Raw genomic sequence first — 72,089 nt, 5'->3', positions numbered from 1 at the left:
CGAAAGCAATTAGGACACAAGACCTCATAGAAAAGAATACGTAGAAATTAACGCACGTCCCTTGTACCTACTGAGATTGACCCATTTATTATTTCAAATTCGAAGAAAACCACTATCTGGAAAACTCGTCACGGCAAAGCAATCAGTGCAATTTTGAGGGGGAATTGCATCCGTTGTGGTGGTGAAAAGAATCTTGGAGAGTGCTCGTTGTGTCATATCATTTACCCCATATTCAGCCGTAGCTATGGTTTGGAGCGGAGAGCTTCCCGGTTTCGTTATTTGCACGTAGTTTCAAAGCGATCGTTCTTTCATCACCGCCCCACCGCCCAGGGGGCCTTCCGGCGGCACTAAAACATTCCGCATCGTGATCCTATTCCGCATCGCAATGTGATCGCGAATTGGGCTCCTGTATTGGAAGAAACTGGTTTAACAAGAAAGATTGAGGGGGGGGGGGATGGGAAGACCCAATACACACCCCGAAAATGTCGCTGTAGTGAGAGCAGCTGCTATAATAACACCAACACGCTCTGCCTGGAAACTTGCAACTGCACTAACCATGTCCGACCGCTTGATAAGGAAAATTTTGCATAAAGATTCATTCGTCCATTCCTATAAGGTTATGATGGTTGAGGACTTCCAACACAATGGGTTTTTGCAGCGTAACCTTTTTTATTTATACAGAGTGACCGATGAAGGGGGAAACAAATTGCTGTTGTGCGTATCCCATCATGAAAACAATAGTTGTTTATATGAAGCGGACCACGGTGGAGTATTTTAATTTTTTTTTAAATTGTTTCTATTAGGGTATCGAGACATGGGTGTAGGCGCGATTTTAAGTGCATTTTGGTAGTTGTAACGATTTTAATAATGATTTCCTAGAATTAAGGAATTAGAATTGAGCTATTTAGGGTGGGCGATTGTAAGGGTTGAGTATTATAATAAGGTATGGTTTCATTATAGGGCAGAGTTCTCCAAAAATGTGTTGCTCTACTGTTTTTTATGGCAACGATTTCTCAATAAGGGTACGTTACTGGCTGATCAATAATAACCCCCCCCCCCCGACTCCGCTGTAACAATTTCTACGCGTTTTTGAAGCGTGTAGCGATCCATGGTGAAATGACAGGACTAAATATGTACTCATGCCAAATTTGACAGTTATCGCTTTACCAAGATGGCCGCTATTCACTGTCAAAGTTCGAGCGTCCCTATTGAAAAACCCTTTACAATCATTATTATTAGTTCACTATAATAAGGTCATTAATAAATAGCCAATAGAAACAAAGCTGTATTATGCGTCGCTAACTAACAAACTATGTCTATGCTTCTATTGGATATTTCTTAATGAACTAATTCTTAAAGACTCTTAAACGCGATACTCTAGAAGGTTGTAGGTAACCTTATCCAATAACCACAACGCGGGGTAGCCAAATTTCACAACACCTACGCCAGGAGTGTATCGTATTGTGCCCTTTTTAATTTCGACACATCGCGTTCTCGCCCTTTTTAAAGGTGCCAGTAAGCGCCGATCTTTCATGTTTCCGTCTTCAATACATGTTTCCTATCTTTTTCGGTTTCTCCCGTGTTTCTAAATAATCTCGCTGTGGTGATTTTCGTAAGAAAATACCATAAAGGCCGACGCGCACTTACACGCAGCGGAGCGCGGCGCGGCGAAGCGCCTTTTTCGGTCACATTGATTTAAATAGGCAAACACTCACTTGAGCGAAGCGCGGCGCGGGGATATCGCCGTATAAAACCAATGTTAACGAAAAAAAAATAATTTTTTTTTCCTAATCAATAAAATCCATTGTTATTATTATTGTCGGTGTTTCTTGTGAGAACTCAGGTCTAGCCTGGTTAACTAATCGCACGGATTAAAATCAAGTAACGATTAGTGTCTGTGTCTGTGTCTGGTGAAGTTATGTAGGGTTCTAAAGAAAAATAAAAATAAAATAAATATTCACACACTCACATTGGAAATCTAGAGATAGTATGTAATTCATACTTACCAACATAGCTATTAATGGCCCCAATAGTCAACGCTATCAGGAAAGAAGAAAACAAAACAAAATATCATTATAATAATTCCTGTAATTTTATTAAATAGAGTTTATTGTGTAAGTGTTTCTTTGGCTTTGCGTTTGGGTTGAATACGAGTGGGTTGTGACAATGTGGTGTGTTTCTGTGAAGAAGGAGTTATGTGTTTTTTAAGTGTGCTAGGGCGTGTAACTTTATTGGGTGGACCTGTCTTTGTAGTGCAAGTTGTGTTACTTGTATTTGTGGTGTTTCTTTGTTCTTGAGGTTGTATTTGTGTGGTTGCTTGGGTTTTTGGTGGAGATATTGCAGTATTTTGTGAGGTGCTGTTAAGGTTTTTGCGTTTCGGTTGAATACGAGTGGGTTGTGACAATGTGGTGTGTTTCTGTGAAGAAGGAGTTTTGTGTTTTTTAACTGTGCTAGGACGTGTAACTTTATTGGGTGGACCTGTCTTTGTAGTGCAAGTTGCGTTACTTGTATTTGTGGTGTTTCTTTGTTCTTGAGGTTGTATTTGTGTGGTTGCTTGGGTTTTTGGTGGAGATATTGCAGTATTTTGTAAGCTAGTAGTGCTGTCAAGGTTTTTGCGTTTGGGTTGTATACGAGTGGGTTGTTTCTGAGAAGAAGGAGTATTGCGTTTTTTAACTGTGCTAGGACGTGTAACTTTATTGGGTGGACCTGTCTTTGTAGTGCATGTTGCGTTACTTGTATTTATGGTGTTTCTTTGTTCTTGAGGTTGTATTTGTGTGGTTGCTTGGGTTTTTGGTGGAGATATTACAGTATGTTGTGAGCGTGTAGTTCTGTTAAGGTTTTCGCGTTTCGGTTGAATACGAGTGGGTTGTGATAACGTGGTGTGTTTATGTGAAGAAGGAGTTTTGTGTTTTTTAACTGTGCTAGGACGTGTAACTTTATTGGGTGGACCTGTCTTTGTAGTGCAAGTTGCGTTACTTGTATTTATGGTGTTTCTTTGTTCTAGAGGTTGTGTTTGTGTTGTTGCTCGCATTATTGGTGGAGACATTACGGTATTTTGTGAGCCTCTAGTGCTGTTAAGGTTGCTGCGTTTGCGTTGAGTACACTTGGGTTGTGATAACGAGGTGTGTTTCTGAGAGGAAAGAGTATTGTGTTTTTTAGCTGTGCTAGGCCGTGTAACTATATTGGGCGAGGGCGTCTTTGTAGTGCATGTTGCGTTACTTGTATTTATTGCGTTTGTTTGTTCAGGAAGTTGTGTTTGTGTGGTTGGTTGAGTTAAGGGTGGAGATATTACAGTATGTTGTGTGTCATGTTGTGAGTCTAAAGTGCTGTTTAGGCTTTTGCGTTTGGGTTGAATACTAATGGGTTGTGATAATGTGGTTTGCTTCAGAGGTGAATCTCTGAATGTAGTATATGTTGTATCATTTGTTGTACTTGTTTGTTCGGTAAGTTGTATTTGTGTGTTTGTCTGGGTTAGAGGTGGAGATATTACAGTATGTTGTGTACCGTGTTGTGAGGGAGTGCTGTTGTTTACATGTATACGTTGTGGATCATTTCTGTATGTAGTATCTTGTGTTATGTTTAGAAATTTACGAACAATATGGCATGTGTTGATAATGACTGCTTTTTGTAAATGTTTGTATGTGTTTTTGTCCAAACCTAATAGTTGTAAATTGTGGTGTATTGTCTTTGGTATAACTCCGGTAGCACTAAGAATAATGGGAACTATAGCAGTAGATTTCATTCTCCATTGCGTCTTAAGCTCGATAGCTATATCGGTGTATTATTATTATTATTATTATTAACGAAAAAAGTGCTTCGCCGCGCGTAAGTGCGCGTCGGCCTTAAGACTCCATTAGTGGGAGTGGGTGTAGATTTCTTGTTTCTCTTAAATTGATTGCATCGATTAGAAACTGAATTGCCTTTGCGTTTATACTAAAGACATGGAGTCCATTCGCCTATATTATTCTACACCATGGTTCCTAGGAAACATGGGATGGGTAGGATTCATTAAATTCTCTCGTATGGTGAAAGGTGTTTAATAACATTATGATACAAATGCTACTACTACGATTCTCCTGTTAAAAATTAAGAAAAATTTACTTTGTTCAATTAATCTCGTTAATCATGAATTTTTCTGAACAGCAATAAAATGGAAAACCAATATACTTTCAAACATTCGGAAAGCGTAGTGCTCGTCCGTGGAGAACTTCTGTAGATTATACTTTTTTATTAATATTTCAGAAAATAATTAGGCTGAAATTCAATTTACTAAATGAATCAAACTTTAGAAACTCCTGCTCAACTTTTCTTGTATGGGAAGGGCTTGTTAGTCAATATCGGGCAGTAATTTCATTTTTTTTTATATTGCACATTGGAACAGAAAAAAACTTTGGATACGTTATTAGTTCAGAAGTGTATTAAGCTGGCCTTTCAAACTTTTGCGCCTCATCGATCAAACCTGAACGTGTTACGTAGATCTGTTCTAAAAATGACCCTTTTATTTGTATTACACCTACGATGGCAGTTTTATCACGCAACGCACATCTAATTATAAACTACCCGCATCGTTTCTTATCGGAAGCGAAAGGGATCAATAATGCAAAACCTTTACATTTTTAATTTATTTGGTTAAAGAAAATGCTAAATTAGATTCTCTTGCATAATGCATGTGTGTTTGATCTCAATTGCCTATTTTACACAACAATAGTGTTATATTTATTTATTTATTTTATTTATTTATACTTTATTAGATAATATTTACAAAGAAATTCTTATCTAAAAGGCGAGGTATCGGTACTAACCGTTTTTCAACCCTACCAAAAATATGAAGCAACTATAGGTATGTAAGATTAAGTATACTTACTATAAATGAATGAAATTTAAGCGCAAAAAAGAAAGATAAAAAGGAGTATATATTCTGACTACTCAGATATTGGCTTGATTGTTTAACAATTTTAACTTTAACTGCTTTTTGAAGGTCTTCACAGAAGTACAATTTCGATCAATTATTCTGAAGTTATTTAGGAGTTTACAAGCTATATACTGAAATCCACATTGGAATTTACTACTTTTGTGGGGTGGAATACAATAAGAATCAGCATATCTAAGGTTTTTTTTGTGTACCGAGTGTGTTTGAGTAAGCAATGTAGACAGATAAGATGGGCACTTACAAATTACAATATTATAGAGCAATGTTAGTGATGTACTCTAATAAGATGACTATAAAATTAGAAAGGGTAAATTATTATCCTTATCAGTTATCACACATCAATAGAGATGTAACAATTACGTAACTGAAAAACAATGCGACCTTTCTTATATCCGTATGAACATATATGTACCAATCAATTTTTAAAGCGATCGGGCGTTTTGAAACAAAGTTTTCGTGCACACGGACAAACGGACAAGCGTGTAGACTCACGGCCGGAGGGAGGAACAGACATAAATAAAAACTATAAATATCCTAAGTTATATACGTAACAGTAGACACACGCGTGCCGAGTGACTGTGGAACGGGCTCTCTTTATATTGACTCTTGCAAAATGTAAATTGAAAGCTCCAACTCAAACTGAGTACGACAAAATTTTAATGTGGGTGCTCCGGCTAGCTTAATCGATGGTGACGTGATACTGCAACTGTGTTATTAGATTACTTTTCACACCTGTAAAATTTCTCCAAAAATGACAGGTAATCGATCGGCACTGACCAACTCAATGAGAATCACAGAAGGTTTTTTGCTCGGTTTTTTATTTACTTACATTGAAAGTTAAAAAAGATACTTACAGGAACACAAATTGGACAGAGATATGTAGTTCTAAATTACAATAAATTTGATGATTCACACTGCTGTAAAATACCAAATGACTTACCTAATTTATACAAATTTTAGTAACTTCTACTTTACCGGGGAATGGCCATTCGTTTATACTAGGTAATTGGGACAACAGGAAAAATTCTACTCGTGAGCAGCAGACTGACTATTACCTTTGAACATAATATATTCAAAGCTATTACATATTGGTATATTCAAGTACACAATGAGATTGGTGCACTCCTTTATAATCCGGTTTTTTGACTCTCTTTATATTAATATGATTTGATCTTTACATCTTTACTACAAAGTTTATAAAGGTGTAGTTCCTAATTCTATAGCAAGGTGTATTCTTAACTGACCTTATACAATTTTCAATGGGCGATGGCGAAGATCTTCTTGATATAACAGCGGTATAGCTTTCGAACAGGTCCGTGAAGTTAGCACGGTCATTAAAAGCACTAAAGACGGTACATGATCACATCGTTAGTGCTTCGTTAGTGCCTCTTCGTGCTTTATAACTTGCATCGGTACGACCGGCCGTACATGATCATAGTATCAGTGTTTCATGAGTGGTTCTTAATGCTTTGTACCCGTCAACAGTATGACCGATTTCCGACAAAACATGTGAACTTCCAATCTCTTCTTGGAAACATTAGCGAGCCGGAACTATCAATATTATAGGATCCATGCCGTTTGCTAAGCGTTTGTTATATAGGGCGCAAGGAATGAAGATCAGTAACTTGCTTAAGTTTAATACAGAGTGTTAGTGAATAAGTGCGACAAAGTTTAAGGGGTAATTCTCCATGAAAAAATACAGTTTGCTACATATCTCTTGTCCACAAATGCTTCGTTTTCCGAGATACGGGGGTGTTTTTCTTCTTTTTCCCACGGAGCGTCGTTTTTATGCAAAATGATGAACATACATGTCTTAATTGCTTGTTAACCAATGCGCAGTAACTACCTCTTAAAACCAACCAAATTTCATTTGTATAGGTATCTCGACCGGTTCCAGAACAATAAATAAATAGTCAGATGTCAAAGAAACTTGAACACTCCATATCTCAGAAAACGAAGGGGACAAAAGTTATATAGCAAACTGTCATTATTTTTTCATGCAGAATCACCCCCTGAAGTTTGTCGCACTTAGTCATTAACAACCTGTAGGTATATTTCGAATCGTCGAAAACACTAACGATTAGTCGTTAGTGCTTTCAACGGGGGTAGGAAGTCAGCACTACACAAGGGGGGGGGGTCGATTTCTCGGAAACGGACGGTCGTGCTGATTCAAGTTATGGAGCACTAAGAGGCACTAACGAAGCACTAACGATTAGTACTTATCCAGTCGTTAGTGCTTCCAAGGAGAGTAGGAAGTCAGCACTACACAAGGGGGGGGGTCGATTTCTCGGAAACGGCCGGTCGTGCTGATACAAGTTATAAAGCACTAAGAGGCACTAACGAAGCACTAACGATGTGATCATGTTAGTGCTTTTAATGACCGTGCTAACTTCACGAATCTCTTTAGAATTGCAATGTCTGTTCCATGGGATAATTTTGATTCGGGGGTGGCCTTGATTCCGGCAATTCGTTATCGAAGGGTTGTATTGATGTTTGAACATCTCCCCGTCGGTAATTGCTTCTGATGGTTGGTCGGTATCCAAATATTAAATTACTAATAAAAACTGGTATTCACATTCATCAGTGCAAAATGTTACGTAATATTTTTTAACACTCTAATTAATGGTGTAGAAAAAATCCCTCTCGCAGTCTCGGTAACATAGTTTCTCGTCGCAAGATTTAACAAGTATAAATTGTGCACAACTCTTGTGCAGATAAAGCGCATTTTTTAACCGAAATAGCTTTTGTTTTCACATCACCAATGGATATATTTCTTGTAGATGTCTCAATCGCCTTTTGTGAGTACCCTCTTTCGACAATCCGTTCTTGAAGTATAAGGGAATATACTCGATCACGATAAAAGGTCGAGAAGGAGGGCTATGGTTGAATTTCATTTCAATGCTTTCATAAATAAGAAAGTTGGCACTGCGCATGCGCAAACCTAAATTTTGAAACTAACGTTTGATTTTCCTTTATTCCAAGTGCCTATGTATCAAATTTTATTTAAATGCTCCCATAATTAAAAAAGTTGGCACTGCGCATGCGCAAAACCAAATTTTGAAACTGGCGTTAGATTTTCATTTAGTTCAAGTGCCTATGTACCTATCAAATTTCATTTAAATACTTTTATAAATAAAAAAGTTTGCAATTCAGTTCATAACTAACGGAGATGATAAAGCGAACGGACATTTCTAAACAAAGTTATCGTTCAGACGGACAGATAGAGGGACAGACAGACAAAGGAACAGACGGACAGATCAACAGACAGACGACAGACAGCAATACAAAATTATAAACGATCTCTAGGATCGTTAATAAACGGCAAAAGTGTAAAATTATGGAACATGTAAAAACGGTTTTTTGGTTTTTTTTACAATAACTTTTTTAACAATACACACAACAAAATTCCTTACTTGGTGCAAGCCTCGACATCATAACGAACCAAATAGCGAAAAAAGTAGAACAATAGCTATCAAGATAAAGAACTAGTAGCGTCTCAACGAACGAGCGGACGGACGGACGGACAAAGTGGCCACAATAGCGCATTTTTTATTTTTGTGGAAATGCGCTAAAAGACGTGCGAAGACGTTAAAGGGCGAAGAGCGCTTTTGGTCTGAGTTGAGCTAGGAAGCTTTTCTGTTAAGAATTTGGCGCATTTTTTTTCATCATTATTAAAAATCACTCTAAAATATGGTTCTTACACTATAGAACCAGGCTCGTTAAAGATCGTCAAGAAAAAGGTTCGACTGCTTGGAATGTTATAAATAGAAATAATTTTGGGGATTTGGTCGGAATATGTAAATTTCACATGCTCTATCCAAAATTTCGAAACTGATTCTCTTTATAGTGTAACGTGATTTATAAATTCGGGTTCGATTTATATCAATATTTATTAACTAAAACACTATAAAATCCGTACAATTTATATCGATTATTTATATCACACACTTCGAAATTTATATCAGCTTTTCGCGCTCTATGTTTCGTCCGTACTCGATCGGTAGTAGACTGCCGCGATGTTCGGTCCGCAACCATTTATACACGCAAGCAATGTAAGTCTAGTACATTCTCGAATAATCGCGCGCGTAGAAAATTCCAGAGCGCCAAAGGCGACGCCATGTCTGGAGCATTTCCGTTACACTGCCCCCTTCTTAATTCTGGACGTCTCGTTCAGAAACTGCGTTAGTATTACTTTTTAATGCCTCGTGTCTCAGAGCCTGCTCGACAAACACCTTTCTTGAAAAAGTAACAGTCCACAGTTTTGCGGAGGGTCGTCCCCTGTGGGTTGAAGCAGCATACTGTAATTCGAACGCTAGTGTTTCTAAAAATCACTTCGATCATGGTTCGCACTATTTCCAGTCCAACCCATCTAAACCACATCCAATCTTCGGGATCGCCAAGCTATTTATGTCATAGTATGCCATGAGTTTCTTTAAGCTTTTTAAAGCAGACCAGAGGTTTTCATAGGTGGGTTTGCCTTCTGACGTTTTCTTTGAAACCAAATAGAACAAAGAGCGTTGACTATCTTCCAAGCGCAGTACTTTACCCACTCGTGGTCTTTCCTTTATCAACTCGTCTATTCTTCCAAATCTTTTCCGGAATACGGAAGCTATACCTCTACCCATGCGAAGGTCTTCGGCGACACAATGGGCGATGGAAACGTTAATCGGAAGCTCAAAAATATTTTGACAAATTTCCTGAGTAACGCCAAATCGAGCTTTCTTCCGCTGGGCGTAATTTGACATAAAATCGTTAAAGTTTGGCTCGATCCCAAAGCTGCGTTCCTCTTCTCGAATACCTCTAACTTCTTCGTTGTTGTTGGATCCGGCATATCGTGCGAGTCGATTAATGTGGACAACTTTCGGTTTCCGGTGGTTCATTCTGATACGATATATCACGTCATTTATTTTCTTGATCACCTCATACGGACCTTCCCATTGTCTTTGTAGCTTGGGAGAAAGACCCCTTCGTCTCTGATAATCTCCTCAGCTTCGTCTCGTTTAGCCAAGGGGAGTCGCCTTGGCTGTTGTCTAATCGGTTGGGAATTGCCAGTATTTATTTTATGGGTTACTATGCTTGTCTTGCCCTTGTCCTGGTCGTTTACCGCGAACACATCTCGGAATTCCACAAGCATATTTTTCACCTTTTGTCGTTGTCTATTGTCCAAATCTGGAGGGTTTTTAATGACCATATCTATCAGCTCTCTTGGATACTTTCCTTTAGATAAATTTTCCGATTTCACAGAGCGAATAGCCGAGATGGGCACACACTGTCCAACTGCAGTTCGTTTGCTTAGCTTAACAGGACTATCTTTCAAATTCATAATTCGAATCGGAACGCCATTTTGAACTTTTACCAGAGCCCTAGCCACTAGAAATTCCTTGTGGTTTAGTGCTTCGACTATCCGTAGGCTTCCCTGGCGACAATATCCATCTAAAGTGGTCATTATAATTTTTTCACTAAGTCCGGGTATAATGACGTCATGAGTGGTTAACAGGCGGATGACATCTTCTTTGTCTTCATGGAAAGGGAGTTCTTCATCGCCGACCTTTAACACGCCCTTTTTCACGTCTAACACAGCTCCGAGTTTCTTAAGAAGATCCATCACCAAGATGAATTGATCAGAAATATCAGCAATTAGCACCTGGTGATTGATGGTGGTCTTTCCGATGGTGACAGACATTTGTATTTCTCCGTGCGTTTTTATTCTTTCACCAGTTGCTGTTTTTAACTGCACGGTCGAAGATGAGATCCGAGAATGATTCTTCAATAACTCTGGTCTTGCAATAGTTCTTGTTGCACCTGTGTCTACCAGCAAGGATCTGTCTTCTCCATTAACTCGGCCGTCGATGTACAGACTCAGAACTTTTCCAGACGACGTAATGTTTACAGTGAAGATCGGGGCTTTGTTTCTGCAGGTCGACGATAGCCCCTTCCTGTCGACCTTTCTTAGTTTTCCGACTGCTGTATTGGTTTTTGGCAGTTGCGACGAACGTGTCCAATCTCGCCGCAATTCCAACATCGTGGTTTACGTTTCTTTGACAGTGACTGTATTGCTTTATTGACCTTTTCTACCACTACTTTACTGACCTTTTCTTCAAAACTTTCAGAGCCACCTTCCTCTTCGATGGTTCTTACCCGGCTCTCACTGCGAGGTTCCACCATACGTACTCGCGCACTTCCATGACTAGCTTTCTTGGCGGCTTCGAATTCTAACGCATGGGCCAAAGCTTTCTCAATTTTGTCGTGCCTAGCCAGTCTCAAAGCCTGCTGGGCATCTCCATCACGAACGGCATCGATAAATGTTTGTACAGCCAGTTGATCAAGAAAGCTCTCCGGTGCCGTAGGGTACGCCAATCGAATCAGTCTAGCGATGTCCGCTTCAAGTTCCTGCAAACTTTCTCCAGGTTTCTGCATTCGGTTCTTGACTTGGGCATAGTAAACTTGCTGAAGGTGTTTATCGCCATATCGCATTTCGAGTCGCGCTACTATTTGTTGGAAGTTCTGTTGATCCTCGGGGATAGTCCGCAACACATCCAGAGCATCTCCTCTCAGAGCAAGAATCAGGGCTGTAGTTTTGTCTTGAAGAGTCCATTTATTTGCCGCAGCCGCTGCTTCAAACTGTCGAACGTACGTGGTCCAAGGAATCTTACCATCAAAAGTAGGTGGCTTTACTCGGGCTTGCTGAACGTCGCCTTCTACTCTTGTATTTGTTTCTGGGTCGACCTTCTTGTAATGAGTAGACTGTGGCACCTCAAGAAGACGGTCCATCAGTAATTCATCTGGGGCACTACTAGTACGCTCTTCCGTAGTCAGTCGCAAGAATTGCTCGCGCAGCTCTTCATACTTGTGCTCAATCTCGACGAATGTTGCTTTAAATGTTTTGGAAACTTCCGTAATTCTATCTTCAACTTTTTCTTCAATTGATGTAGAGACTTCTTCGATAATCTTTCTAGAATTTTCTTCCAACTTCTCGAACTTCTCTTGAATATTTGTAGAATTTTCTTCATTAATCTTTCTAGAATTTTCTTCCATTTTCTCGAACTTCCCTTGGTTGCTTTTCATTTCTTGTTACAACACCTGTTGGCCATTTTGGATTTGCTGGAGCAACTCGAGCATCGTTTCTTCCATTTTAGCGGCAGCAGATCTTGTTACAGGCATACACAAGCACAAGCACTTAATTTAATCTTACTTTTAATTAATTTAATTAACCCCACACCTGACACCAATGTAACGTGATTTATAAATTCGGGTTCGATTTATATCAATATTTATTAACTAAAACACTATAAAATCCCTACAATTTATATCGATTATTTATATCAAACACTTCGAAATTTATATCAGCTTTTCGCGCTCTATGTTTCGTCCGTACTCGATCGGTAGTAGACTGCCGCGATGTTCGGTCCGCAACCATTTATACACGCCAGCAATGTAAGTCTAGTACATTCTCGAATAATCGCGCGCGTAGAAAATTCCAGAGCGCCAAAGGCGACGTCATGTCTGGAGCATTTCCGTTACAATAGTAATAACGATTAAGTATTTAAACACATTCCTATGAATGAGGATTTTGAGGATTGATAATATATAACGTATTATTAACTTGATGTTTTTGACAACTTGTAACTCAATAGGACAGCAGTAAACCGGAAATCAATAATTAACAGCAACTTTCAGGTATCTATTGAGTGCTTGATATCATAATTGAAGGGAAATTTCACCCTCAAAATCGGCTTACCGGTCACAAGGGTGTGCAATTACCGATATCTAACGTTGAGCTTTATTAATTTCGTAAGTATCTTATTCAATTCAATATACCATCCTACTTGGGATAGCTGATAATTACTTGGGAGTTTATAACGTGAGGTTAGTTCGGCGCTGTAAAACTCAAACCCCGCCGCATAAACGGCCAGCTAGCTCATATTCTTAATTAAAAGAAGGGCTCGAGATGAGAATCTTCCACAGCGGTTTGTTCGTTTGGGCATATAACATAAGTTTTTGATCTTTGGTAGTCACTAGAAATGATTAGTTGAGCGCCACCCAATTTTGCACAAATTCTGACCTCTCCTGTATAGAAATTGGGAAAACACAAGAGAGCCAAATAATAAATTCACTACGAGCAATTCTGATTTATTAATCCTGACAAAACGGTGCAGGATCGGCAAATAAAATGTATCTTCAATACGACAATAACAAATACTTTAAATGACAAAAATAATCCCCAAATAAATTCATGAACACTTCCTTAATAATTACGTTACCAGACCCCTACAACAATGATCGAGCAAAAATGTAGTTAAGATTTCAATGGATTCAAAGATTGAATTAAGTTAACCCGAATAACAACTCATATAGGCAACACTGGGTACAAGTAAATTAAAAATCTTACCTTGAATAACACATACGCTGTCTTCTCCGAAAAAGAGCTCTCCTTCGAAGTTCCAGTTCTGTAACACAAAAACAAACCCCAAGCTACAACGCTCGGAACGATTATATGAGCCGGAAGGGCCAAAAATAGCTTACTCGTAGCCGGCTCGTTTACCCATACGTTAAATACAGGTGCGTTGCTCTTGAAGAGAGCCACGACCTCAAAACACTAGATGCGAACAAAATACAAAGCTCCGATCATAAATCGTCGGAAGGTTACACTAGATTAACGGTATTGAAGCAAATAAAAAAAAAGGTTGGGTAAAAGATCGTATCTTCCGAAAATTCCACCATCAGCTGGTCGCTCCCGGTATCGTTTAGGTGTTAGCGCTTATCTACTCGGTGGTACGCCGGATAGCTGCCGGCAATCAACAGGTGTTCGTACTCCGGAATATTCGCAAGATGCAAATTCATTTACCTACAAGGATTCGTCTGTACAAGGATTGACCTACTACATGGATTGACCGGTACAAGAATTCGTCTACTACATGGATTGACCGGTACAAGAATTCGTCTACTACCTGGACCCCCTAAAAGTAATGAAGATGTAAAACTCCCTTAACGAGATTTTTAATAACATACCTGAAATCGTCAGGAGGGTAATGAAAAATACTTAAATCAATGAAATATGGAAATTATCCAAGAGGTTGTGAATCTGAAAGAATTTTAGATAACATAACGTAAAAGAAAACCAACGCCATTTCACTTACATGTAGGTAGGGCGATGAACTTCCACCAGATATAGCCTCACAACGGAGAAAACGGCTTCTGAGTTACTCTACTCGACAACGCCAATAAACAGGTAAAATTGCCAGAGATTTTACGTGAATGATGGCAAATATTACCCACTGGTTTTAGAAGAATTCACAATGCCACGCTCTACAAGTACAACCTCGTTGGCTTTAAAACGGAAATGAAGTGAAAAAATTACGCGATTCTGCGCGAGGAAAGAAGCACGCGTACAAGTGACGCCATCTCACCTATATCCTGCCTAACGTAGCAAGCGGTAATTTTGAAATTTGAATATAAATAAACTAAACTGTTACAAGTTACCGTTTTCATATACGACACCAGTAAACATTATGGTACGCTTAAATTGAAGTCAAATCAAATTACGCTGACCATTGTATCCCGTAAGTAAATACATCGGTGAAATGCAATAATTTAAACACCAAATGAAATTAACAAGCGACTACGGAAAAACGACGGTGCAGTTTCACATTTTAGTTAAAATAAAATAGGAAATTACTAGTTTATTATACGTAAAAGATCTCACCGTGCAGTGCAGTTTTCGTCACCAGCACGCATGAAGTTCTGTGCACAATCATCTAAAGCAAAATGTGTCTACGATTCTTATTTTGTACATCGATACCAAACAATTACAAAGTTTTTTTTTGTTTCAAAATAGATTATTTAGTTTATTAATTTACGGTGTTGGGTTATTGATTTAAATAAAGACGTAAATTGATAAATCACATTAGTTTTGCCGATCAATTCTCTAGTATTTGTAACAGGTTGTTACAATACAATAGGTGAATTTCTCCTAAAAAATATTATTTTTTGACCAACGGCTAGCCCTAACATAAATTCTAATCTTAAGCAATTTAACCCATTCTTTAACACCTGAAATCGAAATTTAAAATGAAATTATTGCATATACACTATACAGTGCGTAAATATAACTCTGAACATAGAGATCCCCACCATATAAAACTCCTATGTTCAATTTTAAAATATACACGTCATATTCTCCTTAAGATTTGCAACCAATCTTACCTACTTTTTTCACACAATTATTTATCTTCTTACGATGTTGTTGCGCTAACTTTTAGTTGCAGGTTCTTTTACTTCAACTTTCTCAAAAATAACCGTAGTTTTCCAACTGACGGTTTCACCCTTGACGGCCGAAAGAAACTGTAATCTAAAAACCACGCCTCACGTTCTGGTGCCCCAGAAACCGAATGCGCTATCTCTTCACAACGCGCCCCTACGTTTGCAATTTTTTCAAAAATTCGCCCACAAAGTGGCGCTAATAACTGTTCGGGCATTAGCCTGCCCCAACTAATCACGCGCGCGTGTTGACCATCAATCAAAACGCACGGCTGTTTTAAAAGGTGCAACCTAGCTCTCTAGGCTCTTATGATCTCATCATGAGTAAACCTACTTTAGCTGCGTTGGTCACGTAAAAAACATTGAAACAGCCCGTCGCTGTTAACTTTCCCAGGCGATTAACTGGTTATGACGCCTCCGAAAACCAATGACCCGTAAAATATACATCGCCAAAAATTTGGAATGACCAACCCCCTAAGGGCACCGCCATGTGTACCTTTTCTAACTTTTCGAGTGAGGAAATAAAATTAAAATAGTCCCACGATTTATCAAATATATGAAACTGAAGATGCCCGAAAAAGTGGGGTAAGTTGTACAAGATCTCGTATGAAAAAGTGAGTTATCGTTATGATTTAGGTATAAGGTACTCAAGTGATATTTATATTTATATTATATATTTTATTAAAGTGGCGGTTGCAGCATAATTTATCACTTTGGTCTTGTCCGTAAATTGCTTTTACATTGATCATATTGATTGAAACCAGTTCGGAAATTTGATCGGAATTTCTAATTGAGATAACTGCATTGTTGATACCTACTTCTACATAAATATTATGAACTGTTAAATTTGAAGTAAGTGAAAATAATAGTCATAACCCACGTATCAACACGCAAAAATTGTATATCCGACGAAGCTCTGGATAGGGCACATAGGAAATTATTTTGTAAATTACTGGGAATTATACTAATTTACAGTTGTAACTGAGAATTATCCTTGACAGTTACAACGGTAAATTAGTTTAATTCCCAGTTACAACTGTAAATTAGCATAATTCCCAGTTACAACTGTAAATTAGTATAATTCCCACTTACAACTGTAAATTATATACTAATTCCCAGTTACAACTGTAATTTACAAAATAATTTCCTATGTGTCCTATCCAGAGCTTCGTAATATACTAATATCCAATTAAATGTACCTAAACATAATCGCTTATAATTATAGGTAGTATTAATGTGAAATAGCCAATGCAATGTCTAAGTGATTTTACGGTATAAATGTGGCTAATGACTGTATCTCTAATCCAAAACGAGTTCGTCATTGATTTTGAAATTAGACCGATTGCGCGAGTGATCTCCTTAATTATTTCTGATACCAAAAGTGAATATTAACCAGCTATTTAATACTTTATTCTTCGTTTACCTATGATATGCCAATTATATCTGTCATATGAAATATATAAAGCAGCCAATGACCTCCGAGGGCATAATGAGAGGGCATATAAATGGATTGTCATCTCATTATGCCCTCAAACGACCTGTCAAATATACTGAGTTAAGAGTTATTTATGTACTAAAAAAGATGCTACTTGATTCGTATGAAGCACTTTAATAATGTTATGCAAACAATAATTTTTTCTACAACTGTCAAAAAAACCTGTCATTTTCTGACGAATATCGAAACGCGCAGTACTAGATTCTTAAACGGTTAGTTAATAAGTAAGGTTACTCTTGACAACGTGCGCGAAATCGTCAACAGTGAAAAATGTATTTCGCGCACGTGACAAAGTTGAACTTAAACAGCAAATTTAATTAACAATCGGTTCAGTTGTAGAAAAAATATTGTATATAACGCTAGCGCGAAGTTATTTCGCGCATTTGACTGATATTTTAACTCGGCTTCGCCTCGTCAAAATACCTTCAGTCTCAATGCGCGAAATTGAACTTCGCGCTCTTGTTATATAAATAACTATTGTATATTGGAAATACATTATTTGGAGTTATGAAAAATAAAACTTTGTGTGCACCTCAAGCATTACTCAATATTGAACCCTCGGGCGACTTACAATCGCTCAGGTCAGAAGCCCTCAGGCTCTGGTAGCCCTTGGCATAAATATCGCCTCAATGCCCTTGATACATAATTATTACTTATTAGTTATTACGACTTGATGGTATAATTTTTAATAGGTGTTTTTTCTTATTTGTTACAGTTGCAACAGCCTGAACTAAACGGGCAAGATTATGGGAGACGGTTTCGAATTGAAAATGGCGATTCACCAGGGGAAAAAGATGAGGTGAGAGATAGTAGGTAAATACCGATCTACAAAAACTATACGGTTAATGACAAAAAATTAGTTGATGAATGCCGTTATGCGCCACGGGATGTTGAAAAGCTTACTTTAGATTCAATTTAGCTACTTTTTTTCTGAGATACAGGTTGAAAACGACAAATTTGACGTTTTTGGATGTTATCGTATCTTACTACAGACACATGTAAGATAGAAAAAAGGTAAAAACTACCTATTTTAGATATTTTCACGTAAAAACCAGTGGCATAGTAAAAAAATTTTTGGACCACAATTTCTTAGATTTGACCAGGGATTTGACACAATGTTGGTGTTTTTAAATGCAACACCCATGCCTTACTTTGTTTTATTGAATCCATGGTAATTAAGGCAGCTGATACCAATCGGGATACCAATCAATAAAAATGGCTGATGGTAGAAACATGTCATTTCAATATTTTGAAAAATCTATAGATATAATATGTTATTATACATATAAAAAGATATATCTAAGTTATAAGACAGCAATGTAATTAGGAAAATAATGCCAAAAATGCCAAAAATGGATGTTAAAATATACAGAGTGTTTCATCTAAAAAATACCTACGAACTTTGGGTTAAATCTCAGAAACCGACATTTTTTACTACGCCACTGGATTCTATGTAAAACGATCTAAAATATGCAGCTTTTACCTTTTTTTAAGAAAAAAAATGTGCAATTGTTTGCGTTTTGTCCGTCCGTCCGGACCCATTTCTGCCGTTTTGAACTACTTTTAGGGGAATGGTCTTAGAGACCTGGAATTTTTTGCACTAGGTAGCCTATACCTTAAAGGTGTGCCCGACGGCCATCATAAAACGGGGTTGGAGGGGGGGGGGGGCTGATTTTAACCTTCATGGTACTCTAATGAAAGGTCTCAACGAGAGAAATTAATTTCTACCAACCATAGTCCTCCTTGTCGTCCCCGTATCGTGATTGGTTATATACCCTTATATATCCAGAACGGATTGTTGGAGGAATTTTGAATGTATGCCAGGCGGCTTTTAAATGTTTATGTGTAAAGAGCCTCCTCGCCATTAATCATCTTCCAAGAAAGTAAACATCGATAGCATGCTGGTACCTTAATATAACCCAACCATTTACTAAGCTATTTCGGTTTTTAAAAAATGCGCTTTATCTGCACAAGAGTTGTGCACAATTTATGCTTGTTCTATCTTACACGGGTAGTAATCATGATAAAAATGGGTCTGTAACAAAATACGTTGCTAAATTAATTACGGAAACATAATTTTGTGAGTGTTGCAAATCGATACACGAAATTACGGGCACCAATTTATTGGCAGTAAGTATTCGTGATGTGGTAAAGAAAGGGGCAGTACGCACTACGCAGTTAAGAAAGCATTACCATTAGAAGCGAATAAAATCAATAAGAAAGAAATTTGAAATTCACAAGGTACAATTAAACCTGAAGACATCACATTAATCATGACCTGTCACTTTAGAGCACTAATAATACTAACCATTGTGTCGCGTCGTAACTTAAAGTGATCGAAATGAGACACCTATCAAACTCGAAAATAAATTGTAGTAAGTATATTTAAAGTCACGCAAACTTCTAGAAGCAGCAAATGCAGCACGTGCCGCTACGCGTCGCTTATGTGAGAATTGACCTTAAACATTTAAGCTAAGTTACATTTGAGTTGTGCCAAAGAAAATCGAGTGAAGGACTCAAGACAAACATTTTTGAAATAAATCGAGGGTCGTAAATTTTGGGACACCATTGTTGAAAATTTTCTTTCTTTTTAGCGCATTTCCACAAAAAGAAAAAAAGCTATTGTGGCCACTTTGTCCGTCCGTCCGTCCGTCTGTCCGTCCGTCCATCCGTTGGGACGCTACTAGTTGGCACTGCGCATGCGCAAACCTAAATTTTGAAACTAACGTTATATTTTCCTTTATTCCAAGTCGGAAACTTGCCAGTCTCTGTTTCAAGTGCCTATGTATAAAATTTCATTTAAATACTTTTATAAATACAAAAGTTTGCAATTCGACTTTTGGCATTGCTTATTATATGGCTAAAGCTATGTCCATATTGAATTTCATGCAATTCAGTTCATAACTAACGGAGATGTCAAAGCGATCGAACATGTCTAAGCAAAGTTATTGTCCACACGGACAGATAGATGGACAGACAGACAAAGGAACGGATGGACAGACCAACAGACAGACGACAGACAGCAATAAAAAATTATAAACGATCTCTAGGATCGTCAATAAACGGCAAAAGTGTAAAATTATGGAACATGTAAAAAATGATTTTTTGGTTTTTAGCATTGGAAATGCTTGTTTTGTATGGGTATGAGCTATGGGTCGGGTTTGCCGAGTAGCAAAAAGACAGTGGTGTCGCGTCTAGTGTTGATTGTACCGTTCTCGACTACAATTGGTAGATTCAGGAGAGGTCGCGGATACTGTCGATACGGTACTTACTTAACAGTGCGCAGGGGTTTTGTTAATTCGAATTGAAAATTCTCGCACATCGCCCGTGATAGTATTACAAGCATGTTACGCCGCTTATTATTCCGAAAGTTTACGTTTGCGACACGAGCGAGCCTGTGAGCGAGTGGAGCAAGATTATTCCGTGTGAAGGGTTATTTATGACTTTATAGGTTATCATTTCTATGGTCTCCATGGTTGCAAGGATTGCGAAAAAGTAGAACAATAGCTCTTAAGATAAAGAACTAGTAGCGTCTCAACGAACGAGCGGACGGACTGACGGACAGCAGGACGGACGGACAGCCGGCCGGACGGACGAGCGGACGGACCGATAAAGTGGCCACAATAGCGCATTTTTTTTATTTTTGTGGAAATGCGCTAAAAATGGTAATCAAACATCTGTTTTTGCCATGCCAAGGCCAGCTCTGATAGAAATGTTATAGCAAAACTGTTCATAGGATATTAACACTTGTCATTCAGGCAAAAATGCGTAATTGCAATGAAAGTTCTCCATGAAAATTTGTCAATCAACCATTTCCAAGCTTATCAGCGATCCTGTAGATACATATCTCTCTATCTTCCAGCTGTTTAAAAAAAATAAAATTTGGGTCAATTTGCACTAACTCAAAATGATGTCGAGACTATAATGCATTAATCACATGACCCTCTATTCTTCTACTCATCTATAAAACAAATGACCAGTCAGCCTTCTATCACAGCGAAACTACAATTGATGTTTTGGGTCACTCGGGGGTGTTGAATGAGTATGATGCTCACGGAAAATGTTGAACTACTTATCACCTGAATACTATACCTATCTGTCGTTGGAAAAACCAGATGTGGCTTCTGCTCCCACTTTTTGTATAATCCAAAGATTCACCACGGTCCCAACTTCATCAATTCACCTTTTTTCACCACATCACAAAAATTGGTGCCGAGAAAGATGTGCAGAACAGTACATTGAAAATATGTACAATATTGTAGATAGCTTTAGAAATAACAGCGAAGTAAATTATATAGGTGAGATTTCTTCTATGGATCAAGACACGCCACTATCGAACCCATGGGGTCAAATCAACACCGCAAAGTTATATTTTTTTCATTGAGAATGCCAATACGAATTGTTATAGCGCCTGTAAATCAAACTAGGCCATCCCTGTGGCCTGTGGCTTTAGCGGAATTGGCAGTATGAATACACAATTTTTGTGTTTGATATTTGAATGCAGTCGAAACTAAACGAGAACGTGAGTAATTTCCGTTTGACTGAAAGCGACCCTAAATTTCGAAACTTAGTTTTTGCTATCTTGTCCTCTAAAAGGGATCAAATTGGTCTTGCATGTGCCCGTGACGTTCGAAGCGCAAATTCGCGCTGTTTCATTATAGCTTTGCGCGAATTTATTATTAATGTTACCTATTTTCTTATATTTACCACGAGTACAAAATTATTAATTTTTATTGAGCATTGACAAGTAAGACAGGGTTGAAATGCGTTATGTGTGTTTAGATAAATTTTGTTGCATTACACAAATACAATTTGAGATGTCAATAAATTGAGAAAAGTAAATACAATTCTAAAAGACGAGAGTTCTAAAATATTACATTACGTTTACAATAGAATAGAATAGACGTCTAAATTTGCATGTCTGAGTATTTTTTTTTCTGGAGCATATTCGAACGTTCCGCTTAGAAATGTGAATTGGCGATTTTTAAAAACCTTGTAATTTTTAGGTAGCACAATCAATATCAGTTCATATACCTATAGCTATAAGTGTATTTACAGTTGCTTGAATTTGAAATATCGCTATCATAAACATATATGTGCTCAAAATCTCAATTTCTCTCTAAAACCGTTTTTAATTTCAGATGTTCGGTTCGCCAAGCACACCTGTTCTCGAAAACCCCGAGTATCAAACCAGGTGGTACTTCAAATATTTCCTTGGAAAATGTAAGTTGCCCATATAATCCTCTATTTCTATGAAGCTTATATAAAATTCGTACAACTTCTTTTCTTACAGTACATCAAAATTATGTTGGAGTGGACGTCGACAAGATGCCATTTTTCTTAAGTGTAGTTTTGAACGAGAATAGCAATCAATGCGTGCCTCTTTATAGAGCTATTTTGTTCAAGAAAGCGGTAATTATATTTTTATTACCTATTAGAAGTTAATACGTGCTTAATGGAAGCTTTTCTTGCATAATATAGCACAAATACGTCAGTGGATTTATGAAAAGTAAACCTTTCTCCATTATACCTACAGACGACGCATGGCGTCGTTTAAATTTTTATTACACATGCATAAATTTATGTAACCGTGATGTTGCTTTACCTTTTCCACATCGCAAAATCTTAACAAATTTATTATCCGGGAGCTCGTGACATAAGTGTACAATATCATATAACTTCACAATTTTTTGCATTATGGGAAAGTACTGCTCTGAGAGTTCCGGAGCAAGGATATAAGTAGTACAACAGGTATAGACGTGGCCACTCGCGACCGACGAGAGCGCATTTTCCACGCACAGAATCATTAATAACTCTGGAAGAAAGTGACTAATCCAAAAAATCTCATGTCATTCTGGTCTCGAGGCTGTGCTACACCGTCTACGAAAGAAACCACAACGAACAAGCTTAAACTGGAAGACTAGTAGTGGTACAGATGGACAGACGGAGGGACGGGGGACGGACACGCGGACAAAGTGCAAACAATAGCGTTAATTTTCCTTTTGAAAAATGAGCTAAAAATATAGTCTACTTACAATACCTACACATTTAGAGCTATTTTATACGTTTATGTAGTATATTATCGAGTTGATTAAAAATAACCCGACCTTGTATGATTTTAATGAGACCTTCTTAATCTGGCAGAGCATTGAAGAAGTGTTGGAGCGCTAGCGCGACTGCTTTGTGAAATGTTAACCATATAGTAACAGAGTTGTATTGGGGACGCGAAAGGGGCGCCCGCATTTCAATCTGCAATCTTGGACCTTTTCGTGGACCCTGGCGACGCTTAATTGAGATTTTAAGTCATTGAGCCCCAAATATCTGTCCAAAAGTTGTGTCAACAAATATATCAAATAAACGTTGCTTAAAAATAAACATATTCCACTTAACGAAAGGGTTATTTTCGCGTAAATTTGTTGCGCTTTATTCCATTAAAATATGCGGAAGAATAAATTCTAAAGATTAAATACAGTCATGGTTTCAATTATATTCCACCAAAGAAGCATTCGTAATGTCATGTTCAATGTTTTATTTTGATTATCACTCAGGATGCCTTCTTTTCAAAAGCTGGAGTCAGAGTCAATCATATTCATTCCGTCGGATTAAGAAATCACTTGCCCACTCTATACCAATGTAATGAATCATCCCCGTGAGTTGTAAAACACTTAGGTCTCAACACCAGGGATCACCACGACAAGGTTCGTTACGCATATTGTATTGTTATTGTAACGTGATTTATAAAATCGGGTTCGATTTATATCAATATTTATTAAACAAAACTAAAACACTATAAAAACCGTACAATTTATATCGACTATTTATATCACACACTTCGCAATTTATATTTCCGCGCTCGATGTTTCATACGTACTCGATCTCGTTCGGTAGTAAACTGCTTGCGATGTTCGGTCCGCAACCATTTATACACGCAAGCAATGTAAGTCCAGAACATTCGCGTAATTACCAGATACGTGCAAACATTCCCACTATCGCGCGCCTAGAAAATTCCAGAGCGCCAAAGGCGACGTCATGTCTGGAGCGTTTCCGTTACATTGCCCCCTTCTTAATTCTGGACGTCTCGTTCAGAAACTGCGTTAGTATTACTTTTTAATGCCTCGTGTCGGAATCTGCAGTCAGAGCCTGCTCGACAAACACCTTTCTTGAAAAAGTAACAGTCCACAGTTTTGCGGAGGGTCGTCTCCTGTGGGTTGAAGCAGCATACTGTAATTCGAACGCTAGTGTTTCTAAAAATCACTTCGATCATGGTTCGCACTATCTTCCAGTCCAAGCCATCTAAACCACATCCAATCTTCGGGATCGCCAAACTATTTATGTCATAGTATGCCATGAGTTTCTTTAAGCTTTTTAAAGCAGACCAGAGGTTTTCATAGGTGGGTTTGCCTTCTGACGTTTTCTTTGAAACCAAATAGAACAAAGAGCGTTGACTATCTTCCAAGCGCAGTACTTTACCCACTCGTGGTCTTTGCTTTATCAACTCGTCTATTCTTCCAAATCTTTTCCGGAATACGGAAGCTATACCTCTACCCATGCGAAGGTCTTCGGCGACACAATGGGCGATGGAAACGTTAACCGGAAGCTCAAAAATATTTTGACAAATTTCCTGAGTAACGCCAAATCGAGCTTTCTTCCGCTGGGCGTAATTTGACATAAAATCGTTAAAGTTTGGCTCGATCCCAAAGCTGCGTTCCTCTTCTCGAATACCTCTAACTTCTTCGTTGTTGTTGGATCCGGCATATCGTGCGAGTCGATTAATGTGGACAACTTTCGGTTTCCGGTGGTTCATTCTGATACGATATATCACGTCATTTATTTTCTTGATCACCTCATACGGACCTTCCCATTGTCTTTGTAGCTTGGGAGAAAGACCTCTTCGTCTCTGTGGATTGTGCAGCCATACCAGATCTCCAGCTTCAAAAGTTTCATTGGCCGAGCGGAGGTTGTATTGATTTTTCATGCGATCGCTGGCAATCTGAATATGACTTCTAGCCAAGTCGTGAATGTCGTTCATCTTCGCCTTTAGTTGGTCAACATAATTTTCACCTGCGACATATTCTTCATGGGGTTTACGCCCAAACTCGAGGTCACATGGAAGGCGTAGTTCACGACCCAACATAAGGCAGGCAGGAGTCTGACCCGTGGTCTCGTTAACGGCTGATCGATATGCCATAAGGAAAAGGTGGAGGTACTGGTCCCAATTTTTCTGATGTTCTGCCACGACTTTTGAAAGATATTTACCCATCGTTCGATTCATTCTCTCCACCATTCCATCTGACTGAGGATGCAAAGGTGTTGTTCTGGTTTTATTGGCTCCTACCAATCGACAAACATCTTGAAACAAAGCCGATTCAAAGTTCCTTCCTTGGTCTGAATGGATTTCTATAGGAACACCAAAACGTGTAAAGAACTCCTTTACCAACACTTCTGCAACTGTTGCTGTCTCTTGGTTTGGAATGGCGTAAACTTCAGTCCACTTTGTGAAATAATCCATAGCCACTAGGATATATTTCTTTCCGCCATCTGTCTCTGGAAACGGTCCTGCGATATCGATAGCAACTCGTTCCATCGGACTACCAACGTTATACTGCCTCATGGGTGCCTTCTTCTTGGAAACTGGTCCGTTTCCAGTAGCACATAACTCACATTTTCGACACCATCGGCGGATATCTTCTTTACGGTTGACCCAATAGAACCGCTCACGTACCCTTTGCAACGTTTTCGTAATACCAAAGTGTCCTCCGGAAGCGGCGTCATGCAATTTTCGCAATACTTCCGACACTTTGCTGCTAGGTACTACTAATTGCAGCGTCGATTCGGTGCCATCTTCACTTTCAAGGGTCCTATACAACAGGTTGTCTTTCAGAGTCAGGCTATTCCATTGGCCCCAATAACTCTTTACTTCAGGACTTGTGGCACTAATATCTTGCCAGTCTGGTCTTTGTCCGTGGCGCATCCAATTCAGAACAGTTTTTATACTTGGGTCGTTTTCTTGGGCCGTTTTGATTTCGCTTGGCTTCCACTTCTCACTCTCTACAGTTGTTCGTCGCAGATGGCCAACCTTGTCTTCTATTTTAGAACAATGTGTGCAGTTGTCCTTGCACGGTCTTCTTGACAAAGCGTCTGCATTATTGTGAACTTTTCCAGCTCTGTGTTCAATGTCGTAGTCATATTCCTGAAGACGTTCTAACCATCTTGCCACCTGTCCTTCTGGGTTTCGGAACTGCAAGAGCCACTTTAGCGCTGCACGATCTGTCCTTATCAGGAACTTGCGGCCGTAAAGGTACTTATGGAAATGTTCGCATGCCTTTACCACACCCAGGAGCTCTCGCCTAGTCACACAATAATTCGTCTCGGGTTTCGACAGTACTTTTCTGAAATAGGCAATGACTCTTTCCTGTCCGTCTTGCAATTGAGAGAGAACAGCTCCAATGGCGGTGTTACTGGCATCGGTATCTAGCACAAACTTTCCTTCATTTCTGGGGTAGCCAAGGATAGGTGCGCTAGTAAGAGCTTGCCGGAGATGTTCGAAAGCTCTTTGAGAGTCTTCACTCCATTCGTACTCATTGCCCTCTTCTGTCAACTTTATTAATGGTTTGGAAATGTTGGCAAATCCTTTCACGAATCGTCTATAATAGGTGCACAAACCGAGGAAACTTCGAATCTCGTGCTTGTTCTCAGGAATCGGCCACTCTTGAATCGCTATAATCTTCTCTGGGTCAGCTGTAACACCATCACGAGATACGATGTGCCCCAAATATTTAACTTCTTTTTGGAACATAAAGCATTTCTTGGGACTTAGTTTTAAATTGGCCTCTCGTAATCGTCCAACACCTCTCTCAGGTTCTTTAGGTGTTCTTCAAAAGTTTTTCCTACGACAATTACATCATCCAAATATACCAGACATGTCTGCCACGTTAGTCCCTTTAGAACTGCTTCCATAAGTCTCTCAAACGTCGCGGGGGCATTACACAATCCGAAAGGCATTACTGTGAATTGCCAAAGTCCAGAGCCTATAGAAAACGCGGTCTTCTCTCGGTCTGTCGATTCCATCCCCACTTGCCAATAACCACTCTTTAGATCGAGTGTGGAAAACCATTGGGCTCCAGATAAAGTGTCCAAGGTGTCGTCTATTCTTGGCAGTTGATAGCTATCTTTCTTGGTGACCGAATTTAACAGACGGTAGTCAACGCAAAATCTTGTGGAGCCATCCTTCTTCTTTACAAGCACTATCGGTGATGACCAAGGACTATTCGATGGCTCGATGACACCTTGTTTTCTCATGTCTCTGATAATCTCCTCAGCTTCGTCTCGTTTAGCCAAGGGGAGTCGCCTTGGCTGTTGTCTAATCGGTTGGGAATTGCCAGTATTTATTTTATGGGTGACTATGCTTGTCTTGCCCTTGTCCTGGTCGTTTACCGCGAACACATCTCGGAATTCCATAAGCATATTTTTCACCTTTTGTCGTTGTCTATTGTCCAAATCTGGGGTGTTTTTAATGACCATATCTATCAGCTCTCTTGGATACTTTCCTTTAGATAGATTTTCAGATCTCACAGAGCGAATAGCCGAGATGGGCACACACTGTCCAACTACAGTTCGTTTGCTTAGCTTAACAGGACTATCTTTCAAATTCATAATTCGAATCGGAACGACATTTTGAACTTTTACCAGAGCCCTAGCCACTAGAAATTCCTTTTCGTTTAGTGCTTCGACTATCCGTAGGCTTCCCTGGCGACAATATCCATCTAAAGTGATCATTATAATTTTTTCACTAAGTCCGTCATGACGTCATGAGTGGTTAACAGGCGGATGACATCTTCTTTGTCTTCATGGAAAGGGAGTTCTTCATCGCCGACCTTTAACACGCCCTTTTTCACGTCTAACACAGCTCCGAGTTTCTTAAGAAGATCCATCACCAAGATGAATTGATCAGAAATATCAGCAATTAGCACCTGGTGATTGATGGTGGTCTTTCCGATGGTGACAGACATTTGTATTTCTCCGTGCGTTTTTATTCTTTCACCAGTTGCTGTTTTTAACTGCACGGTCGAAGATGAGATCCGAGAATGATTCTTCAATAACTCTGGTCTTGCAATAGTTCTTGTTGCACCTGTGTCTACTAGCAAGGATCTGTCTTCTCCATTAACTCGGCCGTCGATGTACAAACTCAGAACTTTTCCAGACGACGAAATGTTTACAGTGAAGATCGGGGCTTTGTTTCTGCAGGTCGACGATAGCCCCTTCCTGTCGACCTTTCTTAGTTTTCCGACTGCTGTAATGGTTTTTGGCAGTTGCGGCGAACGTGTCCAATCTCGCCGCAATTCCAACATCGTGGTTCACGTTTCTTTGCCAGTGACTGTATTGCTTTATTGACCTTTTCTTCCACTACTTTACTGACCTTTTCTTCCACTACTTTACTGACCTTTTCTTCAAAACTTTCAGAACCACCTTCCTCTTCGATGGTTCTTACCCGGCTGTCACTGCGAGGTTCCACCATACGTACTCGCGCACTTCCATGACTAGCTTTCTTGGCGGCTTCGAATTCTAACGCATGGGCCAAAGCTTTCTCAATTTTGTCGTGCCTAGCCAGTCTCAAAGCCTGCTGGGCATCTCCATCACGAACGGCATCGATAAATGTTTGTACAGCCAGTTGATCAAGAAAGCTCTCCGGTGCCGTAGGGTACGCCAATCGAATCAGTCTAGCGATGTCCGCTTCAAGTTCCTGCAAACTTTCTCCAGGTTTCTGCATTCGGTTCTTGACTTGGGCATAGTAAACTTGCTGAAGGTGTTTATCGCCATATCGCATTTCGAGTCGCGCTACTATTTGTTGGAAGTTCTGTTGATCCTCGGGGATGGTCCGCAACACATCCAGAGCATCTCCTCTCAGAGCAAGAATCAGGGCTGTAGTTTTGTCTTGAAGAGTCCATTTATTTGCCGCAGCCGCTGCTTCAAACTGTCGAACGTACGTGGTCCAAGGAATCTTACCATCAAAAGTAGGTGGCTTTACTCGGGCTTGCTGAACGTCGCCTTCTACTTTTGTATTTGTTTCTGGGTCGACCTTCTTGTAATGAGTAGGCTGTGGCACCTCAAGAAGACGGTCCATCAGTAATTCATCTGGGGCACTACTAGTACGCTCTTCGGTAGTCAGTCGCAGGAATTGCTCGCGCAGCTCTTCATACTTGTGCTCAATCTCAACGAATGTTGCTTTAAATGTTTTGGAAACTTCCGTAATTCTATCTTCAACTTTTTCTTCAACTTCTTCGATAATCTTTCTAGAATTTTCCTCCATCTTTTCGAACTTCTCGTCCATTTTTCTAGAATTTTCCTCAATCTTCTCGAACTTTTCTTGAATATTTCTAGAATTTTCTTCATTAATCTTTCTAGAATTTTCTTCCATTTTCTCGAACTTCTCTTGAATATTTCTAGAATTTTCTTCATTAATCTTTCTAGAATTTTCTTCCACCTTCTCGAACTTCTCTTGGTTGCTTTTCATTTCTTGTTGCAACACCTGTTGGCCATTTTGGATTTGCTGGAGCAAATTGAGCATCGTTTCTTCCATTTTAGCGGCAGCAGATCTTGTTACAGGCATACACAAGCACAAGCACTTAATTTAATCTTACTTTTAATTAATTTAATTAATCCCACTTCTGACACCAATGTAACGTTATTTATAAATTCGGGTTCGATTTATATCAATATTTATTAAACAAAACTAAAACACTATAAAAACCGTACAATTTATATCGACTATTTATATCACACACTTCGCAATTTATATTTCCGCGCTCGATGTTTCATACGTACTCGATCTCGTTCGGTAGTAAACTGCTTGCGATGTTCGGTCCGCAACCATTTATACACGCAAGCAATGTAAGTCCAGAACATTCGCGTAATTACCAGATACGTGCAAACATTCCCACTATCGCGCGCCTAGAAAATTCCAGAGCGCCAAAGGCGACGTCATGTCTGGAGCGTTTCCGTTACATTATTGTAAATTCTGATCGACAGCTTTGTTGCCTTTTCAGAAAACTAATCTTGAACTATTACTAGACCTATTCAATTCAGAACCGGATCATAAAGGTGTCGAAAAACTTATGCAAAATTGTATATATTTTTGTATTCCCATAGAAAGAAATCTCCGAGTTTATGACCAGTCTATACAGACTTTTTCATATTTTTCTGGAATCCAAGCAAATTCCAATTAAAATTCATGTTAAGGGAATCGAATTTATGTTTCGTTCATGTAAAACAAAATAAACTGCATTTGAAACTGTTGGTTTCAACAGGATGGTGCACCCGCACACAACGCCCTAATCGTGCGAAAATAGTTAACGGACAAATTTCCGAGAAAATGGATATATTATTATGTTGACTTATGTTCACGTAAGAAAAACAGATCAATCTAATTCAATAATGAGCTGTATATTGTATAAGTGCTGCAATTAAATAATAAATGAATAAATCTGCACATGTAAAATAAGTTTAATTAAATATTTGCACTTCATTTTCTTGTGATCCATTCGATTTACGTGTTTGATAAATTGATGTAATAGCAGTAATCGCTTTAGAAAGTGCTCGACATCAAATGAAATAATTAAAAGGTAAGTCACAAATAGAAAAATACAATACTAGCCAATTAAGTTTATGTGCTTTTTTAAGTGAACATAGGAATAATGTACGATCATTTCCAAGAAAACTCACTGCATGATACTACTACTGATAACTGCATAGAATCGTTGAGTGAATTTCCCTCAACGATAGAATAGAATAGCGATACGACCTTACCGAGAAAAAGGGAAACAGATATGGACATCGAGATTTCGTAGTTCTGGTCACGAAAATCTGGAAGAGGGGTGCAGCTGTCATACATTTTAAAAGTGGTCGATGCTACATACCCTTAATAATAAATTGCCACTTTGCACTATACGAGAATAGATGGGGCATTTTACAAGGTTGATTTACAGAAGGAATATTATAGTAGGTACTCTTTTATCTCAAAGATAAAGACGTAATTAATCGCGGCACATATCAAGACAATTATAATTCTCCTTTGTTTTTACATTCTACTAGTATGTATAAAAAATTTTCTGAAAAAGTATGCATTGGGTGATGTATCCAAAAATGAAGTGTTGAATTCTTGTCGAGTCTGTGCTATTTAATTTACAATAAGCGAACAGTTTAATCCCTGTTCCTCATATTTTGGGCTCATGTGAGCTTTACAATTTTAATTAGAGCCATGAATGACTCTCAGCCTCCCACACAGTTCTAAAGGTTCTAAATCTGAAAAACAATTTTTTGACAAAAAAGGATACTCCACGCTCCCTCTATTGTACCAAAAGTAAACTTAAAACCTCATCAGTAATCCTAAATTTATTGATAACTATTCTGACTCCCGACCCCTTAGACGAGAGGGGGGGGGTGAAACCGGTTTGTCGAAGTAGAGTACGAGACATATTTTTTGGTGAAATCGAAGCGAATATTTTGAAAACGAAGTGTCCGAAGAGGGTAATCATAAAGGGCAAGCGGAACGTCAGGAAGAAATTAAGCACCTTTTATAAGGCGCTCGTCTTCTAAAAGAGTAGTAGACTTCGGTCGTGCAAACGTTTCTTTAAGCTCGAATCGCGGTCTTTCCTTTTCGTGTAAAGTAAAAAAAAATTAACGCATTTGTAGGGTAACAACATTAACCATACACTCAACTCAGATCGTAAAAATCTCAAACCATTTCCATACTAATCGTAATCGTGATAGAGAATCGCTGAAAAGAGTCAAAAAAATTTATTTTTGAGATTTCGAGGAACACGGTATACATAGAAACGGTTTACGCATCATAGGGATTTTAATGCTAATTTCTTTATATTGAAATATTTTCTCCCCTAATTAAGTTAGAGCAAAGTTGTAACTAGGTTTCTTGTAGTTTGAACAATTTTGCGTCACTCATATCCTCATTTGTAATTTTTTAATTCGGAAAACCGGAAAAAATAAATAAATTAGAATTTAGTATTTAAAAATCAAATTTTTGTTTCAATAATTTCACGGCACCAGTGATTTTTATTAGAATCACTCGTGCCGTAAAATTATTGAAAGAAAAATTAGGTTTATAGTCATAAGTTTATAATTTCCTTAATTTGTCATGTTTCCCACAACAAAAAATTACAAATGGGCACATCAATAGACGCCGAATTTTACAATCTCCAAATACTTATTTACAACTGTCCTGTAAAATAATTAGGGAAGAATTTCAACATAAAGAAATTACCATTGAAATCTCTATGGTGCGTAAACCGTTTCTACACCCTGTATACACACTAGCACACAAGTAGAGTGATCGCTAAGGGCTCATTTCATTCTCTTAATAATTGTTGCAGTTGGGAGTGCTAGGTTAACGTTACGTTGGAAGTGTGTTTAGTAACAATTTCTATGTTAATTGGTTTATACACTACAAGTTTCGAATTAATTGCTTTGGTGATAAATTGTGTAGGTATTTAATTGAACCGGTTGGTAGTGAAATTTTATTCATCCCTTCGAGTAAAGTACCTTAAACCAATTTATTGTCGTAATGATTTTCTTGCTAATCTACTTTGTACATTAATAACTACTCCACTTATAATTTGTTACTTAAATGGTAACGGAGAGAGAAAGAGAACCAATGCCACAATAAATAGATTTAAGGCATTCTACTCTTTTGAGAAGGTGACACCTCCATAATAAATACACAATTTATCGCGATTTCAAACTTGTATTACCTATAGTTTGTTGAACAAGTAATATAGCAATTGCTATCAGTATAAGGTAGTAAAATATTATACAATCCTCGTTTTCAATTTATTTCGAACCTAAATGCATTTTATCCATTTGAGGGGCGAAGGAAGGGCTCGCGCCCAATGTTCCAGCGCCCTCCAATGAATTTTAAAAATAAATTCTTCCAAATGGGAGAAGCAATAAATTCCATACTACAGCAACAATTGAGAAGCACGTTATTTCGTTTATTTATATACCTCCTAAGAAAATTATGCATAACGGTCACAATTTTAGAAAAAAATAAATAAAACGAAAAGCATAACAGATCAAAATCAACTTTTTAGCGCATTTCCACAAAAATAAAATAAAAATGCGCTATTGTGGCCACTTTGTCCGTCCGTCCGTCCGTCCGTCCGCTCGTTTTGCGACGCTACTAGTTCTTTATCTTAAGAGCTATTGTTCTACTTTTTCGCTATTTGGTTCGTTATGGTGTCGAGTCTTGTACCAAGGAAGGAATTTTTTCTGTACCGCTTACAAAAAAAGTTATTGTAAAAAAAAAACAAAAAACCGTTTTTTACATGTTCCATAATTTTACCCTTTTGCCGTTTATTAACGATCCTAAGAGATCGTTTATAATTTTGCATTGCTATCTGTCGCCTGCCGGTTGGTCTCTCCGTCTGTTCCTTTGTCTGTCTGTCCATCTATCTGTCCGTGTGAACGATAACTTTGTTTAGAAATGTTCGATCGCTTTTACATCTCCGTTAGTTATGAACTGAATTGCATGAAATTCAATATGGGCATAGCTTTAACCATATAATACGCAATGCCAAAAGTTGAATCGAATCGATTCAAAATTCACAGTGCCCTTTTCGCATCTCGACCATTTATAAACCGAATTGCAAACTTTTTTACTTATAAAAGTATTTGAATGAAATTTGATACATAGGCACTTGGAATAAAGGAAAATCAAACGCCAATTTCAAAATTTGGTTTTGCGCATGCGCAGTGCCAACTTTTTTATTTATGGAAGAATTTAAACGAAATTTGATACATAGGCACTTGGGATAAAGGAAAATCAAACGCCAATTTCAAAATTTGGTTTTGCGCATGCGCAGTGCCAACTTTTTTATTTATGGAAGAATTTAAACGAAATTTGATACATAGGCACTTCGAATAAAGGAAAATCAAACGCCAATTTCAAAATTTGGTTTTGCGCATGCGCAGTGCCAACTTTTTTATTTATGGAAGAATTTAAATGAAATGTGATACATAGGCACTTGGAATAAAGGAAAATCTAGCGCCAGTTTCAAAATTTTATTTTGCGCATGCGCCGTGCCAACTTTTTTATCTATGGAACTATTTATGTGAAATTTGATACTTAGGCGCTTGGAACAAAGGAAAATCTAACATTAGTTTTAAAATTGAGGTTTGCGCATGCGCAGTTCCAACTTTCTTATTTAGAAAAGCATTGAAATGAAACTCACTTCTCATAAACTGAAATTGAAGTAGCACGTCAACAATGGATTGCCCATGTGCAATGCTATCTTTCATATTTGTGGCCGGATTTCTACGATTTTAACAGAAGTTGCATCTTACAAATGGGAAATGAATGCAAGTGGAAATGCGCTTTATGTAAATCGTTTACGATTACTTTTTAACTTGTTATTGTTTGGATTGCCCGAGGACTACATAAATTTCAGGCCGCCGACCTGATCTATCAAGTAATCTAAAAATCCCATATGGCGCCCATTTAACTGTAGGAAGTTGGTAAATGTTCCTCAAAAGTGGCCATCTTGAATTTTTTTTTGACATCAATTCTAAGTTAAGCGTATCAAAGACAGTCACTTTTATATAAAACTTTTTTTTATATCTCTTATACTTTCGATGATATAAGACATTCAAGGAAATGACCAATTTTAGTTTTTTTGAATTTACGTCGAACCTATGCGACATTTTGAATTTCCATAAGGAAATTTTAAATAAGCATCCAAAACTGCAAAACATTGCCCATTTAACCAATTCTCTATCTTTAATAATAACAAAGTTACCCATGCAATCCCACCCGATTTGGGACACACTGTATATTCTAAAGAAAGACGATAGCTTAATGGTGCTACAAATAACTATACCGTTTTTTGGGTATGTTAAAATGTCTACGTTTTAGATCATTTTAAGTAACTTTTAAAGAATACAAATTTTTCTGTCTGTATGTACGTACAGCGTTGGCAGTTTTCCAATATGACGGATCGACGGATTTTGTTCAAATAGTGAAAAACGAAAAATAAGGAGCCGAATTTTTTCAAAACAATTCTTTCATCGAACTTTTTTTTCTAATAGCAACCTAAATTTTATGAAATTATTCGAAAGACCTTATTTTTCGGTGTGCAACCCACAAAAATTGTGCCACGTTCTATTACAAAACAAATGTCAAAATTAAAAAACTAAAATATTTTTTGTCGACAGTTATTTTGATTTCGCAAACATTTTGACAGTATACAGGGCTGTTCACCTTGGGATCTTCGTTACGGAGAGAGATACAGTGTAGGTTAGTGGTCCTTTTTTATAACTAAAAAACGCATTTGAAATTTTTGAAAAATCTTTGAAAATAACTAAGATAACACCAAAAACCTGAAAATATCAAATTTCTTTTTCCTTTCTTCTAGCTTAAAACGATCGGAAATGGACGGTTCCCGTTGGCACCATTTATGGGCATTTTTTTTTCGAAAAATCTGAATCTGTTATCAGAATTTGGATAACACGCTAGATGTAGATGCTACAAGCTACTACTTTCTTAGTTTTATGTACGCCATATTGGCGTTTTCGATGATATCTCACACCGAAAATCTGAAAATGTCAAATTTCGTTTTTATTTGAAAGAGATATAGGACAAAAAAGAAATTCATTCATTCATCACCATCAGACAGGCATGTTGATTCAGCAAGATTTAGTTACCCGTGGATATTTTGTCGAGAATTGAATATAAAACATTTGATTTTGAAATTTTTCTTGTAAATTTCGAGGTCATATGACACGTCATAATATTTCTTTTTTTCTCCTCTCTCTCTCTCTTTCCCTAAAAATCCAAAATGGCGCCCATAAGAAATAAGAAAGTAATACCCTGTAGCCTTTACATCTAGCGTGTTATTGAAATGCGGCTAACAAATTTAAATTCTCCGGAAAAAAAAAATAAAGCTGGTAAAGGAACCGCTATTTCCGACCGTTTAAGCCAGGGAAAATGAAAACAAATTTGACATTTTCAGTTTTCGGCGATATCTGTTATTTTCAAAGACACTGAATTCGGAACAGAATGATAATAAATAACGGGTTACATACGCTATTTTTGAGGCAAACCTTTTTGACCTAGAAAAGATATCAGTTTCAAGGGATGATTTATTGGGGTTTAATTGCATTCGCATAAGCGAGACGAATTGGGATGTAGCGGTCATTTCATTTTCGAGTTGCGACTACCAGTTCCGTAATCTTATATTTGAAAATCACTCACTTAATTTATATACAGGGTGTCCCATTTATCTAGCGACAATCGATTATTGCGGAAACTAGCGAGGACATCAAAAAGTTATATATACATATAAAATATTCTTCATATGGAGGGGTCCATTTAATGATGCTATGCAGATTTTCACATAACTGCCCCTAAAGGGTCGAGTGTAAGGCAACTTAATTTTTTCAAATAGCACCTATACTTTCGTGGGAAGCGTTGTTTCCCTACACTTATGATTTTTTGAAGACATTTGCGCGATTTTTGGTTTGAGCTAGGAAGCTGTCAAGAATTTAGTACATTTTTTTAATTCTCTTTTCAACGATGTAAGATATCGCCAAAGAATAAGTAATATCACAGATTAAAATATACTAAAATCTGTGGTAATATTAATTATTGTTGCTATTCAAAGTAGGTTGAGCTAATTTTCAATCAAATTAATATTTAATTAATCTTTAGCCGATCTTAGGATATTTTTCGTTGCTAAATATCGAGCTAAATATAGAATACAAGCTGGCAGTCGAAAGCATGTGGTTGCCAGTCGCACATGTTCAATATCCGCTATCCAAGAAGGGATCTGGAGAAATTTCCTTTCTTTTCTTTGGGATCCACCGAATGTTTTTTGGTCAATATTTTCCCGCCTTTTTGTCTCAAGTTTCTCAATGTGACGGCAGGTCGTTTGTTCGTTCCAGTGTATATTCCAATAGATCAAGATCTTGGTGGCCGAATACCAAAGAGGGGGGGGGGGGGGGAGAACACTGGCTATATACTTCATTGTATTCTAATGAAAGGTGTCAACGAAAGGACTTCATTTCTACGAACTGCAGCCCTACTTCTCCACCCCTGACCAAGTTATAATTCCTCATATCTTCGAGAACTGAGTCTTTGAACAGAGTACTCGCAAAGAGAAAATGAAACATCTGGCCGAGACATATCTACTAGTGGCTCAAGATTGCTATACCAAAAACTGAATATGTACAAAGTCACGCCCGGCTCACTGTTATGAACAATTTTGCGCATAATTTCTCTAGCTTGTATTAATTTGAATTTGATCCCAACGACCCCCAAAACTGTGTGTCTAAAGAGAGCATGGTTACGGTTTCATTAGCATCTTTACAATTGCAATGTTTAAAAAGTTGATTTCCCACCATTAATATTGGATAATGACCATAATGGTAATAGCAAACCAGTTCTCATGGCGTCATAATACCTCAATTTTGTTAGCACGTCCATCATTGCGAAATGGTGCTTGTTGGAAGAAGTAAAGTGTAGGTATGTACCCTCATGATCATTGCACACTAAAGCGGGCATCCGATGAGGAACTGAATAAGAACACAAAAATGCTCCACTGTAACATTACCTTTTGCGATTCAAAAGATCGGTGCTACTATGACCAAAAAATTTAAATTTGCACAAAAACAAAACCTCCGTTACAACAACAGCACATCCTTTGAATGTGTATTAGACTGCCACGAGGACTGCCATTAAATCTCTTTGTAGAAAAGAGGCCCTCAGTCAATACAAACTTCTTCACTTCTACGCCAATTCCTCTATCTTTAATGTACTTTGTGCTCTTGTAGACTATTTTACGATTCTAGAATGTTCTCGAAATATTGTTCAAAAACTCTTCAGAAGTTCCCCCAAGAAGTATTTTTACGATACGTTCCCTCGTAATACCTCGGATCCGGCTCCATGTTGTGGTGTTGTGACGCGTTTTTTATTTTTGTTTATGTTTATTAGTAACAATTAATTTATTGCCTACAGTCAAGCAACGTTGCTACCGGTTAGTACCATACTTGAATGTGTAACCACTCGAAAACTTGCCCCGTTCATAAACAATGTGGGTTACTGTTTGACAAAAAGAGTTGTATGACGTCACGGCGCTAAAAACTCATCTATAAAAAAAACAACTTTTGACAGTTTTACATCCTTTATGCCTAATGCACACTGCCAAATCCAAATAACCGTTTTGAAAATTTTGACTTGAAAAGCGTAATAGCGCCTTTTTGAAAAATACAAACAAATGATTTTGTTATGGAATGAAACAGCTGAAGAAACGCTGGACTGAATGTATTAGTGTAAGTTACGTAGAAAAATAATTTTAGTTAAGCTTTGTATGGTTTCTCCGCAGTTTTAGGTAGAAAATTTAAAAAAAAGCGCCCTCATACTTTAAAACTACCAAATTATACAAAATTATTCGTGTAATTTACGTAAGTATACACCCTTGGATAAGTTTCAATTGCCCACAAAGTGTCATTCCTTTACAAATTAATGCTTTATAGAATATGTCCACATTTACATATTAAATCGGTGGACTTTCCACGACTTTGATGGTTACTGATAATTTTACAGCTTTACATTAAGTGTAATTTTGGATCTTATCAAATTTCTCGAAATAAAGTCACATGGTCCCGAATGTCATAAACTCAAAACTGATATTATTGTTCATTATTTGTTAACAGTGGAGTCCACATTTTAAATTTTATTATCGCGACAATCTATGTCTAGGGAATACGACTATCTTGAAATGCGTAACTGCTGACAACCCAGGGACCATTACCCTTTATTATTACAGGTAAAGCATTGGCAATGGGCTTCGGTGATCCATTAAGCTGGTAGGAGATCAACGTGTAGATAATCGTTATCTAAATTGCATGTTAACTACACGTCTTTTTTTAAGATAATTTATCTTGCTTCATTTACTATTTTTACTGAAGCGAGTAAATATTTTAGCATCAGTAGCAAAACCGAGAATTGGCTCATTGATAACCTTAATTTTCAATTCCTCTCCCTCTCTCACTCATAGGCTAAGATCGACAGTTTCTATCGTCCAAACTAATTTGGAACTTTCCTTACAACTTTTTAATAATTTAATTTTAACGACGCTGACCATTCTAAGCCACCTTGAAGTTTGATTACATTATAAAGTAATTGAAATTGAATACACAAATTATCGAGCAATACTTCATTAATTAAACATTGCGCGATCTCAATCAAAAATGTACAAAGTCATTTTGGGAGTTATTGCTGTAAGCGTTCAATTAAAGAAGAAAGTTAATTACTTACCGTATGCTAGAATTGGCTACCTACGTCCAAGGTTTCGGACACTTGTAACATCTTCAGTTTTCTCGAACTACATCGGCACTCCGCACACGCAACTTATAAACGCTTTAATTTAGCACACGAACGCATAGCTTCAATTTGCAAATTTCTGAGTCACCCGTGTAAATTCGCGGCGGTCGCGGTAAATTCAGGAAGTCGACGGCCGCGGCAACCACCCCACAAAGAACGTGCACGCAACGGTAACCGTGAAAAACCCGGCGCCGTTATTTACGCAGGTGATGCGAAACGTTTTAAATTTTTCTATGCGACTTTAAACGTACTGCGAACAAAGTAAATTGCTAAATTGCTTTATGGAGACCACTCTTAAGTCTTAATTCAGTGGGGAGGGGATCGTATAAGCACGTGAGGTAAGACTGATGTAGCGTAACCGAGATCAAAGTTGTACAACAACATGCACCTGTACGCCCGAATTCCAGGTGGAAATTGGCGCGACGGCGATGAACCGCGGTAATTGTCGCTGAACAAATTGGGACAATAGAAATACAAAGGCGACAATGGGATAGGATACGTAACGCTAATCTTCAAGTTCGCGAGAGAATGTCGGACGTGCTTCTTTTGATGTGTTTATTTTGGGAGCGAGATTGTGTCAATGGTCAACTTAATGTCCCCAATGAAAGGTCGGACTGTATGCGCAATAGATGCACCGTTTCACACGGTCAGGGTCAGTACCTATGGTAATTAACAAAAAAATTTTCTGCCGTTTTCCCAAAGGCGGTAAGGATACCAACTCTCTTTTGCTAAATAAAGAATACGTTCGAAGAAAATGTAGGTCGCGTTTGAGAAGTCAGTGAAAGTAAGGAGAGACCGGTTACATTCAGCAATCCGTGTCAGTGAACATCAATGAGGAATGTTGAGGCTGTGTCAATAAATGATTCAAATCCGAAAATGATGAATGAAGTTCCAATCATTGTTCCGTGACTTCCACGTGTTCTTCGACCAATCCACTTGTACTATTATTTTGACTGGAATGAAAGACCTTTGGTTTTTTGTGAAGGCTATTGATTGTTGCTGTTAGGTCCAAAATATATGCAGAACCAAACCCACAGATGCCAAAATAGATTAATATATAACTGACATTATATCAGTTTTTTATTTTACCAGTTTATTTGAATCTCTTTAAATGGGAAAGTGATACAACGCAGATTACACAATACGATAATAAAAGAATTAACTTGTCACTCTTATGAAACATGATGCTAATTAAGGAATTACCCTTTGCCCCATGATGCTGCAGCTGTACAATTTTGATATAATCATCATAACCTTAATGGCTCCTCTGAGGTAGATATAGAATCATAAGTACATCTGCACAACCTATACCCTTATTCTGATATGAAACTATTACCGTAAATACGAACAATAGCGGAAGTTTCAAACTGATGAAATTAAATTCCGAGGACCTAACAACTCTAGAAGAATGAACGTGTTAAAGCGGTCGACTGTGCGAAAATAATTTTTTTAGACATCGACATTTGCTGTCGTCCGATACAATTTTGAGTGACCGTAAACTTGAACTGCAACTGGTAGAAATATTCCTGATTAAAAGAAGACAGTAACATGATGACGATGAGTTCCTGCAAAAATACAAATCTAACACGGTAACCGTACACTCAGGGATCATTCTTAGGACCCCTTCTTTTTAATGATATAACATCATGGTCAGGAATCGTACCGGGTGACCCAATAAGACTGTTCCTCGGCCATATCTCGAGAACCGTTCGTCATATGACTTAGGGGTAAAAAAAATTATTGGGTAAATCGGCTGGAAAATATTTTCAAGTTCTAAAAATGACCAACAGAGGGCGTAACTGCCATCTTAAATTTTAAAATTGCATTTCGCATAATAAACTAAAAAAAATTTTTTTAACAAGTCTCGAAACCAGTTTATCTATCATTTTCGTAAAAACAAAAACTCAGTTATTTCAAAAACAAAGATGGCGTGGGGCGTTCAATTGTTTTTGCAATAACCTGCTTTAACTTCTTAACCGTTTTTAACAAATTTGGTATGGTTGAAAAGAGCATTCCTTGGGCAATGAGAATCAACCAAAATATAGTTAATTTAGTTGAATCCTTCTCCGCCTGGGGGCTAGTTTTGACACTACGACCCGAAATCTTAAAAAAATCAAATGGAATGATATGACTTTTTCTTCATGAAAAGTAACCAAATAACATCCAAAGAAGCCAGCGAAAACCGTTTTTAAAAATCTCGTTCCTAACCTCAAATATTGGCAAAATGAGATTAATTAATAAATTAATAAAAACGCTTAAATTGTATCTTAAATTTACTTTTGACGTATTTCCGGTATTTGTCGATGACGCAAAAGTTTGTTTGGAAAAGCATCTGTTCAATCACAGATTAATCTGAAATTAAACAGAATATTAATTAAGTAATCAACGTGTAGAATAAGTAGGTATTAAGACATCATTGTTATGGATATATAAAGCAGGTCAATTGAGTAAGGCATGAAAATGCAAATAATAGTGTAATAGCATCGCTGAGGCAAGTAAACAAATAGTAGAACTAGGACAATAAAATTAGAGGAAAAATTGTATATAAACGTGTAAATATTGTGAATAAATCAGTAAGTATTATAGTTTAGGCTGGTTTTACTCATTTGGGGTGTAAGGTTCCGAGTCTACAAATTGGCACAGTGACGGGTGCCGCCTTACAGTCTACCTCAAATCATCTTTATCTCATACCGAGATTAAACAGCACCCTACACTTTTAGGTAGGCCTTGAAAAATTAAACAAATGAAACATGATGCATTATAAAATTATAACAGCCGTAATTTGTAAATTATTCTGCTGTGTTTACATTCAGAAAGTGCAGTTTTTTGAATTTGTAATCTTTTCTAAAATTCCGATTTCTACCCAAGAAGCATTTAATATGCTGGCGATATATTTTGAGTATTTTCAAAATGCGACCATCGCTGCCCCCATCTTCTATTTGCGTTATCCGAATCGACCACGAACCATCGCCGCCAGCATATTAAATGCTTCTTGGTTAGAAATCGGCATTTTAGAAAAGATTACAAAAAACTGCACTTTCTGAATGTAAACACAGCAGAATAATTTACAAATTACGGCTGCTATTATTTTATAATGCATCTTGTTTCATTTGTTTAATTTTCCAAGGCCTACCTAAAAGTGTGGGGTCGTTTTCCAAACAATCTTTCGCGCCATCGACAAATACCGGATATACGTCAAATAAGATACAATTTAAGCATTTTAATTAATTAATTAATCTCATTTTCCCAATATGTGAGGTTAGGAACGAGATTTTTAAAAACGGTCTTCACTGGACTCTTTGGGTGTTGTTTGGCTACTTTTTCATAAAGAAAAAGTCACATCATTCCATTTGATTTTTTTAGGATTTTGGATCATACTGTCAAAACTAGCCCCCTGGCGATGAAGGATTCAACTAAATTCACTATATTTTGGTTGCCCAAAGAATACTCTTTTCAACGATACCAAATTTGAAACAATCGGTCAAACGGTTAAGAAGTTATAGCAGGTTATTGTAAAAACAATTCAAAGCCCCACACCATCTTTGTTTTTGTTTTTAAGAAAATGATAGATAAACTGGTTCTCTTTAAAAATGTGAAAAAAGAATTTTTAGTGTATTATGCGAAATTTAAAGAAAATGCAATTTTAAAATTTAAGATGGTAGTTACACCCTCTGGTGGTCCTTTTTAGAGCTTGAAAATATTTTCCAGCGATTCTTCATAACCGATGTACCCAATAATTTTTTTACCCTTAAGTCATACGACGAACGGTTCCCGAGATATGGCCGAGGCCCGAGGAACAGTCTTATAGGGTCACCTGGTACAATACCAACCAATGTAGAATCCAGGGGTGGTTCAGTAGTAATTCACGCACAAGACACTATGACAGATTCCGTAATTACCAAAGCTCGCCCCTAATATTGCACATATCCATACATAACCAATCTATCCGAAAAGAAACATGTTCAAATTTCTCAGTCTTCACATAGATACACATTTGAACTGGAAATTGCATTGTTAAAAGCTTATAGGCAGAAGTAATCAAATCTAAGGTTATCTTCAGAAATCTACCAACCCCATTTAATCAACACCTATCAAGTATTAGTTACTATACAACTTAGATATGGAAAATGCTTATGGGAGATATCTACGAATTTAAAGAATGTTTTTGTATCTCAGAGCGCATCATTAGAACGATGGCAAACGTTTACGGTATTCGTACCCGCAGGGATCTCTTTAAATATCATAAATTAACATTAGCAGCAGAAATTGGGGCACTGGGAAAATTTTGGGTACCGTGGGAAAATTCTCCCCCTAATTTCGGCACTTTGGCCGGAGTGCGAGATCCTATTTCCGCAATTGGGCCGAGTGCGAAATCATATTTCGGTAGCTGGTTCAGGTTGCTTTGGCAGTTTGGCCCGGTGTGCTCGGTTTCGGCAGTTGGCCCGAGTGCTTTGGCAGTTGGTCCCGAGGTTTTGTTTTGTTTTGTTAGTTATTTCGGCAGCCGTGCTTTAGCGCTCATTATACCTAGAATTTTGACAGTTACAAGCTTGATATTAATTACCCCACATATTTTGTCAATTAGGGCATCTCATAATCTGGGAGTGCGCGAGCATTTCACAAAGTGACATTTTTAGCGCTAAATACACTTGATGTAGACAAGGGGATTCGAACCGCTAAGCCATGACAGTACACCAATTTATAAAAAGATGAAAATCTTACACCAATACTACGCGACGCCTGTTTCGAAGGAACGCCTCCCCACTTACGCCGAAAATAATAATAATAATAATGCTTTTATTAAATTGGCGAAAAAAGAAAAAAATACAGTTAAAAATGGTGAAATGGAGCGAAGTTCAGTTCCACAGTAAAATACCGTAGTCTGCTCTACCACTTAACCCCGTACATTACATGTATACTACAAATAGTGTTACTTTAATTGCATATATGGTTACTACTCTAAACATTGAACGTTAAGCCACTTTTCATAAGCGAATAGAGTTTGTTTTTGAACCGAGCACTTGTCAACTGTTTTACGATGTCTGGTACCTCATTATAGATTTTTACAATATAATAAGAAAATGCTCTTTTGAAATATTGGAAATTGTGAATCGGTGGTGTCAGCTTGCCTTTGTATCTTAAATTGAGGTTGTGAACATCAGTACGAAATGATATTTTTTGGTATAGATATTGTGGGCATTTGCTCATGATAACATTATGAAAAAGTGATGCAGCATGATGGTGACGACGATTACTCATGTTTAACCAACCTAACGTGATTAATTTATGACTAATTCGTTCGTATTTACGAATGCCAAAAATCAAATGTAGGCAAGAATTTTGAAGTTTCTGAACCCTACCAACGTCAACGGAGTCTAAACATGGACCATAAACAGTATCGCAATAGTTAAATCTAGATAGTACAAGGATATTACAAATGCGAGTTTTTAGTTTTGTGTTCATTAGATGCCTATGATGGTAAATACGTTTTAGTATCCCATACGATGCGTTAAGGTTCTTTGTGATATGCTCCTTAAATCGTAATTGGTGGTCCATAATTAACCCAAGATTTTTTACTGAATCACTTAACGCAATATTTTGATTATTCAGGATCAATTTAAGATCAGGTAGGGCCTTTAGTCTCGATTGTTTTCTACCAAATAGTATTGATTGTGTTTTGGTAACATTTAATTTTAGATTATGTTCTTCCGAGGCTTTTTGTATCGATTCTAGATCTTCATTTATCAATTTACATGCACTCGTTGCTTGATCTGCAGGAAAAGATAAGTAAATTTGTGTATCATCTGCGTAAAAGTGCGATTTACAGTGTTTTAAATTATTAGAAAATGTTGACGTATATACCATGAATAAAAGTGGGCCCAATACAGACCCTTGCGGTACTCCCCTCCATGTACGAAGAAAATCAGAGTTTTCACCGTTCAGAGAAACTGATTGGTATCGGTCACTTAAGTAATTTGTAATCAATTTCATTGCCGTGCTACTAAAACCAATGTGATGCAACAGTGCCAGTAACAGATGGTGGTCTATTGTATCAAACGCTTTACTGTAATCGAGAAGCACCAGTAATGTTACTTCACCATTATCAGTTGCACGAATGATGTCGTCGGTAATATTTAGGAGTGCGGTGGTACAACTGTGTCCCGGCCTAAATCCAGATTGGATGCTTGGAATTAATTTATTGATAGTTAAATATTTGCGTATTTGGGAATCTAAGACCTTCTCAAGTACCTTTGATAACACAGGCAATATACTAATAGACCGTAAATCTCTAAGGTCACTGGGTTGTTAGTTTTTGCAAGCGGAATAATTCGTGCTAATTTCCATTGAGCAGGAAAAGTGGAGTTTATGATGCAAAAATTTATTACGTGAGTTATGTATGGCAAAAGAAACGATACACAGAGTTTAAGTATTGTAGCATTCATCTGATCAAAACCTGATGCATTAGATTTAATGTGTAATATTATTTGGAAAATCAATTCTTCCGAAACTAATAACGCGCACTTCTTGAAATACCTCATCTCTTAACAGAGATAAAACACGTGCGTTAATTATTTTTTTTTATTTTGCCTTTATTTTTGAGTGGGCGTGGTTTCAGCCAAGGCTGCTCTACCAACCCAATCCACTATACATTTACAAATATCCATGCCCGAACCCGGATTCGAACCAGCGACCCTTAGCACCACAGTTCAGCTTTAACTGAACTGCGCCACATGGGCTGATAGAACTCCTTATCGCAACGACTAGATGTCCGTACATTTTAATATGCAATTTCAAGTTAAAATTCAATTAAATACACAAGTCTAAATAAACAATTTACAAAAGCGAACAAATTTAAACAATAATTATAGCAATTCTAAAAGGAAAAACAAATTCAAATACAATAAACCAACTTTCTGCTTATTTATAGATAATTCCCCGTATATATACACTTAATAAATTGAAATATGGTCATCATCATGGTCATCATGGTCATATACAGGATGTTCCGTAATTATTTTTGATGTTTAGATCGAAATAACGTCTACATGACGTTGTTTACACAACACTATAAACGTTCGCACTGTTTGTATGGTTTTGTAAAGTTTGTTTTCAATAAGCTTGGTAGCCAAGCGATTAATCTGGCTGCTTCTAATCCAAAGATCTGAGGTTCGGATCTTTCCGTCTACAACGTTAGCGATAAAATATCGACTTATTCTCACCACCTGGACACCCGCGTCGAATTATGAGATACCCCAATTGCCAAAATATTGTGCGAGTAATTAATATCAAGCCAAAACATGAGACAGCTCCAGTGTAACCACCACAGTAACATCAGGGCCAACTGCCAGGGTATAGCAACCAGGGCCAACTGCCGAAATGTGGCACCTCAGGACCAGCTATCGAAATATGATCTCGCGCCCGGACCAACTGCCGAAATATGATCTCGTACTGCCAAATTAGGCGGAGAATTTTCCCACGGTCCCCAAAGTTTTCCAAGGCCCTATACCTAGTATTAACTGGCTTGTGTGTATATACTGGAAGTCAGTATGCAAGCTTGTTTTTAAAAGTACAGCTCAATTAAAAACAACTGCAAAGATCCACAATTATAAGTTGCTAAACAACAATATGATCAGGATCAAACCAGCAAATCTAAAAATCACTCAACAGTCACTGTTTGTTATCGGAATAAAACTTATAATCACCTATGTACGAGCCTATGTACCTTACGCAAGAAGCGACACTGCCTTGCACAAATCGAAAGCCAACCTCTATATGTAATGTGGTAGAGGCCTGCTTCTATAACAGGCGAATTTTTCTATAACTGCAAATGTAGAACTGCTAATCAATAAAGACACTTATTATTATTATTAAGTAAGCGGTTGGTCCATGTTTTATTGAAGTGTCCAATACAATGTGTTTGTCAAAGGATTAAATGAAACAAAAATAGTAGTCTTACTATGAGCCCCGCTTTAGACTCTAAAACAAAATATATAATGTGGATCTCTACTACAACTTTGGACTCCACATTGGGCAAGCATAAATAAATGCTTTGAACCCCATGGTAAAATATTGAAAATAAATGCTATAACACTAACCTGGCACTTACCAAATTGGATCCACCGCTGGAATAGACAATTAGAGAACATACACTATAGCCAAGATAATGATGTCTATCATGAAGATCTCAGAAACCATAGAAGATACGACGACGGTCAACTTAGAGAAAAAATGCGCAATTAAAGTGCTATTATCATGCTTTAAAAAAAACTAGAAAATTCCTATTACTGCCGATGATATGCGAGAAAAACCAAGATTTGCAGATCTCGTTTTTATTTTTTTATAATGTTGTTTGAATAGATACCTACACAAAAATAAAAAACACTTTCTCACTCCCACTTTTTGAGCTGTACAAGACACCATTGAGAAATTTTCAATATTTCGTTTTGGAGAAATCATCAACTTAATTTTTTTATATGACCCGTAAAAAAAGTACATACTGAATTAATCAGCATTTTCTATTACAAATACGACGATGTGCGACACAAAACAACAAAAGGTGGCAATTGTGTTGGTTTCAACAGGATGGTGCACTAGCACACAACATCCTAATCCTGTGACTTTTGAGAATACCTATTGGACACTTTCCTGGAAATTAGATTAGGGCGTTGTGTGAGGGTGCACCATCCTGTTGAAACCAACAGTTGACAACTTTTGTTTTTTTGTGTGATGCTGTATATCGTAGTATTCATAATAAAAAATGCTACGCAATATAGTATGGACTCTTATTTGCCATATAAAAAAAAAGTTGATGATTTGTTTGAAACAAAACGTTGTAAATTTCGGTTTTTTTGATTTTCTTTAAAGCATGATTTTCTATGGTTTCAGAAATTCCCATGATAGACAACCTTATCTTGGACATAGCGTATGTGCTCTCCTTGCAAAAATGATGAAAAAAAGATAAATGCAATTAATTAACACTATTAATGCCCCCATTATTTGCAATTATTTCCAAGCACCACCCATTAAATTTGTTCAACTTAACCCACAAAACAAAATTTAAGTAGACTTACCTGTTCTCTGCTTTGCCGATCCTTGAAATAATTAAGATCCTGGCCATTGACACTCACTTCGCCCACACCAGGCGACCTCAGTGTGACATGACCCCTCGCACGTTTCCGGAGACATTCTACAAAATGCTAATAACCAAAAAGCCCAATTCACTTAACTGCCTCACCGTATGTCGTAATGTAGGCCCTACCATCTTTATCGTACTGCAACTTGGGAATCTCATGCGATTCGCTTTGCCTCATTAGCAATTTTCGATATGAAAGTATGAAGTCTTTGAAACGGTAACTGTACGGAAAGTGACACAACCTCTCCATTGTAATCGCAAAAGCTTCATACTGTTTGTCACTTATTTCTTCCATTAACTTATTTTCCAATTCCTGTTTTTCAAGCAGCTGAAATCCACTCAGTTCTCTAAAAGTGGCGATTTATAAACATGTTCATGGTAAACCTATACTAACAATGCTAAATTTTCATCGGGCTTAAGATTTTTCCTTATCATCGTATCTTCAAATTTAATCAACGAATTCATATACTCAACGGCATCCTATAATGTATAGAATTACAAACGCAACAAAATCAATATTGATACCTACATATAGCATTTTATAATAATTAGGATTGCCTGTGTAAAATAAGTAGTGATGTGGTCTTCCCATTTCGTTGAATTCGGCGGCTTTCCGCTGAGGAAATATGTCCTCTGGCGGTTTCATTATAGGCCTAGCCGTCTTATCATACAGTCCAGATGGAAATAAATACTCAATTGCATTCTATAAAACAGATATAAATAAAATGTGTTTGAACATATCTAAAGACATACATTAATGTCTTCCTGCGTAAAAGTGTCTGGGTTTTCGCCCATCATGTTCGCTAAATGTCGTTTACCAAGCTGAAACTCGTGTCTTTCTTGGTTCATAAACGCTTCGTGCTCTTCAGCTCGCTGTAAATAGGCCTTCATGGCCTTACTTACGTTTTTCTTTTGAGGTTGGATGGACCCAGACGGAGCGTCGGGTACCACACTGGAGCACTACAATAAATTTTTAATAAACGAAGGTGCATTTTTTACTAATTACCAAAGATTTACTAAGATATTCTTTAAATCGATTTTTTAAAGGTGTAATAAGTAAATGGTATTTACTAAACTGTTGGGAAAGCATCTTTTTTATAAATTTAAATAGTAAACACGAGCAATATAACCACAAATTGTTATTTAAGATTGTAGTTCATTACACCTACTGCAAATCTGCAAATGTCCCATTTGAACTACATAAGAATGCCAAAACTACTAGGAATCTCCATAGCGGCTAGCAGTCCGGTTTTTCTGTGACTCTCTATTTCTACTTCTAACCTAATACCTATTTTGATTTGTTTACCAATTGCCTGTGATTGCAGTGGATGAAATTTTGGAAGAAGTTATAAAAATATACACAAAGATAGATTTTGGAGGTTAAGATTTCGACAGGTGATGTTATAAGGTTACCATAGAAATTTACAAATCTCTCTCTATTGTAACTTCAATAAGGGCAGTGCATGCGCATTTACTGCAAAAAAGAAGGAACTCCTTAATAAGGATAGTTATTGCTCCTCCAAGAATAACTGCTAAGTGCTAATAAATCTTGCTCCATTATTCCAAAGTTTTTGATATTATAATCATTGAATTTAGGGGGGCAAAATCTATCAAATTCAGTTAGAAAAACATAATCATGCCATTTAAAATACATATATTGAAGTCAATTAATAATAGCCCACGAAAATAATGATTTAAAAACTTTTAATTATAACCGTGTTGTAGTATTTTTGCAGTCATTAAAGTATGGTTTTTGTTGCATTCAAGTCGGACAAAAACTGGTAGGCACCTTAGATCATATAAACAATGCACTACAGCTTGCGGTGTTTTTTAAATTACACCCTGTATATAAAAATTCTTCTGTACGTGTGTTTGTGACTGAACGCCTCCTGGGCAAATTTTGATGAAATTTTCTTTTTGTATGTGTGTGTCCCCGAATGGTTCAGAGTTACAATTGGTCCCGATCGGATTATAAGATTTCTTAAAAACCTCCTTTTTTGGTTCATGTCACACTCCGCTATTTCACGTACCGATCGATACATGTGCCAAGTCACTTGCGTGATACCGTGTCGATGTGTTTACATTTTTATAGCGTTTTCGATTGGCAAAATTCGTGCTGCACGAGTGCAATTTTTACGTTCTATTGGTAATTTTAGGGCAATTTTCTGTGTTCCATTGGCAAATGTGATGCAACAATTACGCACTAAATGCAAATTTTGACGCACGAGGTCGGAGAGCTCGTGGAGCAAATTTTCAAAATAAAAGTGCGCCAATTTGAATTTGTTTCTTGCGTTGGAGTTTTTTGTTGTCATCTAGCGATAGAGAAGATGATGAACTAGCCATATAACTTCTACTTTACAAAAAGTTGCATTTAAGGCCGCTTGACATGGAGCAATACTACGCGCAAGAACTTGCAGAAAGAAATTGCAAGGTCAAATCCTTGCATGCAATAAGCATTGCATGGTATTTGCTTCGATCATACGGTATTTGACATGGTGCAATTCTATTTCAATTGCCACATGTCTGCCAACAGAAGAAACATATGGATTTGTCAACAAAGTTGTTAACCTCAAATGAAAATTTTGATTGCTTGAAGAAACATGAAAATTACAAGAATAAATAAGATTAGTAAAAACAAGTAATGATTGCGTCTCTCAGCATCACAGTTGCCGCCGCTGTATTTTACTAGGTTGGTGCCACAAAAACAACTAGATTTATCCCTAGAATTGCACGATTCATGCAAGAAAAATAGCACCGGTCCTATAAAAATTGCATGCAAGTCTCTTGCAGCAATTGATCAGCTGGCTTTGAACTGCGCATGCCTTTCGCAATTTTTCTTGCAACTTGCATGCAATTGCAATTTTTATTGCTCCATGTCAAGCGGGCTTTACTATTTAAACTGAACGCCAAAAATTGGTTCTTTACAGGAATTTCAAATTTATATTCCTCATTGTTTAATAATTGAATTGAATAAATAATAGTGAAATCGTTTCAGTCATTTTTTAGAATACAGATTTGTCGATTACCTAAATCATTGTATAAATACAAATCTAAAATGAGGTTATGGACAAATGATAACAAATATTTATGTTCCATTGAGAGCAATTTTCACATGCATTTCTTCAGTTTCTCGTGCAATACTCGGGCAGTACTAGTTTTGCCAATCGAAAACGCTATTTACATTCAGCTACGCTGGGTGTCCGTTATCATACAGGGTGAGGCAACGAATCGTCCCTAACTTAGAAGGTATAAAAAAAACGAAAAATGTTAGAACAAAACTTTGTTGTGGGTGGCATCAAAAGGGTACAGCTGGAAGTTAATTTTAATAATGATTTTACTCTGTTTTAATCAACACATCATTCAAGCATTATTAAGTATTTTTTGATTCAAAAGTGATGTCTCGCATTGTCAATACACTGCTGTAGTCTGGTTCTGAAGTCCTGCATAACTCTGCGAAGCATTTGTTGTGGAATGCGTTGCTTATTCGACCAAGCTATGTCTGCAACTGACAGCGGTTCCAAGGGGAAATTCCATGACCACAGCGTCATTCGAGCTTACCCCCACTTCTCCGACACGTCCCCACTACTCAGAACGCTATCTCAAAAGTAGAGATACTTCTCTGCCCTACCCTATATTCGTCAATATCGAGCGTATGTAGAGCATATATACAGGGTGTCCCTAAAAGGTCTGTACAACGCGCTACCAGGTGTTCTTGGTATGAAAATAGGACGATTTAACCCAACTTACCTCTATCCAAAAGTGCTTCGGTAAGGCGCTATCGACCGCCAAAGATTCAAAAAACAAATCGTTATTTTTATTTTATCGGAAAATGGTTTTGCCGATTAAAATGAAAGTCGGGATGTGAATGTCTAATGTAAAAAGGGTCTTTGTGTTGTGATATATCATCGTTTTGATTGTAGTTGCTATGTAGGTGGTAAAATACTGACCATCCACATCTGAAGAGGTCTAAAACTTTTTAACTACTATTTTGACGGTTCTGAATTTTTAGACATTGATAGACAGTTTACTTGCAAGCATTTTTTGTCTCTTGATGAATATCGCTATCTGTGATGGTTTACGGAAAAAAAATTAATTTAGGCATGATGAATGGCATGCACCATACATGCGATTGTTCCTCAAAAAATCGGAAGATGGCTGTTAAACCTTAGAGTGGCGTAACGTTTGTTTGTTGTTTCTTAAACTTTAACAATTTACGTTTTGCTTGAAGACTTAAAACTTTAAAAAATAACGTACCAATGTTGCAAAGGGCACAGTTTAATTTATTACGTCGTATAATGCTTTGTATGCGTGAAAATGGTGGTTACTTTGAACATTTAGTACGTTTAAATTAATACATTACATTGACTTACTCTGATGTGTTCGTTTATTCTACATTACTTGCTTGCACTACGGTTTCATAGCCTACTTCTTGCTTGCACTTATGGTTTTTGAGGAACAATCGCATGTATGGTGCATGCCATTCATCATGCCTAAATTTTTTTTTTTTCGTAAACCATCACAGATAGCGATATTCATCAAGAGACAAAAAATGCTTGCAAGTAAACTGTCTATCAGTGTCTAAAAATTCAGAACCGTCAAAATAGTAGTTAAAAAGTTTTAGACCTCTTCAGATGTGGATGGTCAGTATTTTACCACCTACATAGCAACTACAATCAAAACGATGATATCACAAAGACCCTTTTTACATTAGACATTCACATCCCGACTTTCATTTTAATCGGCAAAACCATTTTCCGATAAAATAAAAATATCGATTTGTTTTTTGAATCTTTGGCGGTAGACAGCGCCTTAACGAAGCACTTTTGGATAGAGGTAAGTAGGGTTAAATCGTCCTATTTTGATACCAAGAACCCCTGGTAGCGCGTTGTACAGACCTTTTAGGGACACCCTGTATAAGAATGGAGAGCGTAGAGCGAATGTAGAAACAAAGAAGGGGCTCAGTAGGTAGGTGTTAATACACAATTAATCGCGCGTGCAAACAGTTGCCATGGACTAACATCGCACCGACCCATTGGGGATGGACCAGGAAGAGCCGGTGGTATACTAAATCCGGTGACAATCCAACTACCCGGTGGCACCCAACTCCATTTTTAATACCATATTTTGCCGATGCACGACTGGTTGAGGGGTGAGATGCAACGGCTGCCGGAAAGCAGCAATTACCTGCTCCAGTAAGTGTCGCGGTGTGTGATCCGACTCGTGCACTAACGGAGCTCCCATCGAAGAGACCGTCGAAGATAATGATGTTTTTTAGACTTAAAGATTAGGATTTTTATTTTTAGGACTATACGTGCCATGCTTTAATAAATTATTTAATTATCTATCTCCATCCAAATAGTCAACACAACCGAGAATCAACCGATCACCAAAAATTAATACGTACGGTATACTATTCGCAAAGCCTTGCAGCGAGCGGAGACACCGTCAGAACCTACCTATATGAGATGCATTAATCACTATTTATCTGTCATTTTTTTGTCATTCGAATAGCAAACAAAAATAAATGATTTAAATTTTCCTTTATTTTATTTTGTACAAACTACAGAGTTTCTGTACTAAAAACAAAACCAAAAATGAATGTAATAGGAGCAGTGAAGGCCTATATTACTAAAATGATTGATGAGAGTGATCCCGGCATGAAAGTACTTCTTATGGATAAGGAAACGACCAGCATTATTAGCATGGTTTACAGTCAATCAGAGATTCAGCAAAAGGAGGTGTTTCTGCTGGAACGTATCGATTTAGGTGGTACTAACAACAGCGGTAGCAATTCAGGTCTGCGATACTTAAAGTGTTTGGTCTTCTTACGTCCGACACCACAAAATATTGACCTTTTGTCGAAAGAGTTACGGAATCCAAGGTACGGATTTTATTACATTTATTTTAGCAACATTGTAGCAAAGGCTGACGTGAAAATATTGGCGGAGAATGATGAGCAGGAAGTCGTAAAAGAAGTTCAGGAGTTGTACATGGATTATCTTGCTGTTAACCCTCATTTATTTTCGTTCGGTTTATTTAACTGCATGAACAATTGGAAGTCGTCTACCTTACAGAAAACGGTTCAGGGTTTAGCATCTGTTTTGTTGTCCCTGAAGAAATCGCCTATGATTAGATACCAAGCAAATTCAGAAGTATGCCATGAGCTTGCACAGAAGATCGACGGATTTATTAGTAATGAATCCGATTTATTCAAATTTGGTCAAGCTAGTCAGCCCCTTTTGCTAATATTGGATCGTCGATGCGATCCCGTTACCCCATTGCTAAACCAGTGGACGTATCAAGCCATGGTGCACGAGCTTCTTGGGATTAACAATAATCGTGTGAACTTATCCAAAGTAAAGGGAATATCAAAGGAGTTAGCCGAGATTGTATTGTCCGCAGAACAAGATTCCTTTTACGCCATAAACATATATTTAAATTTCGGCGAAATCGGTCAGAACATCAAAAAGTTAATGGAGCAGTTCCAGGAGAAAGCGAAAAGCCATCAGAAAGTCGAAAGCATCGCCGACATGAAGGCTTTTGTCGAAACCTATCCTCAATTCAAGAAGCTCTCTGGAAACGTTTTCAAACACGTTACCGTCGTTGGTGAGTTGTCTTCGATGGTCTCAGAATATGAACTGCTTGATGTTTCCGAAATCGAGCAAGAGATTACCTCACAAAGTGACCATTCCTCGCATTTACAAAGTGTACGTAGATTATTAAATCCTACAAGCCAGAAGAAAATTCGCGACCTAGATGCGGTTAAACTAGTGATGCTGTATGCGTTACACTATCGCAATCACGCCAGCAATGACGTTAGAGGTCTGATTAAAATGTTGAAGAAGCGCAACGTGTCGGAATACTTGATTTCTAGCATTGACGCAGTTTTAAGGTATGCAGGTCGATATGCGCATACGAATGAAATTTTCAATGTAGTTGAAGCCGTAAAGATTACTAAGCGCTTATTTAAGGGCTTAAGCGGTGTCGATAACGTCTACACACAACACAAACCTGTTTTAAATGAAATCTTAGACGAAATTGCTAAAGGTCGTTTACGGGAAGATTTATACCCACGACTGAACGGTTTCACAAGTCAGCAAATCAATCCTCGTTCACAAGATGTGATTGTATTTTTTATTGGTGGTGTCACATATGAGGAATCTTTATCTGTACATGTTTTCAACAAAAATAATCCCGGGATGCGTGTGATTTTAGGGGGGACAACTATTCACAATTCGAAAAGTTTTCTGGAGGAAGTGAATGAGACTATTAGGGCCAATGTTTAAGTATTCATAAGTTAAATTATTATAATAAATGTTTATATCATTCCGTTAATTTATTTATATGTGTGATATGTATATAATACATAATTTAATAAAAAATTGAATAATAGATCTTTTTTATAATTAACTAGCTGACCCGACGGACGCTTTCCTCTTTCTTAGCTATGAATACCTATTCAATTCGGACTGGAATAAATAGTTACAAAAAATTTGCTGTAGGTAGCACAGGTACCACTCGCCCCACCTGCGCATGCGCGATTCTACCCTTTTATGTGTAAGATATGTACCAAATTTGATTCCAATCGGTTCAACCGTTTAGCCGGAAAAGAGATTTTGACACACAAGCCCCAAAATCTCCCCATCTCTCCCAAAAATAATAAAAAATAAACGCACTCACTTCTAATTGCTTTTGGCGATTCAGAGCTATAGCAACGTACCTTTTTTTTGCGCCAAATGCCGTAATTTGAAAGCAATTATTGTATTTCTGGATATGAGTAAAAAAATGTATAGAATCTGGCCCATTTCCGGAAACCAAAGAATGTAGTGGCTCTGGTGGCGGTACCAATGGCGTCAATTTCACTTGCCCACCGGCACAACATAATCCCGGGGCGTCGATTGCTACGCTATAATTAAATGCAACTCGTTTCTGCGTTGATCATATCGATTCCGTTGACTTCGTTTGGCGCTTCGCTTTTCTCGTCAGTTTGACTTGAGTACTCGTATATACAGTGAGTTTTTTAAAATGCGAACATAGGAGTTTGCATGCAATGTAATTTCCCTATGTTCGATTTAAAAAAAAACACATCAATCTATGAGGTGTGCGCGGTTCACATTCCCAAATCGCGCAACTTGTGTGACTATGAACAGCAACTCTATAGTCTTTATGATGAAGGAGCACTCGGTAAGATTTTTTTAAATAAGCCATGTGAGGTCATAGCAACTTTAGGATAAATTATTCTTAAACTTACGATAACTTGACTTCACATGGCACGCGCTGACATCACAATTCATTGTGAACCAACCAAAATTATTGGTAGGTCATGTGCACCTGGTACTCTACTAATTTGATTTATTCAATACATAAATGAAGAAAATAAGGAAAACAATCACAATAAATGTGAAAGTGTCCTCCTTGACATTCTAAGCAATAACCTAACCGATTTCGTAATTATATTGTACGGCGGTATTTTTAAAAATGTGACAGCTGTCAATTGTATCTACTACTCATTTGAACTACTCAATAGATTGATGTTTTTTTTAAATCGAGCATAGGGAAATTACATTGCATACTAACTCCTATGTTCGCATTTTAAAAAAATTCACTGTATGTTTGACTTTTGTAGGATTACAAATTCTGCGACTTAAGTTGGTACCATGTTGGTACGTCTAATTAGTAGCATGTTGAACAAACTAAAATTCAACTGAAAATAGAAATTGTCTGCCTTAGTGTTTTTGTATAATGTTGTCGCCAGGGGACAAATAATTAATACACACGCCAGTATCAGGATTTAATATTTCATTAACTACGATTTACGTAATGCTTGCGCCTGTGCTTGGTTATTCGCCATTACTGATAGTAGCTGGGTCATAGTCGCCATTTGTTGGATCATTAATTGCGTTAAGTCAGGGTTACTGGAATCTGGGAATACAGTATTTATACTCTCGTTAACCGCATTTTCCCCACGTGATCCCGTCACTTGTCCCAACTCTTCCACATACGCGTCCTCGTTGTCACCATCACCCGCCATCTTCTTTTCTTTTTCTCGCAATCACACAGCAAAAGCGAAAGAAAATTTCACGATTTCTAGAGACGTTCTTGAGTTATAATTATTCCACTTCTGATAATGTTGTCGCCAGGGGACAAATAATTAATACACACGCCAGTATCAGGATTTAATATTTCATTAACTACGATTTACGAAACGAACTACAATAATTCGCCAGCACACACTCTCACTGAATCGCCGCTTCCCTCTCCCCTGCGCCATCTATCTTCCCTGGTGCCAACAATAACTATGCGTATACCACGTGTTTAGTCTATTAACACTTACCAAAAATGGATATCAGGTATATCAAATTTTTAATACAAAAGGCGTGATTGCGGTGAAACCTCGAACCTTCTCAAAAAACTCACTGAAATCTGGATAAACTATCCGATCGAATTGACAGCACACTATGATATGAATAAATTAATTTTTTGACGTATATATGCCGATCCATTGCCGATCGATGTAGCTGTTAAAACAATTGCCGTCGCACCGTCAAACGCGCGATGTTTAAATAGTCGATAAGTTTTCTCCAATTTTTCAATTTTCTGCGCTATTTTCTTAGTTTTTCTTGCCGTAAGAACCTTCTACACAGTATTAGAAAACTTTCAAAAAAAGATGAATGAAATCGGTAAAGTCGTTCTAAAGTTATTGCGTGACCAGAAGAAACAGGGGTTCATTTTTATATATAGAGATTAAATACTTTAGGATTACACTGAAATAGTATAACAAAAGGGATTGGGGATGTTCAGGGATTGTGGGGGGCAACCAACTAAAGAGATTATCCGGAAATGGCTCTACCTTCTCAGTGGTTAAAAATTCTGTATGGTGTAGGTATAAACAAACCATATATTTTGTTATGTTCTGGTGCTCAATTTTTTTTAATCGGTGAAAACTTGAAAGGTAGTCCTTTCAGAATAACAGCTTAGTCAGCCCTTTTGGCTCTTATAATGTGCAACAGTACGGTAAACATAGCATGTAAAAATTAAAATTTCAACCTACAAATAACCTAATGTTCAACTCCGCTGAGTTGGGATACGCATTTTTTATTTTTGTGAAAAAAATTTAAAAAAATTCATGCAAAGAATCAAACCCGAGCGGCCAGGTTGCAAGCCAAGTATCCGTATTGCCAATTGTGCCTTACCATACAGAAACGCTCTACAATAACTTGATTTACTTTTGCACGATACGATCTCCCCGTGTAATGCAACAGGCATCTTGCATCAACTTGCATCCTGACAGCACACAGCATGCTAGATTTCATACATTTTGTAAATATTATATCATGAATTTCTCTATTTTTTTGTATATCAAACATATGCATATTTTATGTTGTACCTACAGCAAATTAATTGCTTTTTCAAATATCGTAAAAAATAGAGGCATTGGATTTGAAAAACAGAAGTTACATCGATTTCCGATTAGGTCTTTTATCTAGACCTGAAGTGATACTGGAAGTTCATATTTAGAGGTGGTTACACCTCGAAACAATATGGAGTTATACTGTCCAACAATGTAATAATTTCGATGTCAGCAATTTTTAAGTACCTACCTAATTGATAGCTTCTTATAGTCCGAGAGCTGGTAGACATTTTTGGGTAAGTATTTGAGGCACGCTGAAACCTTGTCCAATACTTCTTCAATAATACCACACAGAATTGCAGACCTGGCTGAGGAGAAGCGGGGCTAACACTTTGCCTGCGCCTTCAAAGTTTGGAAAAAATAAACTAAACAAATATAGAAAACGAGCTCCTGGGTATGGCTATAGCATGTGCAAAACCAAATTTTAAACCTGATGCTAGTTTTGCTTGTATGAAATTTCATTTAATTGCTTCCATAAATAAGAAAGTTAATTGGCACTACACATCCCACACAAAACCAAATTTGGGAAATGGCGCTACGATTTGCTTTTATTTTAAGTGTCTATGTATCAAATTTCATTTAAATCCCTCCATAAATAGGAAAGTTGTCACTGCGCATGTGCAAAACAAAATTTTGAAACTGGTAGAGTTTCTTTTATTCCAAGTGGCTATGCATCAAATTTTATTTAAATCCCTCGATAAATAAGAAAGTTGGCACTGCGCATGCGAAAAACCAAATTTTGAAACTGGCATTAAATTTGCTTTTATTCCAAGTGGCTATGTATCAAATTTCATTTAAATACCTTCATAAATAAAGAGTTTGCAATTAGGTTTATAAATGGTCGAGATGCGAAAAGGGCACTATGAATGTTGATCGATTAGGCTCAATTTTTGGAATTGCGTTTTATATGGCTAAAGCTATACGCATATTGAATTTCATGCAATTCGGTTCATAACTCACGGAGATGTCAAAAGAGCCTTCCTTATTTTTTGGGCTACATTGTCAAATTCACGAACTCCGATCTACAAATTTGATAAAGAATCCACCTACATAATTTCATCGTAATCGGTCCATTCGTTATCGAGATATCATGCTAACGGACGGACGGACAGACGGGCAAACACCGCAAAATTATAAACTCGCTAGGAGCTCGTTAATAAAAAATTTAAGTAATAAAACTTCAAATTTCAGAACAAGTTATCAAGGTAAGATTATAGACCCCTCAAGTTTATACTGTTCAAGACATTAATAAAGAGACTATTTGAGACTATTTCTGTAGAACTAAAATTCCAAAAAAAATGGGCCGATAAATATTTTCCCCGGGTCGCTTAAAGGTTACCAGTCCGCCTCTGTTTAAAGCGCCAGGAGTCTGTGGCGCTGCGTCATTGATTTGCGAATCAATTTCAGACAAGTTTTTTTTATCGATTTCTCACACTTGATAGTTGTTAGTGTCTTAGCGTATGTCTGCATATGTCTGAAATTAATTCACAAATCAATGACGCAGGGTCACAGTAGAGTCCTGATTTCAAGTGTACTTTTTTTTTAAACTTTAAAGGCGCCTAGTGTTAGCCCCGCTACTCGACTCAACCAGGTCTGCAATTCTGTGTTTGGGTAGGTATATTATTGGAGAAGTAGGTACCTACCTATTGGACAAGTTTTCAGCGTACCCACTCTAAAATGTTTACCATCAGCTCTCCTACTATTATATGAAGGGACATGGAAGTAGTAGTGTTTTTTAGCTTTGCCGATTTTGCATTTTTATTCAGTTTTAAGTTAATGCAGGTTTATTTCTGAATTTTAGCGTTACTTTGCTTCTGTAGTCAGTCAGGGTATATAGTTATTGTAAATTCTGTATGGCTTCATATATAGTTAGGTACTTGTAACTTAAAAAAAGGTAACCCTTGAATTTGGTTTTCTTGCTATCAATGTAAATTTATATTTTGATTTGTATGTGATTGGCGAGTTATTAATTTTCATTTGATGGTTTAAAATAATATACTTAGATTGATTGGCGACTTCAATTTTATACTTTTATAGTGTTTTAGTGTTAAACTTCGCATTTTTCAAAACACGTTGTGGTACCGCCACATTACCGTTGAACAGAATTCGGTCTTCTAATCTTCTAAAAACGTCAGCAAATGGTAGCCGCCGCAGAGGATGTCATCGCAACTCGTATAAACGCACTGCTTACCCTGCTCGATTATTAAAAGCCCCAAGTGCCATCAGCATATCGTAATATTCTCGATTTGTGTACTTACCGGCCATTATTCCGCAATTTGAATTGTACGATAATTACAATAAATTGTTTTGAACTATCTTTTGTTTTCCGGCATTTTCACTTTCAGATTTTTTAATTCAGTTTTTCGTTGTATAACACCATCCCCACAGTCCGTGTGCGCGAATTTTGAAACACCCTGTATGTATACACGATCTTTTAATAATTTGCGAACATGTATACTTTATTATTATTGTAGCGAATATTCTAGAAATCCCGAGAAACATCGAGGTGCCACCAGCCGCAATGAACGATTAGTCACCGAAGCGAATGCGACGCATTCTTCCTATGAAATGTGATATGCACCGACTTCAAGAATCCTCTACGTGATTTACCTAGAAACTTTCCGTTTCTTATGTACGCAAATTGAATTGTGGTTAATGGAATTGATCATGAGCAGGTATTGATTTTGTGATCATTTGTTATAAATCTGCATGTTACACTACAGCTAGTTATATCTACTACTGACTAGTGAGTGATAAATAATAATTAATAGGTATCTTTTATAAGTCGCAATCTATTTAAAGTCTGTTGTAAATTCATTATTAATCAAGTGTAAATAAATCAATCTCATTATTAAGTTTATGTTACATTATTATGTAATGGTGCGATCAAAACTAAAATGTTTTTCAACATACAGAGAAACATTAACCAGAGCTATAGAAATGGTGCAAAGTAAATTTATATTCTGCCTCTACTTTTCACTTATACGTACATCCTCGTTTTGACTATCATCAAAGAGTAACAAAGATAAGTTACTCTTTATTTATATTGTTTTAGGAGATCAAGTGACGATTTACTATCATTAATTGAAATCAATGTTAAACATTATATCGTTGGTCTAGCGCACAGGTGTTAAGTGATATTTTTTGCAACATGAGTCAAATAGGTACATTAGGTAATAAAGAAGTTAAGGGGTTATTCAAATTTTTTCAATTGTATTATCAAACATTTGTGTACAGTACGTTCAAAACAAAACTTATTTTTTATTATATAGCCCAGGGAATAGAGGGTTTTACCATAGACCAAATATTTTCGTCAATCTCCTTTTCTGAGCGTTTGGAAGAATTGGTCAGAGAACACAATTTTTACAACTCTATATTAATAATTCAAAAACCGGACGATATTACACAGCATACAAACCAAAATAATCATATTTACAAATCAAAATAATAATATTGACCACGCAATCTGCCAAATGACGGGTTTTCAGTAGTATAAAATTATTCAGTTTTAAAATTTCTGACGTTAATTCAGTGCGCCACTGGTTGCTGGTAAGCGACTTCTGTTGGTCCAACTCCATCTATACGTATTGGTCCACATTAAAACCGGTGCTCATTCTATTGTATTTGGTCTATGGTTTTACCTTGCAAAATGAGAAGTAGTTCCATAGATAAAGTAGTTCCGATTTCTTTTGCATGTCATAGACAGTCATCTGGTGGTTAAGAATCTAAGTTTTCGACTTCCCACCCCTTGTGCTTCCCCCCATTGAATTTATAACTTATAAATTCAATGCTTCCCCCGTACCTACCACCCCCAAAACCCTTGAAATTTGGGTGGTTTCTTAGTTTTTCAATCATATCTTTTTAATGATTCACTTTAGGAAAAAATATTGTTAGGTATCAGAAATTGTAGACTATAAAATTCTATTTATACTTTTTTGTGAAATATTTATTAAAAAAGATATGTAGCTTGAGATTTGGTTATATTTTTAAGAATTCTGAAATTTCTATGTAATGTTTTAACCAAATTTAACACTTTACCTCTATAATTAAGTTTTATGAGAAAATATCTTGAATTTATCGTGGTATAAATCACCCTACCCTTGCACCCTTAAACTCGTTGCGCGTGCTTTAAAGACTTGATTATACACTGGTTTCTTAAATATACTATTGATTGATACAGCAGTTTTGTTTATTTTTGCAAGTATGGAAATTGCCTATTTTTCACTTACCTAGCACCTTTGTGCGCTAGACCAACGATATGGAAGATGTCACCCTATAATAAACATACCTAACTTTAATTTTGATTTATTTGGCATCTGTATCTCATTTTAAACTTAACTTTGTGATGTACCCAGGCCAGTCCCGAGAGACTGCGCAACTCAAGATTTAAATTCAAAACTTTCCCTCCCAAACTAACTGAACCCCATGGCAAGTGATCGTCTAGACAAAGCTACCTAACCTGAATAACCAAATAATAGGACCACTTACTACGTTGTGTTTTTAAGAGTCGCTACAAGATATGTGCTGCCTGTCGGAGTGAGGATCAAGTAAGGAATACAAATAAAACAAGTACATGCTTTAAAAACGGAGATTTAATCCAAATAATTCTCATTGCAAGATTAAATTTAGAAAAAATGGTAGTTCACCGAGTACAAATATAAAAATAGGCTGGGAAAAAGAACTGACCAAGAAAAAACCCAGCCAACAAATTAATATTGAACTTTATAGCAAAATTAAGGCCGATTCTCACTTTCGTGCAAAGAACCGGCACGGCACATACTCGGCACGGGCAAAGTTTTTTGAGTTCAATTCACACTGCGACACGCTTGCCGCAGGTAAGCAGTTTCTACGTGAGTTTCAACTGTAAAAATGTTCGAAACTTTCACGTTAATTAAAATTGGTCTAATATTAGATGATGAAGAACAAGAAAGTACATATTGCAGAAAAAGAAAAATACGTTTTTGTGTACATAAAATGCATAAGAAGTATCTTTTATGACCGAAATCATTTTCTTGGACACATTCAATCAGCATCTCATCTTGTTCCGCTGAAAAAGTGTTCCTTTGCTGACCCTTCAACCATTCTTGTACTATGAAAAATGAACGAAAGTCGGCCACCTGCACAGATTGTATTCACACTTGTCGGAACGTGCACGGTACATGCCCGGCAAATATTGTTTCGGAAGAACGCTGCGTGCAAAGGCCGTAGCTTGCCGAGTCGTTGCTCGCATAGTGTGAATTACACCCCAAAAAATTCATAAGATTCAATAATATAGATATTTTGCCGAGTCGGTGCCTTGCCTGTGCCTTGCACGAAAGTGAGAATCGACCTTTAGTTATCTGTAAGGGCATAAATGCATGTTGTCAAGTACATCAATACAATGTCGGATCCCAGGCTCCACTGGGATTCCTGAAGAATCAAGATTTCACATACCTAACCAAAAAAATAAGCATAAAAACAGTACAATAAATTCACATAATAAGTTTGGATATTGGGTGATCAGTCCAAATCCCACACCGAGTACCTATAGTCTTTAGTTGCTCTGGTCATGACATGTCAACATTGTATGAAATCGCTAGGAGTTGGCCTCTCATAAGAGCATTTCACACAGGAAGGATACCCCAATGGATACAAAAAAACAAAGGGCACAACGGGAACACGCCGTACACTTTTAGCAGATCCCTGCGCAAGTGAGGCCGGGACTTGCCTGCGCCCTCATGTACGACTAAGCGGGACCCCAACTCTTTCATTCACACGTCTCTAGGGCCAGTCCAACCCACTAGTCTTAAAATGCCGGGTTATAAATTACCGAACTCCAGGCTCTCTACCATGAGTACTGACAATAACCGATCAAAAGACAAATCATGACATAACATAAATAACAGAGTAACCAACGGCAAACTCGCACGCATACATAATCATAAACAAAATCGTTATACAGAATTTACGTAGGCGTCGACAGTCAACATATTCGCACTGGCATAACAAAGACTGACACAAAAACCAATATTCTTATTCGGTCACTACATGACAGGGATCGATTAAACGAATTGATTAGCAATATCGGCAAGATGGCTCTTTTCAAAGACACAACAAAAAACAGTACATAAAATATATATCTCTGCGTATGTCAGTTCTGAACTTTAGCCAGCCTCTGCTACGTCAAATCGAGATATTAAATATCGGTATCAAATATCAATATCAAATATAGCACAGTACATATTCGAAACAAGTCACCCCGCCAAATATTAATAATCATAATCACACGGTTCAAATAAATAGTAGGAGCATAACTTTTAGTACAATCACATTACAACAATACCAAGGAACATGTCGTGGCAAACATTGGTATCAAGTAATTAATTCACAATGCCAAGTGCAATATGTAACAATCAACCACCTAACGTACGTCACTCGCCCCCAGATGAAGGCACTCTGTAAATACACAGTAACATATTCAGGTAAACAAAAACGAAATGTGCTGCAATAAATTCAATTATAAATTAGAATGTGGTTCTGCATACTTGTATTGGAGACCGCCCCTAAGAGAACATACAGTATCTAAATATAAATAAAAACACGTAAATTAACTCGGTCAGCACTTCATGTAGCCAGCGCTTGAAACAAAGGAGTACAGTAAATTGAAAGACAACATATTTATGTAGAATCTCCATACATTAAATTCACAGTAGGACCAGTATAATCAAAAGTGCAATTGGTATCTGGAAGGTGTTACAAATGGCAATAATCAATGCTGTACGAGAATAAAGTTAAATTGGCAACTAATGTAACACAATTACAGAATTACTAAAGGGTGTAATACAGGTAAGGATTGAGACTACGTCACCTTTGCAGTTCTCGAAGTCGCACTCCCTATACGGAACGTAAAGATTTTCTACCGCTCTCAACAAAAGCACTAATACTCACAGAACAGTAATATTGTTCTGTGCTAATACTTCTCCCTAAATTTCCCCTTTGCAGGCCAATCCTAGACGAAAACAATTCTTAATATCGAACGTGCCTCGAGACGGGTCGATACGGATCATTAAGTTTTCTCGCATAGCTCGCATAGCGTAATATTTGACACTTTTATTGTAAATTATGGCCCATTTCAATGTAGAGCAGAGAAGAAAAAAAACACGTGTTCCACGAAAACGAAACAATAAAGCGCATCTTGACCTTTTTCATCGCGCCAGGCTCGGATTCGGGAATATTTAAATAGAATTTTAGCGGGATAATTCGGTTCCATCACAACTTACTTCCAATTGGAAAGTGTCTTCAAAACGGTAAATGGAGTTTTTTTTGCTTTGTGTAATTACACAAATAAATTAAAGTATAATACACAAGTTTTTAATGTTTATTCAATAACCAAGTTTAATATTTATATGGTACTCGATAAATGCATGAAGTGCACAAGGAAACTAACAAATAAGAGGCTGATTCTTTCAAAAGGTATAATCATTCCATTAACATTTTTACAATTTCTTCATCAGTTGTAACATCCTTAGGTGTAAAACCTGAATCATCTGCAAGGTTAACGTCAGCATTGTTTTCTAATAGTACCCGCACGCATTCTTTATGACCACAAGCAGCTGCATAATGTAAAGAAGTTTGCATTTCGCTGTCTTCCAAATTGACATCGATTCCATTCGAAATTAGGATGCTTATGATCTCATGGTGGCCTCTGTCGGCGGCCCAATGGATTAAACCCATTCCACTCTCATCCAGCTGATTTAATAAGTCGGCACGATCTTCCACATCAACTTTTCCTAGGATGTTTGTAACTACGTTCTTATTTCCGTCTTTTACATAATCTAACAAAGACTTCTCACCATCATTTAGCACCTCCTCATTTTGTTGAAAAATCGATACGCTGACCCACTTCTCTGTGTTGTTCATAAATTTGTTGTCCAGACTTCTGACAAGCTTAACGTAGTCAGTTTTTGCTTCATGTTGGGGGATGTTGCACAATTTATTCCATGCGTCCCACTTTGATCGTGCCTTCATATTATACCAACTAGGCCGCGGAATATTACAGGGACCTTCGGTTGCCTGCTTGTAAAGGCCGTACAGATCTAATAGTGTATTATTATCAAGGGTTGAAACGAGTTTTTTAACGTGGTCAGCAGCATTTAAAAAATTTAAGGTCGCCTCATCTTCCTCGATTCCCAGTTCCGCCAAATCATCAAAATTTTCGGTACTCATAACTAAACTAAAACTACTAAAAAATTACCCGATTAATTCTCACTATTAGTGCCTGCGGGCTCAACTTTCAAAGTGTTCCCTTCGAGCTTATGTGACTGCACATTTAACGCAGAATCGAATCCTTCGCGGTTACTATAAACTATAAATCCATAATTGCGCGAAAGCCCAGTTTGTTTATTAAAAACCACGTTGGCAAAATTAACGTGCCCAAACTTACTAAAGTATTGTTTCAATTCGTTGTTGCCAATTGTCCACGGTATGTTCCCGACATACAATCGAAGCATATGACGAACATTTGAGGCCATTAGTGTTTTAGCGCGAAATTTCCAGCAAATGAATACTATGATCGCCGATTAAATCGTGAATATTCACTCCGGCGCTTTGTCCTAAATTATTGATGTTGTGCAATTGGCACTTTAAATTCCACTTGGAAAGTAAGTGCTCGATTGACCAGTCCGAACTACGTTCTTGATAGGTGCAAAGAAATTTGGCAGCGGGATTGCTTTCGAATAGATAAGAAATTGTTGCCAATATGTCTTCGAAAACAGACGGTTCGTAAAAGCAGTCCGAACCCAAAATTAAATCGAGAGGCCCAATTAAGGCTAAATTGTTTAGGAAAAGTCCCCAAGTGAAACCGATCACACGTATGTCTTGATTGACGTTCAAGTTGTTGAGCTGACAGCAACGTTTCGTGTGCGCTAACGATTTTGGTAATGTTGCAGAATCGCTCAGCGTTACTTTAGCACCACACTTAGCAGCGACTATCCCCGGTAGTGCAGTTCCCGATCCGATTTCTAATATTTTCAGGCCGGAGAGTTCCTTGCGATGCTCCCACAGGAACCAGGCTAAAACTGGAGCTGATGGCCACGTATAAAACGAGTAGCTTGCTTGCAGAAGCTGCAAATAAAATGACTTTTTAAGTACAGGAATAGCGGAATAGATTAATTTAGATAATGTAACCTCCACCAGTATTACCAGTACGAATTTAAAGGAAAAAAAAACTTGCAACAAGAAATACCTCTGGTATTATTACTTCTAAAGTTTCTTCCTGAATCTGACCCTGGTAGGTATATTTGGAGGAAAAGGTGAATTTTTTTAGTTGTTCAGATGTATCATCAGACATTTGATTATGGTAAAAAATGTCCAAAATGCAATATTTTCAAAATTTAATCATTTTGTATTTTACCTTTTTGAAAGGAACGATTGTGCACGTTCTTACATAAAAGTTGAAAAACAATTTTTGATATTTGACAATGACATTATTTTCTGTTCCCTTCTGTGATCTTTGTTTCTGTACAGGGTGTGGCAATAGCTTCGACCACACGACCTGGATTGCAACTTGTGAAAATTTTAAAGCAAACATGTATGTACGTATAAGTGCCATGCTTACACAATGAAAAAAATAAGGAATAAGAAATATGGAATAAGAAATAGTGACGCCACGCCGTACACGCAAAACACAACAAACAAATAGTAACAGACGCCAATCATGAACACCATGCCGTTTGAATTTATGTCATTATCATGGCAGCTAAACGTTAAGGCAATAGCAGGCTAATTGCACCATCAAATATAATTCCAACGTCCAAGGTTATAAAAGTGTCGTAAATGCACAGAAATAATGTATTTTTTATAGTTCAGTGGTTATATGGCAAGAATAAAACTGAATTTATAAATTATAGTTCCGTATCCGCAACGCCGTACCACCGTAACGTTTGGAATTAAACCGTACTTGTTGCGCGTTATAACGGTTACGGTACGTAAGGAAATGCCCAAATCTTATTTCTTACGGTAAATCGTGCTAACTCGTTTGTCTTCGGCAGTACTCGGATAATTCAAACAGTTGAGTTTAGCCTGACGTTCGTGTTGTTTATTTAATTACTAGCTGACCCGACGGACTCTTTCCTTTTTTTTAGCTATGAATACCTATTCAATTCGGACTGGAATAAATAATTACAAAAAATTATTTAAAAAAATTTGCTGTGGCTAGCACAGGTACCACCCGCCCCACCTGAGCATGCGCGATTCTACCCTTTTATGTCTAAGAGTATGTGTTTGGTACACATTTGGTTTAAATCGGTTCAACCGTTTAGCCGGAAAAGAGATTTTGGCACACTTGCCCCAAAATCTCCCCATCTCTCCCAAAAATAATAAAAAATAAACGCACTCACTTCTAGTTGCTTTTGGCGATTCAGAGCTAGCAACGTACCTTTTTTTTTGCTGCGCCAAATCCCGTAATTTGAAAGCAATGATTGTATTTCTGGATATGAGTAAAAAAATGTATAGAATCTGTCCCATTTCCGGAAACCAAAGAATATAGTGGCTCTGGTGGCGGTACCAATGGCGTCAATTTCGCTTGCCCACTGGCGCAACATAATACGGGGCTTCAGTAGCCTTCCAATGTGGACACACAAAGTTCTTTGGTCTAATAGCAACGAATTACTGTAAATGTTGGTACGTCTAATTAGTAGCATCTTGAAAAAATTAAAATTCAACTGAAAATAGAAATTGACTCCCTAGTGTTTCTGTATAACTATGTATACCACGTGTTTAGTCTATCAACATTACTTTACACTTACCAAAAATGGATATTAGGTATATCAAACTTTTAATATAAAATGCGTGATTGCGGTGAAATAACCTCGAAACTTCTCAAAAAACTCGTACTGAAATCTGGATAAACTATCCGATCCATTGAGTTAGAAAACTAACCGATCGAATTGACAGCACACTATGATATAAATAAATTAATTTGTTGACGGATATATGCCGATCCATTGCCGATCGATGTAGCTGGTAAAACAATTGCAGTCGCACCGTCAAACGCGCGATGTTTAAATAGTCGATAAGTTTTCTCCAATTTTCCAATTTTCTTAGTTTTTCTTGCCGTAAGAACCTTCTACACAGTATTAGAAAACTTTTAAAAAAAAGATGAATGAAATCGGTAAAGTCGTTCTAAAGTTATTGCGTGACCAGAAGAAACATGGGTTCATTTTTATATATAGAGATTGACATAAATACATTAACATACAGAATTGTTGAAGCGAAAAGAAGTAGTTCGTCCATTTCAAACAAAATTAAAAGACAATTTCAATTTTGAAATGCGCGCTACTCTTACCGACAGAGGACATACAATGACAGAATTCGTTACGCGCTAATGCACAAGCTTATCACTTGCCACTACGGTATCGTATGCGTAAGATTTTACGGTTCCGTTCTTACGTTCTTACGGCTACGGAACTATAAATCCGGCTTAGATCCGAGATCGTTTCAATACCTTAAATTGTAAATCGTAAATGTCTCTACCTCCAAGAAAAATTACAGTGCATAATATCATTGAATAATAAATCTATGCTCCATGTCAGCCATGTTTTTTTCCAAATTTATAATTGAGGCTTTGAATATAATTTATATTCAAGGATTGAGGTGATTGAATTAACCGAATTGGTAGATTTTACTATGGTTACAAATTTTACAATATTATTGCCAGTGTTGTTTCCATCGCACCTTGGTTTATTTCTACCATTTACCAATCCAGGTAAGGCTCTGTAAGGATAGGTATGCGCAACCGCCATTTTGGTGCAGATTTCATAGATCTTGACATCTATGCGACTTTCGAAATTTTAATCACACTTTTAAGTTCCTTTTATTGCCACTAGAGGTCTCTTTTTTATTTGGAAACTACAACTACAACTGTTTCAAATATTCATTTTTGTCCGATTGAAACGATCGGTTGAAATTGCTACTTCAAACCAAAAGATCACTCAAAAACGTTTAAAACGCTGTATTTATGACGTCATTGTTTCGTCGACAGAGAGTAAACCTCTCGCCAGGTCACAGGGCACTTGATCCCGGTGTACGTATATTTTTCTAAAGATTTGAGCGACTTCCGGCATAGTATCGTGTCAATGTTGAACAAAAAGACTTTTCGTTTAACATCGGCACGATCCTATTCCGGAACGGAAGTCGCTCGCATCTTAAGAAAAACATAGATTGTAGATCGACACAAAAGGTGTGCTGTGACCGGTAATCTTTCCTGGCGAGAGTTATATTTATCAATGCATTAAAAGTTTAAACTGTTACGCCGCGAGAAATCACGTACTGGCAAAACCATATACAGGGTGTTACACGACCGTTCGAAAAAAAAAAATCGGGTTGTAGAGGGCATCAAAACAAGCACTTTTTCCAAATAAACCGACGGTCCAACGTGTTTCGTTTGGGAGCCACCCCCCAAAGAGTGTTGAAATCTGCATTTCTTCTTTAATTTTTTTCTCAGCAACCATAAGAGTTACAAAGTCGGGTGGCATGTCTTTGAATAGGTTTTTGGGTATGCTCTTTCCGATTTTGCAATTTTTTTTTCAAAATTCCTACCCCTAAAGGGCGCACCCCTAAAGGGCGCACCCCTAAACTAGGGTGCAAAAAAAAATTCTGATTTCGACGAAATTTGGTATCTGGGGTTTTTTTAACATGAAAATCACGAATCTGAAATTAGTTTTTGAAAATTCGAAAAAAAAAAGTTCCACTGCAATTCTTGGCGGGACAACGAAAATAGAGATAATTCCACGAAATTTGTTGTGTACATACTAAACGAGTTAAGGAACAAAACAGTTTTTTAAAATAACTTTTCAAACAAAAGTTATACTCATTTGAATGTTGGTCCTTCGGGTCGCGAAGTGTCCCAAGCCTACTAGTAAGCATAATTTCGCATGTGTTGGTTGACAATGTCGCAAAAACAAAAGATTAACGGTTTGAGTCGATATTTTGTTATTTGGAATTAATTCGGTCATTAAATGATTAAAAAATTCGATGTATCGATTAAAACACCTACCAAGGTATCTTTTGATCAGTGGTCGAATCTGTGGCTTGAAGCTAAAAGGGCCAATAGTCAATATTTTGCTGTTTTGAATAAACCCCTGCATTACGTTTGTTGTCTGTCACTCTTGCATATGCTAAAACGGCCAATATCAAATTCAACCAATAGCCGGTAAATAGAATGTATTAGTAGCCAATGTCATTATGAATTCATTCAATCAACTTCTGCTAAAGGGGCCAAAGTTTACTTTGGCCGTTTTAGTGACAACTGATGTTATTATTTTGTGAAATATACAGCAGGCCAATGTAGGCCAATGTCTACATTGGCCCTTCTAGCTCCAACTGATACAAATGTATTCTATAAAGTCACTTTTAGTGACTTTAGTATTCTAGTGACACCAGCGACATCGGCCGTCATTGTATTAATCACTTTGACTAGTTTAGTTGTATGTGTGATTCCAA

At 37.3% G+C, this 72,089-nt stretch overlaps 4 protein-coding genes across 4 annotated transcripts; 1 reads left to right on the top strand and 3 right to left on the bottom strand.

Moving 5' to 3' along the window:
* Positions 1-40,469: 40,469 nt before the first annotated feature.
* On the bottom strand, positions 40,470-49,402 carry LOC116174569 (28S ribosomal protein S9, mitochondrial-like). The gene is made up of 7 exons (XM_031492507.1): positions 49,206-49,402; positions 48,953-49,159; positions 48,729-48,902; positions 48,594-48,679; positions 48,302-48,546; positions 48,138-48,253; positions 40,470-40,634 (listed from the first exon to the last, which is right to left on the bottom strand). Exons 1-7 carry the CDS (start codon positions 49,287-49,289, stop codon positions 40,470-40,472), a joined length of 1,077 nt encoding a protein of 358 aa, XP_031348367.1. The 5' UTR covers positions 49,290-49,402.
* Positions 49,403-53,680: 4,278 nt separating this feature from the next.
* On the top strand, positions 53,681-55,591 carry LOC116174273 (vacuolar protein sorting-associated protein 45). The gene has a single exon (XM_031492161.1). It carries the CDS (start codon positions 53,794-53,796, stop codon positions 55,483-55,485), a length of 1,692 nt encoding a protein of 563 aa, XP_031348021.1. The 5' UTR covers positions 53,681-53,793; the 3' UTR covers positions 55,486-55,591.
* Positions 55,592-66,050: 10,459 nt separating this feature from the next.
* Positions 66,051-66,965, bottom strand: LOC116173976 (acyl-CoA-binding domain-containing protein 6-like). Its single transcript, XM_031491729.1, has one exon. It carries the CDS (start codon positions 66,813-66,815, stop codon positions 66,069-66,071), a length of 747 nt encoding a protein of 248 aa, XP_031347589.1. The 5' UTR covers positions 66,816-66,965; the 3' UTR covers positions 66,051-66,068.
* A 77-nt stretch (positions 66,966-67,042) lies between these two features.
* LOC116173977 (methyltransferase-like protein 23) lies at positions 67,043-67,995 on the bottom strand. The gene is made up of 2 exons (XM_031491730.1): positions 67,834-67,995; positions 67,043-67,712 (listed from the first exon to the last, which is right to left on the bottom strand). Exons 1-2 carry the CDS (start codon positions 67,936-67,938, stop codon positions 67,128-67,130), a joined length of 690 nt encoding a protein of 229 aa, XP_031347590.1. The 5' UTR covers positions 67,939-67,995; the 3' UTR covers positions 67,043-67,127.
* Between the last annotated feature and the right edge of the window lie 4,094 nt (positions 67,996-72,089).

Source organism: Photinus pyralis, unplaced genomic scaffold, assembly GCF_008802855.1.
Source record: "Photinus pyralis isolate 1611_PpyrPB1 unplaced genomic scaffold, Ppyr1.3 Ppyr1.4_LG6, whole genome shotgun sequence".
Classification (NCBI taxonomy): domain Eukaryota; kingdom Metazoa; phylum Arthropoda; class Insecta; order Coleoptera; family Lampyridae; genus Photinus; species Photinus pyralis.
This window is presented reverse-complemented; position numbering and strand designations above follow the sequence as displayed.

What these genes read in the sequence shown, in the direction of transcription:
- LOC116174569 (XM_031492507.1), bottom strand. Translation starts at nt 49,289, where the DNA reads ATGCTTTCCCAACAGTTTAGTAAATACCATTTACTTATTACACCTTTA. An exon ending in GGCCTACATTACGACATACG is followed by an intron (nt 48,254 to 48,301) that starts GTGAGGCAGTTA and finishes AGCATTTTGTAG; the next exon opens with AATGTCTCCGGAAACGTGCG. An exon ending in ATCGGCAAAGCAGAGAACAG is followed by an intron (nt 40,635 to 48,137) that starts GTAAGTCTACTT and finishes GTATTTTTGCAG; the next exon opens with GAACTCATCGTCATCATGTT.
- LOC116174273 (XM_031492161.1), top strand. Translation starts at nt 53,794, where the DNA reads ATGAATGTAATAGGAGCAGTGAAGGCCTATATTACTAAAATGATTGAT.
- LOC116173976 (XM_031491729.1), bottom strand. Translation starts at nt 66,815, where the DNA reads ATGAGTACCGAAAATTTTGATGATTTGGCGGAACTGGGAATCGAGGAA.
- LOC116173977 (XM_031491730.1), bottom strand. Translation starts at nt 67,938, where the DNA reads ATGTCTGATGATACATCTGAACAACTAAAAAAATTCACCTTTTCCTCC. An exon ending in TAGAAGTAATAATACCAGAG is followed by an intron (nt 67,713 to 67,833) that starts GTATTTCTTGTT and finishes TTTTATTTGCAG; the next exon opens with CTTCTGCAAGCAAGCTACTC.